Genomic DNA, 57,236 nt, shown 5'->3' with positions numbered 1-57,236 from the left:
ACGAGCTTCTACCAACTCTCCTAGTGGGAGCTGCCTTCGTGGGTGAGGGCCGGTTGCCGCCAAGATTCCATTGACTCCCACATATCACAGTCTAAACCCCACATAGCTAAGCACAATCCTCTGTACCTTTCTTCCAGGAGCATGAAGTCGGGGACTCAGCTTTTATTATTTCCTTGAAGGAGAGGACAGGAAGTGCATTCAGTCATCTATCTGTTGTTCATCAAGCACCTGCTCTGTGCTCCTGGCCTGGGTACTGAGGAGTCCCAGCCTGGTGTGGCCAGCTAACATTAGGGTTGTGAGATCTACACAGAGGTAAGCGCTGGCTTCTATTTGACTCCTCTGCCCTATTATTTCAGAATGCTGTCAAGCTCCTTGGATCCCTAAACCTTGCATCAGAATATTAGACACCAGTGGTCCGTTGGGCAGAGATGAAGTGGTAGAGCACAATCTAGAATCCAGCACAGGGCCCGGCTCAGGGATGTTGGTTGAGTGGAATCAAAGGTGATGCCTTGCTCTCATCAGTTTTGATGATGGAGCCCAGACCTCACCAATTCAGCTAGGTGAAAGGGGGAGGAGAGAGCAGTGCATGGCATGAACCCAACTCCTTGGAGGCAGACAAGTAAAGAGAGGGGCCCGTAGTACCGTCATGTTCTCCCTGCTCTGAGCCCAAATGCCAGGCCTGCCCCTCACCTTACAGGCCTAAGGAAGAGCACAAATGAAGATCCACTCTCTACAGAGCTAAATTTGTATCAAGTCTAAGTTACGTGTGAATGGTCTAGCCTTGTATCATGATAAGCCTACCTTCATAATAACCTGGAAGGCCACATTTAAGTTTAAACTTCTAGCTCTCCTTGAAGCTCTGTGTTAGAATATTCCACAGTGTCGGTCCCCAGCCGACAGTCTGCCTTCACTTCCCCCTGGCAGCCCCACCTCCCACGGCAAGGGGCTTTGTGGGTATAAAACACTCCAGTTTGCATATCCAAAGTCTATCCACTCAGCTCTCTGACAGTGGGCCTAGGAGTGTGCACACCCATAGCACAGTCTGTCAAGACCCAGAGAAGAGAGAATGGGAAGTGGGCTTTGCAGGGAATTCTAAGGTCTTGGAAGGAGAAAGGACACGTCCTCTTGACCTAGCCTTCTCTGGTGAGGATCCTGGCTGGAGGGTCATGGCAGGGCTTTTTGCAGTGAAAGGTCAGGGCACTGACCCTCGCCCTCTTGCAATGGGGTTTTCCAGGCTACAAGCTCTGATAGCAGAGACAGCTCCCTGGTACCTCCCTGGCTTCTGTTAGCCATACTCCCCTCTGCCCCTGGTAAAGGATCAACAAGCAGGCCCATACAAAAGAAAAATACTGTTTATTCCACACAACTACATCAAGTGCTTCTTCCCCATTCTCCCCTCCCCACCCCTCACTCCAGCCCTCAGCAGGCTTTGCTCCTTGTCAGGGGACAGTCAGAACCTCAGTGTCAGAGCCTGGCCTATGAGACAGAAAGATAATCTAGGCATAGGAGGGTGAGCGGGTCCAAGGACACAAAAAATGTCAGGGTCTCTCTCATTCCAAATTCAAGTGTGTTCCTCAATCCACCTGGCCAAATTCTTTCCTGGGCCCCCACTAGATACAGTGCCATGGAGAGTGCAGGGTCAAAGCCCCCAGCTGATTTACTGGGCCATATAAAAAGTTCCAGTCTTTCTTTCATTTAAAACAAAACCAAACAGGGACGCCTGGGTGGCTCAGTTGGTTAAGCAGCTGCCTTCGGCTCAGGTCATGATCCCAGCGTCCTGGGATCGAGTCCCGCATCGGGCTCCTTGCTCGGCAGGGAGCCTGCTTCTCCCTCTGCCTCTGCCTGCCATTCTGTCTGCCTGTGCTTGCTCTCGTCCTCTCTCTCTCTGATAAATAAATAAAAAATCTAAAAAAAAAAAAAAAAAAAAAAAAAAAAAAAACAAAACCAAACAAACAATACCACACGCAGATATTTAAATAATTTCTGCCCTCTCTCCTGTGTAAGCTCTGGCTTCTGTCCAGAAAGGTGCTTTCAAAACAAACGTTATATAAATTCCCTTCATTGCGTGGTGCTACCAGAACAAAGCAGAAGACCCACCTCAGGTACAGATAACTGCTCCCCAAGGACTTGACAGTGGGAGAGCAGGAGCAGAGACAGGGAGCCTGTGAGCTCTGCCTTGGGCCATTTCAGGGATACTCTGTGCACCCCCCTCGCCTGGGGAATTCATCCTGCAAAAATTCTGTCCCTTGGAAAGACTGATCCATCCTTCCTGGAGAGGAGAAAATGGTTTCATTCTAGCCCAGGCTCGGGAAGACAGATTTAGAAAAGGGAGGAGCTGAGAAAGCATGGCCAGGCCTAATTTAGACCAGAACTTCATTATCTTTTCCCTTTCCCAGACCAGGACAGATGGGATCCTCCTGAATCTCCCTGGCCACCCCCACTCCCGGATTATATGCTACTCCCTGGGCTCCAGCTGTGACCCACTTGTCTCTCCCAAAAAAGAAAGCATATCTGAATGCAAGCGTTTGAGGGTGAAAACCTGGCTCTCTCTAATTCATTGAAGGGTAAGCCACTGAATCCTTTACTGACCCTGATATTTAACTCTTCTTACTGCAAACTTGTTAGGCATGCTTCTCACAGGTGAAGTCCTCATCTCATGCAGATGGGCTAGATAACCTTAAACTTGAGCCTGCCCCTTGGGAGACATATTCTCTCCAGGGAGGCTGGGGCAGGCAAGGCGCATGCCTGCTTTCTCATTCTTACCACACTCGGAAGGTTTGGTTGGTCTGAATGCAGTTTCAAAGCTGTTTCCTTCCAACATGGATTACAAATGAGAAGGTTCCGCTTTAGTGCAATTTCCTCCCAAAAGGAATCAGGAAGAGTGGGAAAGGAGATCCCATGTTCTGGCCCCAGGGTTGTGGGAACCTTCTGATCTCGAAGGCAAGGCAGACACTGAGCCTGACCTTCTGAGCAGCTCATCACACTTTTCGGAATTGTGCCTCTTGGGGCCTTTTGGGGAGACAGTGTGCCTACAGGCAAAGAGTGGGAGGTGAGGCTGTGGTTCCTCGGTTCCACGGGACAAGCGGCTGTACCTGCCACACTTACACACAGGAGCAAAGGGGAAGACAGCGAGGAGAAAGAATGCCATCAAGAACAAGAGCTAAGGGCCAAGGATCCTTTGGGGGCAGCTGCAGCCCTGCCCCAAGGATGGAGAGTGTCTGGTTCCCAGCCAGAATTCACCCTTGGAAAACCACATTAGCAAAGTGCTTCTTTAAGTGACACCACTTAAGGGAGGGGTCCCCTGGCATGACTGGCTGGAGCCTGGAGCTCTCCAGCGGGCCCCTCTGCCCTCTCCATGCTGTGAGATACGTGGAGGAGCTGAGGGAGGCAGTGGACACACATGCACACAGTGGAGCCTCATGACCCAGGACAAGCACAGCTGCACGCGGCAGAATGACAGGTGCTGTCACGGCAATGGCTGCAGCCAGGGGCCAAGGAAAAAGTACAAAGTGCTGGAACGCAGGGCTGGGGGCTGAGCCCTAAGGGATCTGAAAGACATTCAGCTTGCTGGTGTTCTTGAGTGTCTGGCGCCGATTGCAGAACCAGACCCGCACCACCTCCCGGTCATAGTTGAGCTCCTTAGCGATCTCAGTGATCTCCTGGCCTGTGGGCAGCGGGTTCTTCTCGAAATAGGCATTCAGAGCCTCTATGGCCTGGGGGGTGAAGGAGGTGCGGCGTTTGCGTTTCTTGGAGGGCTCACCTCCCACAAACTCCATCAGGTTCTGCTGTCCTTCCTGGTTCCGGAGTTCAGCTTCATTCAGCCACTTCTCCAGCACTGGCTTCAGCTTCTGGGCACTCTTGGGTGTGATGTCCAGCTTCTCAAACCTGTGGGTGACCCGAACCCACGGAAGGGATGGTAAGAACTCTCTACACCTGGGTGTGAGTACTCTCCACACCTGGGTGTGAGTACTCTCCACGAGGGGCTGCTCCCCTCAGGGCTGGTGACACAGGACTAAATGTTCCCCTCAGCGCCCCCACCGTGACCACCCTGGCCCAGCCAAGCCCGGCCTCCTCAGATTGTCCTGGGTCCCAGGTCACACCAGGGAGACCATTCCCATGGCCTCAGTTCAGTGCTGCAACTGCCCTTTGAACGACTTTTCCAGAACGTTCATACCCAAGGGAGTGAGGTCCTCTGAGGAGCTGTCTAGAGAGGCCTTCAGAGATGGCATCTGGATGTCATGAGTGCCACCTCTCCAGTCAGCCTCCCAGCAGCTTCCCGAGGTCAGACGACTCTTTCTGACCAAGCCCAGATGTGACTACATAACTGCCAACATGGTGCCCGCTCTAACGGTCACTCTCATCTAATCAAGGAGTCGGCAGGCACCTTTTCGCCATCCCTGAGCCATGTGCTCATTCTTGTTTGAAATCCCCTGCCCTGCTTTGATGCTGAGACCAGTTCTGCACACAGAAAAGTCAGCTCCATCCCCTTACAGGCATGCCTTGGAGGAGGGGGAGATGGGAGCATAAGGGGGGTGGGGGGTGGGGGGTGGGGGAACGTGGTTGAGAGCTAAGTCAGTACCGAAGCCCCATTTTTGTGACTAACTTCATAAGCTGTACCTCTTTCCCTGTAGGGTTCCTGAATGGATTAGGGTCCTGGGTTCCCCCAAATAAAAGACCACATAAATGCTCAGGATTGGAGGATAAACTGCGGAGGGCCCTCAGGCAGACTGGATCAGTCCTTGGCTACTCTAGGTGCTCATGTTGACCCCTAGAACAGCCTTCCTGGTCTGGAAGGAGGTAGAACCAAGGGAGAATATGGAAAGGAGTCATGCACCTGGGTCCCACTGAGTGCCTAGCGACATCAGGTGCCTGAGCAGGACGTACTCACCGGCAGATAGCTGACTGGCTGTAGGCCGGGCCTTCTGTGGCAGTCAGAGCCTGACCCACCTGAGTCTGTGTGAGGCCCAGGGACAGCCGTCGGATCTTAAAATTCTTGGCAAACTCCCGGATCTCTTCCAAGTTGATTCCGTCCTCATCCAGACTTGGGGTATGTGGCTCTAGGCCAGAGGAAGGGATTGGGGTGAGTGTGTAAGACAGATGATATCACTGCTTATCTAGCTTATTGGCCTTGACTGCTAAAGTAGCGACAGATGAGAACATTTGACACAAGGGCCATGTACCCTTATTACCCTCATCACCCCTTCAGGTTCTTCTAGCCCTAATGGCCGACCCACCCCCATTCTCCCTACTGCTAGCCCCAAGCACACCTTAGCTATCCACATTCCTCAGATACTGGGTGACAGACCAAAGGAGAGACAGCCAATGGGTTGGGTTCTCAAAGAAGCAGCTTCCACTATCATCATGCCTAGAATCCAGCTCAGCAGGAATGAAACTAAGAAAGCCAATCCCTGGGGCGCCTGGGTGGCTCAGTGGTTTGGGCTGCTGCATTCGGCTCGGGTCGTGATCTCAGGGTCCTGGGATCGAGCCCCGCATCGGGCTCTCTGCCAAGCAGGGAGCCTGCTTCCCTCTTTCTCTCTCTCTCTCTCTCTGCCTGCCTCTCTGCCTACTTGTGATCTCTGTCTGTCAAATAAATAAATAAAATCTTTAAAAAAAAAAAAAGAAAGCCAATCCCTGGTGTTGGGCCTTTGCCTTCCCCCTTTGGATTCTAGAAAGTTTATTAAGGAGAGCGGCATTTAGAGGTGCTGGGGTAGGTGAGTAAATGCCTCCTCTCCTCTTCTCCACAACCCTCCCCAGGAGCCACTTACTGGATACCAACTGGCTGACAGTAGGGGTCTCAGAGCAGGTGATTGGAATGGGAGCAGAGGCAGATGGCTTGGCCGCTGGGGCTGGGCTGGTGATGACCACCGCAGGCTGGGGCACGGCCGGCGTGGGCTGGATGGGCTGTACCTATGAGAAGAGAGCCAGTGAGTTCCTACTGCTCACCTGCCTGTCTCGGGCGGGTTGCAGTCCCTGAAAGGACCAGAGGCAGGGCAAAATGGGCACGAAATCCTCACTCACCCACACACTCCTACCTATGTGCCATCACAAAGCAAGACTAGAAACTACTTATTAGAACCCACCCCACAATCATGACCAAGTTGGAGGCTCACAGGCACCTGTGACACCGGCAGGTCAGAGGCTCAGAAATATTCAGTACCCTTGGTCAAAACCCCCACAAGTTTCCCCCCTTGAGATAACTGCTCTCAAATCTTTTCCCTCAGAGCAGAAACCAAAATGTGATTCTAGGGCCTCCCCCCTATGTCCATTAATAGGGAACTGGCAAGTGATTCCTGGGACTCCCCTACAGAGAGATTTTGCGCAGCTTCTAAAAAGAGTACAGGGATGTCTGGGTGGCTCAGTTGGTTAATTGTCTGCCTTTGGTTCAGGTCCTGATCCCAGGGTCTTGGGATCGAGTCCCACATCGGGCTCCTTGCTCAGCAGGGAACCTGCTTCTCCGTCTGCCTGCTCCTCCCACTGTTCATGCTCTCTCTCTCTCTCACAAATAAATAAATAAATCTTAAAAAACAAAACAAAACAAAACATAAAAAGAGTACAGTAAATCTTTTAAATACTGGCATGCAAAGAGCTCTGGCTCACAGTGCTAAGTGGAAAAAAAAGTAAAATGGGACGCCTGGGTGGCTCAGTTGGTTAAGCAGCTGCCTTCGGCTCAGGTCATGATCCCAGGGTCCTGGGATCGAGTCCCACATTGGGCTCCTTGCTTGGCAGGGAGCCTGCTTCTCCCTCTGCCTCTGCCTGCCTCTTTGTCTGCCTGTGCTCGCTTGCTCTCTCTCCCTCTGTCTCTGACAAATGAATAAATAAAATCTTACAAAAAGTAAAGTGAAAACAGTTTTTAGAGAATAATTCCTATTAAAAATACGTATGAGTTTCCAGGGAAAAAAATCTGAGGCCTAAAAATCAAGTTGTCAACAGAAGTCATCTCTGGAGGTGGAACTTGAAAGGATTTTTACTTTTTCCATTACACTTAATATTGGAATTTTTATAAAACTCTTATATCATATTTATCATCAAGAAAAACTAATTAGTATTTTTTGCATGATTTTTTTGAGTAAACTCTACTTCCAACATGGGGCTAGAACTCATGACCTCAAGATCAAGAGTCACATACTCTACTGACTGAGCCAGCCAGGCGCCCCAGTATGATTTTTTCTTAAAAAAAAAAAAAAAAAACAACTTCCTGAAAAGTGCAAATTTCTCTAGGATAAGGCCTATTCCTGGATTCCCTCTAGCTTTTAAGTCCATTCCCTCTTTATCCCCAGAATCTTATTAGCCTTTGGTCAGGGCTCCTCATTTCTTGTTAGAACTGTTTCAGCTGCCTCCTAACAGGTAACAAGGACTCAAGTCTCACCATGGTTCAGTTCCTAGCTCCACCTGGACAAGAGCTAATTTTTTTTTTTTTTTTAAAGTAGGCTCCATGTCCAGTGTGGATCCCAACATGGGGCTTCAACTCACAACCCCGAGATCAAGACCTGAGCTGAAACCAGGAGTCAGATCCTTAATTGACTGGGCCACCCAGGCACGCCCCCCTCCCCCTGCCACCTGGATAATTTCTGTTTAATACGCATCTAGCTGCTTCCCTACTAAAAACCCTTCCTACATAATAACAGTGATGAAATAAAAGCACCATTTTCCCAGTGCTTCCTGTGTACCAGAGTGTTAACTGCCTCATGTGTACCGTGCCCGTTAACATTCATAACCTTCTGAATTGGCACTCTGAGAATCTCCATACTACAGAGGAGGCTAAGGGGTTATTCACAAAGTTTGGAAGCAGCACACCGCATTTGAGAGTCATGGCCTCGACATCGCCTGAGAACTTGCCAGAAATGCAAACTCTTGGGCTCCACTCCAGCCCTGCTGAATAAGAACTTCAGGGGTGGGGGAACATGTGTGCATGTGCTGGGAATCTGCATTCCAACAAGCCCTCCGGGTGGTTCTGACACCCACTCCCGTTTGAGAACCCCTGCTCTGTCTGGCACGTTATCATTCCTGCAATTATGTAAAGGTAGTCCCACTACTCATCCCTTTGGGTTAGGTCACCGTCCCTTCTCTAGGAAGCCTTGTTGAACTCCCTCAGTCTGTCAGGCGCTCCCTTCTCCAGCTCCCCACAGCACCTTATCAAGTCCCTATCATAATCCTAGTCCCGCTGGCTTGCAGCCATCTCCAGCGCTGGGCTATCTAAGTAAGGCTAGGAAGTCCATCTTACTCATCTCTAGATCGTCAGCACCTGGAATACAGTAAGCACTCAAACACTGCTCCTGGAACGAACAAATAAAGGAATCATCAAAGCCACAGGGCAGAGTGAAGGGGTGAAGTGGGAGGAGGTGCAGAATCACTCTCTGGGCCTCTTCTGGTGGTCTGTTCATCCTGGAGCTAATCAAGGCCTAATCAAGGCTCCATCTACTCTGACCACCTCCTTGGCCTTCTCAGCACGCCGCCACTGGCCTCTGAGGGCACAAAGATGCGTCTTGGGTGTGTGTGGGGAGAGCTAGGGGGTGCTCCTTCCCTGGACAGACTATGGGCAGACTCGCTTGTGCCTTCTACCCTGGGATTTCCCCTCACTTTGGAGAGGTGCCCTGTTTCCCAGGGACCTCAGAAGACTACCTTGTCCTGCCCCACAGTCTCAAGGGAGGCAGCCCACGCCAGACAACCTTGCCTGCCGCCCACCCCCCCAACCCCTGCCCTCACCCCAACCCAGCCCTTGTACCTCACTCTTAGCGGGAGACTCAGGCGTGCTTGCCTTCCGGACAGCCACAGGCGGAGGCAGGGGGCTGCTGGCCAGGGTTGCAATCACCTGGCCCTGGGCATTCAACAACAGCTGGGGGGTCACAGCCTGGACCTGCAGGCTCGGGGCTGGAGCTGGGGCTGCCACACTAGCCGAGTTCACTACCCACGGCAAGGCTCCAATAACCTGGGAGAAGACAACGCAGGGACCCCGGGGGGGTGAGGCCAGTGCCCAGTCCCGCCCCCAACCCAAAACCCCACACTGGCAGGCAAAGGGACTTAAACAAATCATTTCACCCTTCTGGACCTCAGTTTCCTCATCAGTAAAGAGGGTTCATCCTCTAGGAGCTGTCACCTTTATTCCACCTCCAGAGCTATGGTGGGGCAGGAAGAGGTCCACCCATGAATCACAGCCCTGGTTGCAAATCCCTGCCCCAGCACATTTTCTCGGGTGGCTTCATTTCTCTGTACCTCAGCCTTCTCCCCTGTGAAAGGGGAATGAGAATCTACACCTGGTAGGCCTGTACTCAAAGTGAGGTGACATCATGTATGAGAAGGCACCTGACACAAAGAGGGGCCACAAAGTGGGGGATCCACAAAAGAAAGCCCCCCGACTAGAGGGAGTCCCTAGAGAGCAGGGGAGTGGCTACACCCCTGCCTGAGCTCAGCATCAGTAGGTGGCTGCCACATGAGGGACAGGACACCTTGCTCAAGTTTCTCTAACCCTTAGCATGTGTCATCTTCCCCCCTACCCCAACCCCGGCTTCTCCTCAGCCCCCAACCCTCAGCCCTGCCTTTGACCACTTGCCTGTCCCTGAGCGTTGGTGAGGATCTGACTGCTGATCCCCGGCATGCTGGGGATGGCGTTGGCAATGACCGGAGTGGTAGTGAGGGAGCCTAGGATCTGGGTCTGTCCCCCGAGGGAAGCAGCACTGATCTGTGGGGGGAGAAAGAGCCTTGCTCAGAGGCCAAGGAGCAAGAAAGAGCCCAAGGCAGAGAGGAGAAGGCTGAGGGCTGGGGGGTCGAGGCGATACAGGTGCTGGGCAGATGTGAATGTGGGCTGTAGGCCCAGGTCCACCAGCTGAAGAGCATCCAGGGCCCGGGGCTGTAGGGGGCTGGTGGGGAGGGGTGGGGCTGCTACCAGGGAAGGGTAACTCTGGCTAATCTCTCAGGCCGGGCCTGGGAGGACAGAAAGTCCAGACGGGAGGGACCGATGTGATTCTGGTCACATCTAACAGCTCCCCTGCCAAGCCAGGAGCCACACTGGACAGACACTGGTGGGGCCGGAAGCCTCCAGCTCCACATTAGCCAGAGCTCACAAGCGTGCTACCCTAAACACCATCCCACCCTCCAAGGCCGATCCAGTGGTTCAGGTTCTGGAGAATTGGCCCAGCCCTCTTGGCGGAGGCTGTCTGCTCTTGTCTGGGACGGACGGACTGGCAGATGCAAGGAGAAGGCCTCCGAGGGAGCCATCTCTGCCGATGTGTTGGAAAAGAGCCGTATTCAGGGGGCTGGTCCTCCACCTCCTTCCTCCCCTGTGGGAAGGGCCAGTTCCACCCTTGGCCCGAGATTCGGTCCATCCCTGGTCAGCCCTGGGTGAGAGCAGCGGCTTACAATTCCTGGGCTTAGCGCGAAGCCTGCAGGCTGGACGGTGATCTGTGGGGGGTTGTCCACCGGCTTGGGTGTGGGAGCCGTCGTGGTGGCAGCAGGGGGCTGCGGGAGAATGGCAGGTGTGGTCTGCAGCAGCGGTGGGGTCTGGAACAGCGTCTGGGGCGGGGCTGCTGGTCGGGGCTGGGTGGGCGACGAGGCCTGTGCTGGTGCTTGCGGTGGGACAGCTTGGACAGGTGTCGGGAGCGCGGCGTTCAGCACGGCAGCTGCTACGGAGCAAGGCAGAGACAGGGGTGCTCAAACGCCCAGCCGCAGCCCCAGAGCGGCTCCAATCCCAGGGGATCTGGCGCAAGGATGATAGGGGGTTGGGACAGCGGGGCAGAGGGGACAGGCAGCTGCGATTCCCTTGATCCTTGCACAGGACAACATCTCTCATCCCCCCTCCCTTGGGCCTGGAGGAGGTGTTGGAGGTTCAAAACCAGAAGATGAATCTTCTTGCGGTCCTTCTCCCGAGGCTGGTCATGGGGTGAATTCTGGCGTGGGGGGAGAGGGGCAGTCTCAGTTGGCTGAAGTAAGAGAGGCCTGCTGGGCCAGCACGGTGTCACGGCCTCGAGTCCCGAGGTGGTGCTGCAGCTCTGTGGCTGGGTGCCTGGGACACCGGATCCAGACTCCAGGGCTGGGGCCCCGGTGGGCCGCGGGTTCTGAGTCCAACATGGCCAGCGTGCGTGCAGGGAGAGTAGTATAGGGTGGTGGGGGGGCCTGGTGCAGTCCTGGGGAGAGTGGCCGTTACCTTGCAGACCGGCTAAAGGTGGCTTGAAAATTCCCCCCGTGGGAGAAGCAGCTGTCAGTCCTGGGAGGGCGGCCACGGTTGCTGTAGGAATTGTCCACACGGCCAGCCCCTGCTGACCAGCCACTTGACCTGCAATACTGATGGGGATAAGAAGAGGTTGAGTAACTGCCCCTGCTGGAACCATAACTCCTGTCAGAACTGTGGCTAAGTTTTCCTGAGTCAAGACCTGCAAAAGCAAACAAGATTTCAAAAAGAAAAGAAAAAATAAAAAATCAACATTGACAGCGCAAACGCCGGGTCTCTAGGACCCGGTTGAGCACAAACAACGCATTCTGAGGGCATGGGGGGTGGGGGGGAAAGCCACATGAGGGTGGGGAAGAGACAAGCCCTAGCCAGAGGCCCAACCCTGAGGGGCTGCCTGGACCTGACCAGCCTGCCTTCAGAGAAGCTGCCCACCCCCCCTTGGAGACAGGGCCTGGCCCTGCTCACAGCATAACCAAAGGGGCCCAGGCATGGCCTGTCGCCTCCTAGGCCTTTCCTGGGCCCTTAGCCACAGGACCTGGGCTTTGTGGCCAGGAAGCAGGGGGTGGTGGAACCAAGTGGTCAAGGGCCTACTGAGGCCTCTGGGAAGCTCTGATGGAAGATACCCCTGCCCGGTGCCCAGCGGATCTGTGCCTGAAGCAGAAGGCCACACGGAGCTCAGCACGGCTCGGGGATCCAGGAGGTAGCTTTTCACAGTGCTGGGGCTGCCCCCTGGCTCTAAAAGAGGACTCTGAATGACCTATTAACTCTTCCAGGCATCCACTGGAGGGGCTAACAAGGGCACCCGCTCATTTAGTCATGAGATTAAACAGAGATACCTGGGGTACCAAAGAGTCAATGTTATCCCTACCTACAGTCCTTGCTGGGCTGAGGGATAAGACTTGGCAAACACACATCTGATCTTCCCAGAAGGCCTGATCTGGGGTAGGGGACAGGTCAGGGGTACCTCGAAGGGGAAGCCCTCCTCTAAGCCACAGCCCCTTCCCTGTTCTGCCCGTGAAATTCCCAGATCCCGTGGCCACCCCACGTTGGCTGTCCCATGCTTCGCTCCTGCCCAGGGCCCGCTGCTCAGCTTCCTGGGTGGCCCTTACCTGGGGGGCAGCTTGTACAGCGAGGGGCGCCAGCGTCTGGGATGCCTGAGGCTGGCTCGGGGCTTGGCTGAAGGTGGCAACGGCAGGGGCAGGGCTCGGAGGGATCCCCGGGAGAGACTTCACTTCACGTGGCATGGAGAGAAAGGACAAGGAGTGAGCCTGGTACATGCACAGGGGTCACCGGCGTAGAGTGTCTGGTTGCACCCTGAGGTGGCAACTCTCAGCCTCACACTGTACTTCTGCATAACCCCAGGTCAATCGCTGGCCTTCCCTGGCCCGGGAGGAACCACTTCCCCCAGTGCTGCCAGTCTCGAGAACAGGAGGCCGGAGCGCCCTGTACCCGACCTGCAAGGTAGGTCACCCTCTTCCCACCTCTAGTCGAAGTAAACGCAGGCCTGTGCACAGCTGGCTCTCAGTTTCTATTTCCCGGTTCCTTAGGACAAGGTGACCTATCACATCATCAGTAGAAGGGCCTGCAGTGAACGCTGGCGGGGAGGGAGGGACCTAGAACAGATGGGAGCAACTCTCCTTGGCTCATCCGGCAATGGAATCACCACCGTTCACAACACCTGTGGACTACTTTTTGGAAGCAGCTGCTGGCCTGGGGGAAGGCTACCAGGATTCCTGTAAGGGCAAGTCCTTGAAGTGACAGGCCCCGAAAACTGGACTCCGGAAGCCAGAGGCGCTCCAGGCTGGGCAATGTTTCTCTGCCGGGGCCTGAGGTCTGACGTCCAGAAGAGAAGCTTCACTGAGCTTGAACTGGAGCTTTTCGCCCACATTAAAGCCCCCTCCTGCTCCCTTGACATAGGTATTGGGGACCCCCACCAGGAAACCTCTTCAAAGCCACAGAACAATGAGGAGGGGGCTTATTATTTAATACGTGGTGAGACTACAGATGGGGTGATGGAGCTTAGACCAGATTGGTGGCTTCTTAATACCGGATGGGCATAGACTTCTAGACCCTAATCAAGGCCTCTCAGATCAGAATGCCTGGGAGTGGAGGCAGTGAACTCTCTCTTCTTTCTTTTAAGCTCGCTTGTGACATAGCATGGAATAGATAAACTTCCAACCCAGCATTCCCAGACCCTCTGTTTTTTTTTTTTTTTTTTTTTTTAAAGATTTTATTTATTTATTTGACAGAGAGAGATCACAAGTAGGTAGAAAGGCAGGCAGAGAGAGAGAGGAGGAGGAAACAGGCTCCCTGCCGAGCAGAGAGCCCGATGTGGGACTCGATCCCAGGACCCTGAGATCATGACCCGAGCCGAAGGCAGCGGCTTAACCCACTGAGCCACCCAGGCGCCCCTTTCCCAGACCCTCTGTTAATCAGGAAAGGCAGCAACCTAACTCGGGACTGTGATGTCCACAGTATACAATGACAAAAAATCCAATTGTTTAAGGAAATAAGGAGACACACAGGCAACAACGAAAGCCTTCTAAAATTCAAACAGAAAATTAAATGGCAGGTTTATCTCACCCACAGAAGGGAAATACAGTTCTACCCACTGGAAAAAAATCAGAGAGCACAGGGATATTCTGAAACTATGAAAATTTAAAAAAGATGTTGCTTGACAAAATTTTATAAAATTAAAAAAAGGAAAGTGGGAAAATGGGAATGTGATTAACATGATGGTGAAAAGCTTACTATCTAAAGAAAGGAGATATTCATTTTATTAGGATTTATTTCCCAGGTAGGACCCAGGGTCCATTTAGGGCTGACTGCCTTTAGCTTAGGTCCTTTCCTGTGAGACTGCTTTTCAGAAAGACTGAACCAATTCACAGTACTGTCAATAATGTCCCCATTTCTCCACCATGCCCCCAATTTAGGTCTTATCACTATTTACTTTTTTGGCTTAACAGGTATGTGGTACCTTCTCGCCAATTACTTGAATTCTCATTGAGAGATTTTGTGTTTTCCCACGGGATGACTTCCTCCTACACATACATTTGACTTCTCTTCAAAAGGAATCCCAGTGGACTATACCTCAAAGAAAAAAAATTTTCAGGGTGCCTGGGTGGCTCAGTGGGTTAAGCCTCTGCCTTTGGCTCAGGTCATGATCCCAGGGTCCTGGGATCAAGCCCTACATCAGGCTCTCTGCTCAGCGGGAAGCCTGCTTTCCCCCTCTCTCTGCCTGCCTCTCTGCCTACTTGTGATCTCTCTCTGTCAAATAAATAAATAAAATCTAAAAAAAAAAAAAAAATCTCAAAGGACCAGAACAAAGGCACTCAATGTAGCACTGGTTATGACAATGAAAACCCAAACAGTTTGCATATAGCAAAGCCCAGAATCAGGTGTGTGAATCTATGCCAGTAAAGGAAATGGGGGTGCCTGGGTGGCTCAGTTGGTTAAGCGACTGCCTTCAGCTCAGGTCATGATCCCGGAGTCCCAGGATGGAGTCCCGCATCGGGCTTCCTGCTCAGTTGGGGAGTCTTCTCCCTCTGACTCTCTCCCCTCTTATACTCTCTCTCTCTCAAATAAATAAAAAAAAAGTTTACTTAAAAAAAAAAAAAGGGAATAGGCCTATGAATAATATGGTGGTAAGTGTCCTATTATAGTCTACCCTTGGTGGTCACAACCGTAAAAATACATACCTGTGACAAGGACAGGATAGTAATTTAGAGTGATATAAATCACGCGATCTTTTTCATCCTGAAAAAGTTTCCCATTACTTAGTTTTGTTTGAAGAGGAAACTCTTCTTACTATTGCGTATCTAGAAAGACTAGCAAGGCCACAGTTTAAGTTGGCAGCTTCTTAGGTGGTACTGTCAAAATGCCTTCCTTTCCTTCTAGATGATAACTAAAATTTCCCTTACAAAGAACAGGACTTTCATGAAAGGCCTAAATATACAAACCTCTGGAAGAAAACACGCGCTACCATAAACACTCATGCTAGGGTATAAATAGTTGATTTAGGATCCATTTCTGAGAGCAGGTTTGAACAAGGAACAGAATCAAGGCACCAGAAGAAAGGAGATATGGAAGACAGATTAAAGGGTAAAAACGGATGGGGAGCCTGGATGGCACCATCGGTTAAGTGTCCGACCCTTGATTTCAGCTCAGGTCACCATCTCAGGGTCCTGATATTGAGCCCCACATCAGGCTCTGGGTTGAGCATAACCCTGTTTGAGATTCTCTCTCTCCCTCTGCCCCTCCCCCACACTCCTCTTAAAAAAAAAAAGAAAAAAGAAAGAAGAGTAAAAAGGGAAATCAGGACACTGTGGATAAACCTGGGATAAACCTCCCGAATTTTCTGAAAAAGGGTTCCACCCCCTTTTTCATGGGAAGGAATCAGAAGAGGGAGGCCAGGTGTAACATCCTTGTCTTGGCTGCCTGCTCTCCAGGGCACTGCCCCCATGGGACTAGGAAATGCCCACCCTGGCCTCAACATGGAGTAGAGCATTTCCAGGCTAGGGGAGAATGGTCATGTCTCTTGCCATTCCTTTATTCAAAAAGAGAAAAAATCCTAGGTTACTAGGGTCCCAAATGAATGTGGGTAGAGCAAGGGATGTGAGGCCTTGCAGGTTTCTTATTCAGGAGTTGCTCGAAATCCCTAAAGCCTATCCTCATTTGTTCTCTTCTTGGCTCCTCCTCTTGGTCCACTCCTATCAGCCCAGAGATCTAGGGAAGGGGAGATAAGCAGCAGCTCAGGGAGATGTATCTTGGAGTTCTGGGGTCGGGGATGATGAGGGAAGTCCCAGGTCCCAGGTTTCCAGCCAAAGATGTCTCTTCCATAAGTTATCAGTGAGGAAAATCCAGGAAAGGATGCCCCATGGCCAGAGAGCCACACCTGGCACCATCCCAGTCTCTAGAACAGCCCTCCCTAGTCATGTCACAGCTACCCTGCAGGGTATTAGGGGAGACTGTGCAGGGGGGATCATCTCTCTCCATTCCCGGTACCTCTCCATTCCCGGTACAAGAGAATCACACTCTTGCCCTAAAGTTGTTTTTCAGAGGGCAGCTCAGGGGCACCTGAGTGGCTCAGTCGGTTAAGTGTCTGCCTTTGGCTCCCAGGGTCCTGGAATCAAGTTTTGCACTGGGCTCCCTGCTCAGTGGGAGGCCTGCTTCTCCCTCTCCCACTCCCCCTGCTTGTGTTCCCTCTCTCGCTTTCTCTCTGTCAAATAAATAAATAAAATCTTAAAAAAAAAAAAAAAAAAAAGAAAGAAAGAAAGAAAGAAAGAAAGAAAAGAAGTAAGATCCCAGGTTTGACTCACAGCAGCCCAGCAGGAAGTAAGGAGCTAGGATTCTGTAACGTCCCACAGAACCCAACCCCTTAGTCCTGGGTAAGTAACATGCCCTCCTACCCGCAGCTGCTGGAACCTCCTGACAGGGCCTCCTGGAAGGGCTGTTAGGATCCTGAAGGTCTAGTACTTTCTGCATTGGGCTGGCTGAGACCTAGAGCCCTCCCTCTCTGAGGTGAATTCAATCCCCTCAACTGAACCTTGCCTCTCTCTGCCCACCTCACCCTGGCCCATCCCTGTTCAGGTGTGGAAGTGATTGAAACCAGATCTAGAGCTCCAGGGACAAGGAGGGCACCACAGCCCTAGCAGCTAAGCAGATGGATAGGGGTGGCCAGAGGCTGTCCAGAGGACAGGAAGACAAGACCCAAAGGCTGCCTAGGCCCAGGATTCATGCTGGCTCTCCAAGGAGCCAGAGGAAGGGACTCAGGTAGAGCAGTGCCCGATGGGAGCGATGGCCTCGTACCCGTTGCCTCTGCAGAAGAGTCTGGGTTGTCTGGCCCGGCTTCACCAGCAGGTTCACTGGCTTCACCAGGGCCTCTGTTCTGGGAGCCCTCAGCAGCCACGCCCTCCAGCCCTTTGCCCTCCTCCTCGGCCGAGATCTGGGCATCCACTCCAACTTCCAGCACGCGGATGGTCTCGTGGCCTGACATCACGATGACCTGCAAACACAGCACAGGGACTTCACTGGCGCGAAGCGGGCGGAGCGGCTGGTCTAGTTCCCGGGGAGGAGAGCTCTGGGTTCGGTTAGGGGAGAGCGGAGAAGGTAGGCTCTCCAAGACTCGACCTCCCGCCTGAGGGCTGCGTGACTCTGGGCCAATTCCACAGCCTGGAGCAGGCTGCAGCTCCCTGATTCCAGGAGAGGAGCTTCTGAAAGGACCTGGGAGCCTGGTGACAGGGGAAGGACTTGACATGGGCTGAAAAAAGCCCCATAGAACCAAAACACTTGGGGATATTTCTATGTGCCTCCCTTTAGGGACTCAGTTCAGGGAGTGGTAAGTGGCCTAACCCACAGCCTTGCAAGGGTGTCCTCTCAGCTGCTAGGATATTGGAGTGCACTGAGGAAGGCCCCTGACACAGCATCCACAGCTAAGCTGGGCCAAGAAGCAAATCCCTCTTCACTTCTGTTGAAACCATATAGAAGCTCCCTCAAAGATATAGGGGGTGGAAAATGAACGCTCCACATTGTCGAGAAACGTTTTAAGCTCATGATTCCTTTATTTCCCAAACCCCAGGGAAGAAAGGCCAAGATTTCCCTGTGCACTAACTTCCTGAAATGCGGGTCAGGAATCCTGGAGGTGGCAGCTTTGCAGGTCCAGTCGTGCCATCTGTGGGCGTGCTCCCACCTCGAAGGGAGCTTCCACACCCAGGGGTGCAGGCAGCACCCAGGGCCTCCTCAGAACCTCTGGTCATCTCCTGCTCAAACAGCCAGCACTCCTTGGCTCTTTACCTCCAGCACTGACTGGCTTTCAATCGGGCCATTCAAGAGTCAGGGACACTGTGTACTCAAAAGTTCTGTTGGGCCTGCCTTGCACTTGGCCTGTACCCGAAGGCATTCCTACCACACAGTCCTGAAGCCTGAAAACTGAATCCAGCCAGAGACTGCTGGAAAAAGTGACAATGTAACCCATCAAGGAAGGATGAGGGAAATATACTTCCAAAAGCAGTTCCCTCTCGGATGCAAACTCGACCTGTGAGGGACTTCAGTCTGATTATATTTTAAGAGATGTTAGTCTTTTTGTTTCTTTTTAAAAAATGATATAATAGGGCGCCTGGGTGGCTCAGTGGATTAAGCTGCTGCCTTCGGCTCAGGTCATGATCTCAGGGTCCTGGGATCGAGTCCTGCATCTGGCTCTCTGCTCAGCAGGGAGCCTGCTTCCCTCTCTCTCTCTCTCTGCCTGCCTCTCTGTCTACTGTGATCTCTCTCTGTCAAATAAATAAATAAAATCTTAAAAAATAATAATAAATAATAAAAAATGATATAATATGTTCACTACAAAAAATTATAAGAAAAAATAGAGTAAATGACATGATGCCCAAATCTTTCTTTATGTAAATACACACATATTTGTATATATATATTTTTAATTTTATTTTTTAAAGTAAACTCTATTTTTATTTTTTTTAAGATTTTATTTATTTATTTGACAGAGATCACAAGTAGGCTGAGAGGCAGGCAGAGAGAGAGGAGGAAGCAGGCTCCCCGCTGAGCAGAGACCCCCCCCCTCCATGCAGGGCTTGATCCCAGGACCCCAGGATCATGACCTGAGCCAAAGACAGAAGCTTTAACCCACTGAGCCACCCAGGTGCCCCATAAAGTAAACTCTAAAGAGTAAAGTGAGCTCACGACCCCAAAGTCAAGAGTCACATGCTCTACCAACCAAGCCAGCCAGGTGTATATTTTAATTTCACTTTTTTGAAACAGCTTAGGGGCACCTGGGTGGCTCACTCAGGCGTCTGTCTTCGGCTCAGGTTATGATCCCAGGGTCCTTGGATAGAGTCCCACACCTGGGCTCCCTGCTCAGTGGGGAGCCTGCTTCTCCCTCTGCCCCTACTCCCCAGCTCACGCCCCCTCTCCCTTTTTCTCTCTCTGCCTGAAAAAAATAAATAAAATCTTAAAAAAAAATATATATATATATATATATATATATATATATATATATATATAGAGTCACAGCTTAAAGGCCCCAACTCAGTCCCTGAGAAATCCTAGCTGGTAACTACATCTGGATGGGTTAAGTAACCAAGAATTTGGTAAGAAACAGGTACTGACGGGTTCTCTGGAGTCTTCCCCCTGGACACACGCTGGGGTCCATGACCCTCACTCCCCCCGCCTCTTCCTGCCCCAGCATATACCTGCTCATTGACAGTCAGAGATGACTCTGGCCCAGCTCCAGGATCCATGGTCACTTGTCAGGGTCGGGTGGGGGCCGGCCCACACCTAGCACATCTGTGGGATGACATGGGACAGGAAAAGCAAAGGCTGATGTGATGTAGTCATACAATTTCTGTATCACCTTGAAAAGTCAGGAGTAGAATGGTAAGAAGAGAGCGAACCTAAGTTCTCTCAGGTGTCTATAGAAGTAAACAGGATTCTAAGGACTTTAAAACTAAAGCGTCTCGCTTCCTACAGCATCCCAGGAGGATCTACACTCAGGAGGAGCCAGGGTGACCAGAAGAAAGAGAAGGGCAGGTATCTGTCTTTGGGAGTCCCCCAGTCTGCAGGGAGAGGGCAGACCCAGCAGAACCCAAGCTGATTTTGGCCCGGACACTGAGAACCTCAGACACAGGGAAGGAGCCCTCTGGCTAATCAGAGGGCTTCTCAGGGAAGTTTGAGCAGACTTTGAGCAAGTTTGAGCAAACTTCCTGGGAGAGATGGTGAAGACAGGGATATATTAAAACAGTAGTCCCCAACCTGAATATGCACGATCATCATCTAGAGCACTTACTAAAAATACAGACACCAGATTCCCCTGAAGCAAGCATCCCCAGAGAGTCTGATTCAGCAGGTGGATCCCACAAAATCAGCTCGCAAGTGATTCTGTGGCAGTGGCCTAAGGACACTACTGGCCTTTAACACCAGAGGCAGGACAACCTCCCAGATCTCGGAGCAGTGGCCAAAGGCAGGGAGAGGGAGTGGAAGGAACCCCTGTGAAGACCAGATTGGCTGGCTGGAGCCACAAACCAGTAGGGTCATTAAAAAATAAAGGTATAAAGGGACAAACAGGTTTAGATACTTACATAGAAAAGTAGGCAATTAACACTGACGTTGAGAGCCTCTATTGCTAAGTGTTTATGTAACACTTATTCCTGCTCATTATTCATGCCAGCTGGGGGAAGAGGGTATTATGACCCAGGTGCAGATGAGGAAAGTAAATTCAGAGACATGTTCTAGATTCTAGATCTTTTCCTCCCTCTTTCAACCGTGGGTGGGTTGATCGGTCTTCCTTTTTTATGATTTTATTGATTGAGGTAAAATTTACCACTGTAACCATTTTAAAGTGTCAAACTAAGTAGAATATAATAGATTTACAATATTGTGCACCCATCACCACAATTTAGTTCCAGGATATTTTCATCATCCCCCAAAGGAAACCCCATTAGCTGTTACTTCCTTTCTCTGCCACCTCCAGCCTCTGGCAACCACGAATCTGCTTTTTTTCTTTATGGATTTGTCTAGTCTCCATATTTCATAAGTGGAATCATACAATAAATGGCCTTTATGTCTGCCTTCTTTCACTTAGCAAAATTTCCCCAAGGTTTATCCATGTTGTAGCATGTACCAAGACTTTAATCCTTTTTATAGCTATGGAATAGCCGATAATATTGGGGGCGGGGTGTGCTCCTGGCACTGTCTGCACAGGCTCAGGGAGAGGCAAATAGAGATTTCATTTCCAAGATGGAAAGTTTATCAAGCTCAGAGGTGACTTTACCGAGTTCTCCCCTGGCCCAGGCCCTGACCCAGCACCTCCCGGCACAAGCAGTTCAAGACAAAAACCTATTAAGTGCAACACTTCATGAGTAAGGAAAACAAGATCTTCATTTAATCCCTATTACAGCATGGTAAAATGTCTTAAAGTAGAGAATGAAGTAAACCTATCAGACCTTTTCAAAGAAACCAGTATCTTCACCAGAAAAAAACTACTTGTAATTTTAAGAACATTTTTAGGGTGCCTGGGTGGCTCAGTTGGTTGGGCAACTGCCTCCGGCTCAGGTCATGATCCTGGAGTCCTGGGATTGAGTCCCATATCCGGCTCCCTGCTTGGCGGGGAGTCTGTTTCTCCCTCTGACCTGTCCCCTCTCATGCTCGCTCTCTCTCCCTCTCAACCTCAAAAAAATAAAACACATAGATCGCAAAGGTGAAGAAAGGACGTATTCCATAAAACACGTGGATCTGTGCACTCGATCCTGGGTCACACGGTGATCTCCAAAACGATTTTGAGTGAGGCTGTCCCAAACACGGATTAAATGAAGAACAAGCAAAATTGGATGAAGCAGGTTCAGGGAAAGGAAGACCTTTTTCGGGGACAGAAACTAGCATAATGTACGGACCAAAGAAGGCCTTGTGTCAGTTACGGGGTCGCTCCAAAAGGAGTGTAGAAGCTGTAATCAGCTGTTGCTTTATGATGGGCAGCCGGCTGAAACTGGCAGCAAGACTCAGCCTTGCTAAGCTGCTAGCCCACTATGGGTTCGATGACCAATTGCTATACTCCAGCAGAAATGAAGGGAAAAACGGTGTTTAATTTATAATTTTCCCCTAGGATTTTTTTGAAAATGATAATGTAATTAAAAGATATTTATACACTTTTTGAAGATACTTATACATTTTATTTTTTTTAAAGACTTTATTTATTTATTTGACACAGAGAGAAGAGAGAGACCATAAGCAGGCAGGCAGAGAAAGCAGCAGGAAGCAGGCTTCCTGAGGAGCAGAGAGCCCTATGCGGGTCTTGATCCCATCCATTCCTGAGATCATGACCTGAGCAGAAGGCAGAGACTTAACCCACTGAGCCACCCTTGACGATCCTTATGCATTTTAAAGGGAAGATATAAACCATTAGGGCTTAGAGAAAGTTATCCTGATGACCATCAGTGTAGGGCACTCTTAGAGAAACTAAATCATAAAATGAAAATTCAGTATTTTGAATAAACTTGCCAAAGAAAGCGTGACATTTAAAGAAATGTGAAAAAAAAGTTTAATCGTGATTAAATAATTTGGACAATTGTGGAAGTCAGTTTTAATACATTGTTCTGTTTATTATGGCAAAAAATTTTATTTTAAATTAAAAAAAAAAAGGTCCAACCTGGTGAATGTCTAAACCTAAACTGGCCTAAAAATGCCTGCCTCTCTCCTAATTTGTGACCCTGATTTCCATTCATTTACTACATATTTCCATCTGGATGGTCTAATAGGCAATTAAACTCATGTCTTGAAAAAAAAATCCACTGTATGGATACATTACATTTTGCTTATCCGTTTATCAGTCGATGGATGTTTCAGTTGTTTCTACCTTTTGGCTGCATGAATAGGGCTTCAGTGAATTTTTCCGTACAAGTTTTTGTTTGAACGCTTGTTTTCAATTCTTTGGCATATGTACCTAAGAGTGTAATTGCTGGCTTAGAGGTTTTAGGGTCCTCACTCTATGGCATAGGTTTTAGGGTCCTCACTCTATGGCAGAATGTTCCTTGGCCAAGAAGGCAAGGGGGACCACAAGGTTCCTTTTCTCCCTTTCCTTCCCTAACCATCTAGCTTAGGGATGAAAGGAAAGGCAAGAAATTCAAGACACTGGGGTGCCTGGGTGGCTCAGTGGGTTAAAGCCTCTGCCTTCGTCTCAGGTCATGATCCCAGGGTTCTGGGATGGAGCCCTGCATCGGGGGTGGGGGGGTCTCTGCTCAGCAGGGAGCCTGCTTCCCCCCCTTTCTGCCTGCCTCTCTGCCTACTTGTGATCTCTGTCTGTCAAATAAATAAATAAAATCTTAAAAAAAAAGAAAAGAAATTCAAGACACCTAGCAATTTGAAAAAGGAGTAAATAAGGCTCCCCTCTTCAGGCAGGACTAGGTGGGGCAGAAAGGGGAGAGGAATTTGCTGGAAGACCTAGTAGGCACCTTCCACCCTCACTGGGACTCTGGCCTCATCCCTGGGTGATGTCCTCCTCCAGATTTTGTACATGGGAATCTTCTGTGAGTTTTGCCAACTTGGCAACTTACCACCACTTTGGGATGGGAACTGGGATGAGCCAAAAAATTTGTAACATACAGAAGTCAGTTAGCAAGTCATCTGCAAATTCAAATAAAAGGCAGAGACAAAACAGAGCGGAAAGGTGTGCAAAGTAAATTTGGGTCCATTATAGCTTGATACACACATTTCACAGGGGAAGGATTTTCCAATTCCAAAGGCCTTCAGGTGGGAGGCATCCGTAGCCAGTCATTGTGGGGCAAGGGCCATCTGTTCAAGAGGGGCTTAAAGCGTGCTCCCAGTCTTGTGGCCACTGGTCCCTTGGGGCCAACCATGGCCACTCACAGGAAGTGATTAAGCAAGTGTCCACTTTGTGACTGTGTTATTAGGGGGATTTAAGCAGTACAGAGGCTCAGGTAATCCTAACATCCTTTCCACCCTCGAAATTCTATGACCTTATGTGGACCTGGTTCCTCAATATTTAGTCCTTTGTGTCAAGGGAAAAGGCAGTCCTGGCTCAGAGCCTCTGCCCACACACAGGCACACTCTGACCAACTGACCAGGCTTCTGCCCTCCAGAAAGGCATGCAGTACAGAGACAAATGCCTCCCTCATCTCAGACCCCAGAACTTACTCATCTCCCTTCGTCTTGGCTTTAGATGGCTCCTATCAGAGATACATGTGATGGAAACACCTCTCCAATCTGCAGACACTCAGCATTTTGACTCTGAACGCTGTCCTGTGTGCTTCCTAGCTCAGTATCTGTGCAGACTTTCCCCTGCACCAGGTCCCAGGCCCCTGCCAGGAACTTTCCACATTTTTCAAGCCTAAGTCTGTGCTTGGCCTCACTGACGAGACAGCAGCCATCTTTAGTTTGTATTTTGACCAGTTCCCCAATGACTGGGGTGAACGGCCTCCTTTGAGCTCACGTTGCCATGCCATGTCCACAGCCTGAGAGCCAGTGAGAAGCAATGATCCTTGGTCTGTTTGAAGAGAAGGGGCTCCTGTGATCACTCCGGCAGTAGAACTCGACACCATACACAGCACAGCGGAGCTGCTCTGGGTAAAGCTGGGACCGGAGCCAGAGCCCACCTGGAGCCTCCTCCTGGGTCTTCTTTCTCCAGTGAGACGAGTGAAACACACCTGACTCAAACCGGGCAAAGCACCTCAGTTGGTTCCCAGAGAGTTTATTTATCCCTCGCTTTCCTGGACTAACATCTAAAAACACAGGTAACCTTGAGGGGAGAGTGAACTGTTGGTGCCGAGGCATTTGCCCACAATCCGAAAATCGAGAGGTCTGGGACCATCCAGGAGTTCCAGTGGAGGGGATGGAGTCAGGGGACCTCCTTTGGCAATTGCTTTGGACCTGCTTAGAGCAACGTTCCAAGGCACTCAGGAGGAGCATTAGGAAATATCAAACAAGGGCACCTGGATGGCTCAGTCAGTTAGACTTCTGCCTTCGGCTCAGATCCTGATCCCAGCGTCCTGGGATCGAGCCCCACATTGGGCTCCCTGCTTAGCGGGGAGCCTGCCTGTCCCCCCGGTTGTGCTCTCTCCCTGTCAAATAAGTAAATAAAATCTTAAAAAAAAAAAAGTAAATCTTGGGGTGCCTGGGTGGCTTAGTTGGTTAAGCAACTGCCTTTGGCTCAGGTCATGATCCTGGAGTTCCAGAATCAAGTCCCACATCGGGCTTCCTGCTCATCGGGGAGTCTGCTTCTCCCTCTGACCTCTCCCCTGCCATGCTCTCTCTCTCTCTCTCAAATAAATAAAATCTTAAAAAAAAAAAAAAAATCTCAAACACATCCAAAACCCCCTAGAGGAGCCTGAGATCCTATTAGGAAAAATCCTGAAATGTTTCGTCCTTCATCTATTCAAATATTTCAGTGGCTATATGTGCTGGACATTGGGGATACAACGGGGGAGAAACCCTTTCCTGGCTTTGTTAAGAAGCCTTCAGTCTAACATGGAGTTAAGGAAACAGAGAGAACTGTGGTACAGTATGTTTCAGTGTCATGGTGGATAAACAAGGGCTAGAGGATCCACCGAAGGGATACCTGCTGCAGTCTGGGGTGGTCCCTTCTCCCTCATTCCAGGGTTGCATGTGGTTCCAACATGAAATGTTATGTATGCAGAATCTTACGCCATGTGGAGGAAAATGGAAATTCTTGTGCGGGATGCTGACTTTTTCTTTTGAAGATTTTTTTTTTTTTTTTTTTTTTTTGACAGACAGAGATCACAGTAGACAGAGAGGCAGGCAGAGAGAGAGGGAAGCAGGTTCCCTGCTGAGCAGAGAGCCAGATGCGGGGCTCGATCCCAAGACCATGAGATCACAACCTGAGCCAAAGGCAGAGGCTTAACCCACTGAGCCACCCAGGTGGCCCAGGATGCCTACTTTTAACACAGACTCCTTTCTGTGATTTTCATCCCTCCCTTAACACTTCATGTGGCTGAGGTTTTCAAGGTGTAAAATACCTTCTCACTCTACATTCGATTTTGCAGCAGGCGTCTCCTCTTCATGAGGTCAGTGGACTCTAAAATATGGCTGATTAAGCTGAAATTAGTTTTACCTGTACTCAGCTGAAAGAAAACCACACTTACTGTGGGAAATCACCTTTCAGAAATTTGACTTAATTCTCTCAGGGTTGTTTGTCCACATTGGCATCTCCAGCTCTAGGCTTCTTTTGTATTTAAACCATGTTTGCACTTACCTCTTGCAAAGCTGCCATTCAGAAAGGCCACAATGATGGGACAGCAGGATACTGGCAGAGATGGGGAACTAGGGCTGAGCTCACTGGTGCTTTCAAGGCTTTACCTCCTCCCTAGATGGGCTCACTGAGTCACACAAGGATCAAATTGGGACTGCATCTCGGAAGTTCAGCCTCAGATATCCAAATGCCTACTAATTGTTCATATCATCTCGTACTCAACATGTTCAAAACCGAACTCCTAATTTCTTTGTCTTTTTTTTAAGTAGGCTCCACGTGCAATGAGGCTTGAACTCACAACCTTGAGATCAAGACCTGGGTTGAGATCAAGAGTCAGACACTTAACTGACCGCACCACCCAGGCGCCCCCAAACCCATTCCACCTGCATGCAGCCTTCCCCATCTCGGCCTATGGGCAGCTTCATCTTTCCACAGATGCTCAGGCCAAAAACCTTGCCATCATCCTTGCCTTCTCGCTTATGGCTCACATTTGCTCCTTCACCAAATCCTACAGGCTCTCCCTTCCAGGATGCCCAGAATTCCCCCACTTAACACTGCCACGCCGGTCCACACAGCTTTCATACCTGGTGTGAAGGAACACCACCACATCCCTGCATACAACTATAATCAGCCCTTTTCTTAAATTGCCAGACTCCAAAGAGGCTTCCACCTCTAAGTCATTACTGCCTGATGGATTTTCTGCATGCCCTTCCATCCTTCTCTACTTCTGGTCCCAGGACACAGATTTCCCTGCTTACACGTGCTGAAGAAGAATAATTATTTACAGTTTATCGGGATCCCTGCCCTTTATACATAGTATTATAGCGAGCACCCTCTGGAGACAGAGACTGTAGGGTTCATCATCCCAGCTTTGGTATTTACCAGCTGCGGGCCTCAGGACAAATGCCTTAACTTTGGTGCCTCAGTTTCTTCATCTGAAAAAATGAGAGAAATAGCATCAACTTCATAGGGTTTGACTAAATAAATTAATGCATAAATTAATGCATGTCAAAGTTTAGATCGATGCCTGGCACACAGTAAGGGCTCAGAAAATGGGAGCTATTATCCTAATTTACATACATTATCTCATTTGAGTTTAGTGCAGCAATTAAGAAGCTAGATTCATCTCTCAGTTTTAAGATGTCTTCGGTGTGACACCTTGGACAAGGACCTAACCTCTCTATGCCTCAGTTACCATATTTGAAACGGGGCTAGTGTGACAGTAAATGGCATAAGCGTTCAACGTATCTTAACTATTATTATTCAATTCTGACACTGGCGCCCCCCACACCATAGTGCAAATCCATACTGAAACGGAACCAACTGTGTGACTTTCCACATGGGGGGGAAGGTAACTTCTGTTTTCTCAGGGATAAATAATAAGAGAGCTTACCTCAGAATTATTGTATAAAACACTAGGAACAATTGGTTATTATTACTCCCATTTTTACAGATAGAAAGTTGAGGATTAAAGAGAGGTAAGGGTATGGGCTTTGGAGGGAAACCTAGACTCAGATCCCAGTTTGGCCATGAAATAGCTGTATGATCTCGGTGTGATCTTAGCCTCTACGAAGCTTAATTTCCTCATCTTTTTTTCTTTTTTAAATTTTATTTATTAATTTGGGAGAGAACAAAACAGAGAGTGTGCACACATTAGTGGGAGCGGGTTGGAGGGCAGAAGGAGGGGGAGAAGCAGACTCTCCATGTAGCAAGGAGCCTGACCTGGGGCCCTGAGATCATAACCCGAGTCCAAGGTAGATGCTTAAACAACTGAGCCACCCAGGCACCCCTAATTTCCTCATCTTTAAAACAGTGATTAAATGGGAAAATATGCGGTTGTTATAACGGTGATACGAGATTGTGTAAGTGAAATGCATAGCATGGTGCTCTTATTATGATCCTAGTTTTATTGACAGTGAAATGGAAGGAGAGAAAGCTCAGGTGACTTGCCCAAGGGCACAGAAAAGTCAATGGCAGACTCAAAATTCAACACAGTGTTCACCTGTCCCAGACAGGTATCCTCCTAACAATAACAAATAACAATAACAATAAAGAACTTTCTCTCCGTAATGGTAAGGGGCCAATTTGGGTCCCCAAGGATCAGGACACATTGAAAATGAAAACTCTCAGTTCTCCAGACAACCCTCTCCACCTCCCCACCCCGCCCTCCATCCACAAGCAGAGATTAATAGCTTGGTAAACTGCTAACAGACCAGCTAGGCATTCAGATGGGCCAGAAAAAGGTGAAGGAGAAAAAGATAGGAAAGCAGTGAATAACTTTAATTCCCCCTTTCCAAACTCTCATGTATAATCGTAGACATATATAGGCTAACAGTAAACACTAGTTTAATAAAGACACATTTAGATTTAGTTTCTCCTCCTGTTCCCATGCCCTTGTGCCCAAACATGATTCATCCCAGACAGGGTGAAGGGAGGAGGCAAATGAAATGTGAAAAATAAAGAGTAGGTATATTTCCCCACTAGACTGTAAACTCCAAGGAGATCCACCCACTTATTAACATGCCCCAGTGCCTAGTATAATACCTGGTACATAACGGGTGTGTGTGTGTGTGTGTGTGTGTGTGTGTGTCTATGAGCCAAAAATACAAACTAAGAAATCAGGTTATATCACTTGCCCTCCTCATACTTCCTACCTTCTCCCTTGAAACACAGACCCTATTTCAATCTTTTTTTGTTCCCATTCACAGTTCTAGGACTACTTAAAAATTGTTTCAAAGAGGGGTGCCGGGGTGGCTCAGTGGGTTAAAGCCTCTGCCTTCAGCTCAGGTCATGATCCCAGGGTCCTAGGATGGAGTCCTGCATTCGGCTCTCTGCTCAGGAGGGAGCCTGCTTCCTCCTCTCTCTGCTTCCTCTCTCTGTCTGCCTTTCTGCCTACTTGTGATGTCTGTCTGTCAAATAAATAAATAAAGGGACGCCTGGGTGGCTCAGTTGGTTAAGCAGCTGCCTTCAGCTCAGGTCATGATTCCAGCGTCCTGGGATTGAGTTCCACATCGGGCTCCTTGCGCGGCAGGGAGCCTGCTTCTCCCTCTGCCTCTGCCTGCCATTCTGTCTGCCTGTGCTCGCTCTCTCTCCCTCTCTCTCTCTCTGATAAATAAATAAAATCTTTTAAAAATAAATAAATAAATAAATAAATAAAATCTTTAAAAGAAAAAAAGATACATTACTGAGGAATCAATTAAAAAAAAATTGTTTCAAAGAAGTAGCAATAAGTTCTGGAGAACCCTAACCACACTTACCCCTTCCTAATGTGCAATCCAGCTTCCCTCTTATTCCCTCTGTGGCCTCACTGACCCTCATTCTGACACAGAAAGAGCTTGGGGCTTAAAGGCAGAAGACCCAGATTGAGCACTGCTTCCCCTCAAGTAATCTCCCTAAGCCTCAATTTTCTTATTTGTAAAATGGAGCTAAAAGATAGTACCCGCCTCATGGGTTACTAAGGATTAAATTGGTAACATTTATGTAAGGCACTTAAAACTAGGCCTGGCACACAGCAAACACTATGTAACACTTACTACTATTGTTATTACTATTTTTAAAGTAGGCTCCATGCCCAGCAAAAAGCCCAGTGCAAGGCTTGAACTCACAACCCTAAGATCAAGACCTGAGCTGAGACTGAGAGCAGGATGCTTAACTGACAGAACCACCATGGCATATAAAAATAATGTTATTATTTTTAATTGAAGTATAAAGTATGTATATAAAAATGTTTTCAATTGTAAAGTGTTAAAAATTCAAAGATTACTATTATGATTTTATAGGCAGTAAATCTTGGGGAGAGGGATATGATCTTATCCCATGTTCCTTCATTATGCAGAGAACCCTTAGAGAAGCAAGTTTCTTCTGATTCACTTTTTCTTAGTTTCTAGATATACCTTCAAAAGAGAAGAAATAGCTCATCTCTCTCTCACTCACACACACACACGTTATCACTCTATGGTATGACTTTGTAGCTTTCATGGTTATGATTGGCCTTCCCTGGACCCCCTAGCCACCACCACCACCTAAACTGAAAACTCCATGACAGGGTAAGTTCTATCTGTATTGCTCAGAGCATGGCACATACTAGGTACTTTTGTTTGACCAAGGAACACAATGAAGTTCTCCGGCACATACTCAAAAACAAAATGAACAAACTTGAAAACAGGTCACAGAAATATCACCCTGCACCAGGGCTTCTATCCAAATGGAATATATGGGATTCTTCCTCAGAAAGCCCTGTTTACTCCTGTTGGCTGCCTCGGAATACCAAGATAAGGGGTGGAGGGATATATGTCCATAAACAATTCAAGACCAGCCTCTACTTTTGGAGCAAGGAATCTGGAAAAGCAGATGAGGCTACAATCTCTGCAAAGAACTTCTTTCCGTTTGTCTGGAAAGGCTTCCTGACCCTGTTTGATTTCCCCCTGCCCTGCGGTTGAGGCTTTTCTGGGGTTTCAGGCTTCCAGCCACCGCGGAATGGGGGATCCCAACGCTAAAGTGGGGATCACAAGGCACCCTGGCGCTCCCTTGGCCTTGCCAGGTGAGAATGGCCGGGAAGCACAAATCTGGCCATTATGATATTTATTAATAATAATATTGTTATTAAATATTTATGAAGTGCTCATGCTCTGATCGTTGGTTACCCTCCCACCATTCCTCCACGCTTCCAGCAACGGCTAGGTTCCTAACCCCGAGTTCCACCAGTGCTCCCTGTGTACTGTCGCTGGGGAGAATGGTGACAGGTCGCCCAGGCCGACTCAGTTGACCTTCACCGCCGGGAACCCAGGCGTCCGGGTTCTCCCCTGGGGCGGGAATCCGCTCCCGGTCGCCACCGGGTCAGTGTCTGTAACGTCCGCTCCCGTCCGTATCCCACCTGGGCTCCAGGGGAGGGGCCCGGTCCAAGATCCCCACGGGGTCCACCTGGCGGCAGCCCCCTCCCCTCTTCGGGTCCCCGCCGGCCGGCTGGCGGGCGAGGGCGCGGCCCCAGGGGTCTCCGGCCCCAAGCGGGCGGCCGCGCGCAGTCTCATTCCCAGAGCTACCCGCCGCCCCGGCCCGGCATCCCGGCACCCCGGCCCCGCGGCATTTTTTCTCTTTATCATAAATATATAAATTATGCTAATTACGGGCATTGCATATTAACCAAACCCGAAACCTCCCCTGCCCGGCCCCCTCCCCCTCCGTGCAAACCCCTCCCCGCCCCGGACCCCGCTACTTACCGGAGCCCGAGCCCGAGCCGCCTTCGCCCCCGGTGCCCGGCGGCCACCGATTAGAGATTCATCTCACAGCTCGGGCCAGGGGGCCGGGGCCGGGGCCGGGCGGCCGCCGCCCGCAGACAAAGAAGCCAGTGCGGCTTGGCTGGGCTCGGCTCGGCCCGGGAGCCGGTCGGGACCCACCGCCACCCCCGGGCCCCCAGGCCCGGCTGGGCAGAGCCGAAGGGGACTCCGCGGGCTGCGCTGGGCGGAGGGGGGGGCGGCCGGGAAGCGGGAAGGGGGAGCTGGGGGGGGGGCCGGCAGGTATATATATTTTTCTTCTTTCCCCCCTTCTACAACCCCCCCTTTTTCCTCCCCCCCCCTTTTTTCCCTCCTTCTGCTACTTGGATTTTTTTAGCTGCTGCGTCATGAGCATAATTTATGCAAAGAGCTTTGCCGCATGCTGCACCGCGCGCGCCAGCCGCCGGGGGCGGCGGGCTGGGCGGGCGGTGGAGGAAGGGAGGGGATCTGGGGAGCCGGGAACGAGGAGGGGTGGGGGTGGGGGTGGGGGTGGGGTGGGGTGGGCACCCTCCGCAGTTGGTCACGCCGGGAGGCCCCAGGGCTCTCTTCCCGGGCTGGAGTGGAGGGTCCGTGAGGCGGGTCACGCAGCCCCCCCCTCCCCTGGGTTGCTCGAGGTGGTTTCATTTTGGAAGGTGCGAGAGGGGGAGCAGGAGCACGGGAGTCCGAAGTGGGGACCTGTGCTACATTCCGTGCAGCCAAGGGTTGGGCGGTGACTCCCAGCCACCGCCGTCTTTCCTCCCTAGTTAGTCAACTGTACTCCTCATCGTGGAAAGTCAAGTTCAGGTCCATTCCCGAGCCCCAGGCCAGAACCCCAGTGCGAGACGGGAGCGGAGGTGGGGGGACTTAACCGGCGTTCAGCCAGCGTCGAACCTCCAATTGGTTGTGCCCTGGGTCCATTTCAGGGAGGGGACCCTGGTCCTGAATGCTCCCTCCGCCCTCACTCCAGTGGCGGTTGGTTGTGGGCTGTGTTGTCTAAAGAAAACTTCCTTGCCTTCTTGTCCAAGTAGACAAGAAAATGTTAAAAAAAAAAAAAAAAGAAAAGAAAAGAAAAGAAAAGAAAGAAAGAAAAAAGAAAAAGAAAGAGAGAGAGAATGAAAATGACAGTTCAGTAGAATGGAGATTCTGCTTTGCTGGTGGTGATGGCACGGAGGCTTTGGTTTACCTGGAGGCTCTTGAGGTTGGGGAAGGGGAAGGGATTCGAAGACGTCGAGTTTGGGGCCGAGGGTAAAGCAGTTTGGAGAAGTAGTGGACAAGTGGAAGAGGAAGGAGTTGGAAGACAAAAGTAGAAGAGAAGGAATGAGGGGAGAGTTGAGGAGGGAGACTGGAAATTCAGTGATTGCAGCCTCAGGCCATCAGTCTGGACTGCACCCCCTCTGCCCCCACCCCCGCCAATTTGCTGGTTAATGGAGAGCAGGGAGAGAGTTGTTTAGTGTAGTTTAGTATAGTTTGAGGGGAATGGAAGTGGAGCTCCAGCCCTCCCAGGACTGTACTGTAAGCCCCCTGGTGGAATACATTGCTGGGGAGAAGGGGGGAAGTGGGTGCCAAGTGGCCTCACACCATCACTCCTACACACTTTCCAGAATGTTGCCAGGAGCATGCTCACACCCAGAGGTCCTGGTCACAGAAGCTTCCCCCTGGAGGCCCAACATTATCATTTGCCTGGCCAGAAGGGCTCTGGTTCTGTCCCTCTGCTGTTTGTACCTGAGGGTGAGGAGATACGGCTGGTAACAGATTTATAAGAAACCAATGGATTAGGAGTCAGAATATTCAGGTTTGAGTCCCAACTCTTCCACTCACAGTCCAGGCCAGTAATTTAACTTCTTCATTACTTTATAAAATGAGGGTTCTATCTATAATCACTACTTCATAGGATTAAGAAGTTTAATAGGCTGTATGTAAAAGCACTTTGAAAACTATAAGCTCTATACTGTTGTAAGATATCTGTATGATAGTTACATCCACTTTTTAAAAAGATTTTATTTATGTATTTATTTGTCAGAAAGAGAGAGAGCAGGGGAGCAGCAGACAGAAGTAGAAGCAGGCTCCCTGCTACGGGTGACCCCCACCTTTGAGACTCTATCCCAGGACCCTGGGATCATGATCTGAGCCAAAGGCAGACACTTAGCCAACTGAGCCACCCAAGTGTCCCATAGTTGCATGCGTATTAATGGCTTTGTGAAACTCTGACACGTCATGGTATTATTTCTCTTGGGAGTTTTGTTTGGTCTGTCTATAGGCTCTTCCCCTCAGACTGTAAATTCCTCAGGAGCACAGGCTGTGTTGTATTTCCCACTACGCTGTGTGAAGGAGGAACACAGTCTTGCTATGGATCATTCTCATACAAAAGTGAAAACTCTTAGTCTGTGGGACTTGGTTTGGTGCTACACACACATCAAATGCTTTGAATGACTTGAATGTCATTAAAAAAAAATTGAATGTTTTTAAAAAATAGTATTTTATTTATTTATTTGACTGAGAGAGAGTGTGAGCAGTGGGGAGAAGCAAGGCGAGAGGGAGCAGCAGACTCCCTGATGAGCAGGGATCCCAGGATGCTGGGGTCATGACCTGAGCCTAAGGCAGCTGCTTAACCAACTGAGCCACCCAGGATAGTTTGAAGAGGGGCACTTGGGAGGCTTAGTGGGTTAAAGCCTCTGCCTCCTGCTGAGGTCTTGATCCCAGGGTCCTGGGATCAAGCCCCGAATCAGGCTCTCTGCTCAGCAGGGAGCCTGCCTCTCTGCCTACTTGTGATCTTTGTCTGTCAAATAAATAAATAAAATATTAAAAAAAAAAAAAAAAAGGATAGTGTGAAGAAAGAAAAAGATGTGATGGAAAGGGTTGAGGGAGCCATACACCAAAATGTCAATTGTGGTTTTCTCTGGAAAAAGGAAACCTTTAATTTATCCTATGTATACTTCTGTATTGCTTCAATTTTTTAAAAAAGATGTTATTTATTTGAGAGAGAAAGAGCATGAGATGGGGGTGCGGGTGGGAGAGAGAAGCAGACTCCCTGCTGAGCAGGGAGCCAGACAAAGGACTCTATCCTGGGACTCCCAGTCCCAGTCATCCAACCAACTGCGCCACCCAGGAGCCCTGCATTGCTTGAATTTTTGATGATAAGCATACATTAACTTTTTTGTATGTTTAATTTTTTTTTGATGATTTTATTTATTTATTTGACAGACAGAGATCACAAGTAGGCAGAGAGGCAGGCAGAGAGAGAGGAAGGGAACCAGGGTCCCTGTTGAGCAGAGAGCCAGATGCAGGCTCCATCCTAGGACCCTAGGATCATGACCTGAGCTGAAGGCAGAGGCTTTAACCCACTGAGCTACCTAGGCACCCCTATGTTTAATTTTTTTAAAATTTTATTTATTTATTTGACAGAGAGAGAGAGAGATCACAAGTAGGCAGAGAGGCAGGCAGAGAGAGAGGAGGAAGCAGGCTCCCCGCAGAGCAGAGAGCCTGATGTGGGGCTCAATTCCAGGACCCTGAGATCATGACCTGAGCCAAAGGCAGAGGCTTTAACCCACTGAGCCACACAGGCGCCCCATATTTTTAATTTTTTAATTCAGGTCTAACATGGGCACACAGTAAAGCACCTAAGTCTTAAATGTACAACTTAAATTTTTACATAATTATAAATCACCGAGATATAGAACATTTCTGGACACCTGGCTCAGTCAGTGAGGATGCGATTCTTGACCTCAGGGTTGCAAGTTCAAATTGGATGTGGAGCTTACTTACAAAAAAAGAAAAGAGCATTTTCAAAACCCAAGAAGACTCTCCTGTGCTCCTTGATAGTCAATAAACTCCCAGTTACCAATCTTCTGAATTCTATCCCCACAGATGAGTTTTGCTGGTTCTTGAACTTCATATAAATGGAATCAAACAGTATGGGCTCTTGTGTCTGCCTTCTGTCACTCAACATATGTTCCTGAGATTCACCCATGTTGTTGTGTCTAGCAGGACTATTTGTTCTTTTTTTATTGCTGTATATATTCCATTGCATAATTATGCCACAGTCTACTATTGATGGGCATTTGGGCTATTCCTGTTTTTGTTCCTTCTATGGATAAAGCTGTTAGGAACATTCTTGTGCAAGTCTTTTGGTGAATATATGCACTCATTTCTCCTGGGTAAATACTGAGGAGTGGAATTGCTAGGTTTGGAGTATATATTTAACTTTCATCGAGTCTGCATTTTCAATAATGTTTGAATGAATTTATGTCCTTAGTAGTAACATATGAGAATTCTAGTTGTTTCACATCCCCTCTAATACTTGTAATACAGTTGTTGTTGTTGTTTAATATTGCAGTGCAGTCTTTTTTGGAATAAGTATATATTTGATAATTTTAAAAAAGCTCCAACAATATAAATATTTTCATGGATGGGTGGAGAGAGTTGTTGCCAGTGGCTTCCTTCTGCTTCCCATGCCAAAGAAAGCTCTTCAGCAGTATCCTCAGCCCAGCACATTTTTTTCTCCTGCACTCCCACTTCCCATGCCTTCCAAGCCTGCATTTCTTTAGCAAATAGTTATTATCTACTGTATGCCAGACACTGGGCTGTGTGCTAAGTGTCCAGTGGAAAACAAAACAGACTGCTCTCTTGGAATTTATAGTCTACTAGGGAAACAGACATGAAACAAAAAATAAACACTCTATCATTACACATTACATATGTTTAAGAAAACAAGGTGGTACAAAAGAGTCATGCTGTGAGGGGGAGGGGCAGGGCAGACCTCTGAAGCAGTCAAATATAAAGCAAAGTGTAAAAGACAGTATAAACAGGAGGCAGAAGGAACAGCAAAGGCAGAAAAAGAGGCAGGGCAGAGGCCATGAGGCAGGGAAGAACTTGGCGTTCAAGAACCTGAAAGAGGACCAATATGGCTGGAACACGGCAAGTGAGAGTACACAGAATGGGGCTGGGAAGATAGGGCCCGCATTAGGAAGGCCTGGCCTGGTTTATCTCCTCCCAAAAACCTTCTTGAATGATACCACATTGTTCTAATTAGTATTATTTTAATTACATCATTGTTCCAGTGACTTCATTATATAATTTGTAGTTTATAGGCCATCATTCTTTTTCTGGAGAATATATTGGTTTCCCCAACAGATGTGGGGCAGGGCCTTATGTTTCCTCTATTGTCTGATCCCCTCCAAGCACTTAGCATATCAGGGGGACAGCAAGAGACTGTTGACAGGAAGAGTCCCCCGTGACACTGCACTCCATTCCTAGAAAGCTCTGGGAATCTGAGCAAATAATCCCTGGTGTCCCATCTTCCCCGCCTTGAGAACTAACCCAGTTCCAGGTCTTCAGAAATGGTCAGGGAACAATCAAATTTCCCCAGGATCCACGCGTACTCTCCTCAATACCTTCCTGGCGTCCATAGCTAATCTTGCCCCTCCCCCTCTCTAATCACCAGATTAAAGGCATCACTGCTGTTGCTAAGGGAATGAGGCGTGGGCAGGTAAGAGTGAGTTGGAGGACGATACAGCGGGGAGTCAGGTTGGTCAGCAGGAAAAGAGAAGAGAAAGACAGTGATGCATTTCCAAGTGCTTCTCTGCCAGTGTCTTCCCCTCTGTGCTACCTGCTCATTCTCTCCAAAAGCTATGAGGCTTTTTTTTTTTTTTTTTTACCTCTGGAGTGTTCAATTTTACCATGTTATAGCTTGTAGTGGTTGGCCGGTTTTCACAAAACAAGGAAGCTGTTGTCCATCTTGACCTGGGTCATACTGCAGCCCTTGTGAGAATGGGTGATGAAGGAGAAGGTCCCTGAGTATTGTTAACAATGCGGGATATTTTAAGGTGAGAAGCCAGAAGGGTTTTTTAATATTCTTCTTCTTAAAAAAAAAAAAAAATTTTTTTTTGAGAAGCCAGAGTTTTTGAAAACTTGTATGTGACAGAGTATGGCTATGCATACTCCATTTTTTTTAAAGACCTCCCACCCTGAAATGCGTGTATTTTATTCTATTTACTTTAATTTTAGCAATGATGTAGTAGAACTGTATTACTAGGCTGCTGTCACTCTGACAGATCACCCTACCAGCTCAAAGGGTAAATATGTGGGTTTTTTTCCCCATAATTTTTGTACAGTAACAAGGTGAGGAACATTTTAGCTCATAAATTATTTACCAAACCTCACAGGCATAATAGGCTGTGTGCATATTCATCAGGCCATCATCCATTATTCATAAGAAGTTCACTTCAACTGTTAGAAGAAAATGAGGTTGTTGATTGAAATGCTGAAGAAAGGTGGTCTTTTGTTCTCCCCCCCCTTTCTCCCATCTGAGTAAGTCTGGAAGTTTCCATCAAAAAATGATATTGTAGGAAAAAGAAATTTATTCCTGACATGCAGATGTGTAGGTAAGTGGGAAAGCAAGCCTGGAGTAGGAAATAAATTGGCAGAATCACCCACCATTCATTTAACTTGGCTAAAGGCCCCTGATTCCTGCTTGCATAGAGATTGTGCCCAGGAAGTGGCTGGAGGGGCTACCCTTCCTTGCAATAAAAGAGCAGCTTCAGCAAATCTGATAGTTAGTTGCATTCTACAGCTCAAGACCTATTTTTCATTAATCTTCTTATTTGACCTTCACACCAAATCTGTGCGGTAGGAATAATATTAAGATGAGAAAACTGAGGCTCAGAGAGGTTAAGTGACTTATCTAAGGCCAAACAGCTGGTGAGGAACAGACCAGGAGTAGAGCCTACATTTTCTTTCACACACTATGTTCTTCATAGTCTGTCTTCCTAATGCCTCTGGATGAGCTGCTAGGACTGCCAACCGCTATCGCCACAGGAGTAAGTAGAAGACATAATCCAATCAGATCCAGGATCTGTGTTCAGACATGACCATGATCGCTTACTAGTTGTGTAACCTTGGGCAAATTAGCTTTCTTAAGCCATACTCTCCCATTTGTAAAATGAAAATAACACTCACTCCTAAGGTTTTATAAGTGTTGATGGAGATAATGTATCTAAAACCCAAGTGTCAGCATTTACGTCCCTTTTTAAAATTTTTTCTTTCTTTTTTTTTTTTTATTTCCCTCCATTTTAAGGGTCATCTCTCTCTAGTGTATTTGAGGAAGTGGAACGCAAGGCAAGGTTTGTCTCATGCCTGTCTCCCAAATCTTCTGTTTCACCTTCTGTTCCGTCTGGTCCTGGGCCACTAACTTGGCTGCTGATCACAATCTAGCACACCTGGTGTGGTTCCTTTGATGAAATGCAACTATATTCACAGTGAGGCAGAGCTGTGACTTCTCCCCAACATGACTACACAAGGTGTTCTTTACTGGAGGGTTGGGGGAAGACTAAAGAGAATTTCAGGGAATAAGGGAAAGCTTAAAAATTTGCTTTTAGCTTTCCCCATAATCCAGATGAAAAACAGCTGAGAAGTTCACTCTTGATATTAAAGGGTCTGTTCCTTTCATGGATGTAGCCCAGACCCTAACCTGACTCCCTGTCCTCAGGTCTGCTTCCCTCCCTACAAACTCCTTCAAACCTCCACTTCTTTCTGGGAAGCCCCAGGCCCTTCCTCCCTCTTGTTCCTCAGCTGCCCTGAGTTCATTTCCCTAAATCTGACAATTTGATCCGGAAGAGTTGAATGGGGGTGGGGTGTGTGTGTGTGTGTGTGTGTGTGTGTGTTGGAACCAGTGAAAAGCGCCACAGAGCGTGTGTCCCAGTGAGCTTTGGCACACAATCCACCCAGCAGAACGATCTAGGGAAGGCTGGGATCCAAGTCCAGAACCCTTCCAGTCTCTTGGCCAGATTGAGATGCAGATGAGGCTCTATTCTTGTCTTTTGGAAAGTGAGTAACCTCTGGAACACAAACACACACCTTTAAGAAGAAAATGAAATCTTCACCCCCAAACCGGCAAATGTCGATGTGTGTTAGTATGACTCCCATTACTTTGCACTTTTAATGAGCACAAGATGATTCTGATGCAGGTGGCTTGCGATTTCACATTGAAAAAAACGGATGGAAACCCCAGAGGAAGAGACACTGCCCTGGGGTTTACTAGGCTGCCCCTGCCACTGTGGAATTAGCCCATTGCATTACCATGCAGAGCAGTGTTAGTGCCTCTCCTACAAATGCTGACCTGAAGAAGAAAGGAGGGTCCATTTCTGAGTCATATATCTTGTAATCCTTGTTCCCTTAGTTACAAAAAAAACAAAAACAAAAACAAAAACAAAAAAAAACAAAACAGCCAAAGCTTTGAAAAGGCTGCTTCAAAGAGCCTGATTGGATTCTTCTACAAACCTCTCCCCTCCCTCTTTGGGCTGGAAAATGGGAGGTGGTTTTGTTCTTCCAGGTACATGAGTCAAGAGCAGAAAACATAGGTGTTCAAGAAAGGTACATAAAAAAGCTCTGCCCAGCCTGATTAACTGGGAGTAGGGACCCTGCAGGAGGAGGCAAAATGATTCTCAGACCACAGCTTACCCATCTCTACTGCAGCACTTACTGAGCTCTGCCCTAACTTTGCTCCCACAGCTGTCTGACCAGGCACATCAACAGTTCATTAACCATCATCCTGGGCTTTCCCTTTTCCTCATCCTAACATTGTTGTTATTATTATTTTTAAAGATTTTATGTATTTATTTGTCAGAGTGAGAGAGCACAAGCAAGAGGAGCAGCAGGCAGAAGGAGAAGCAGGCTTCCCACTGAGCAAGGAGCCCTATGCGGGGCTGGATCCCAGGATCCTGGGATCATGACCTGAGCCGAAGGCGGACACTTACCTGACTAAGCCACCCAGGTGTCCCCAACATTATTTTTAAAAAATACCTTTATTGAGGTATAACGGACACATAATAAGCTACATTTAAATTGGACAATTTGATAAATGTTGACATATGTACTTACCCATGAAACCATTTCCACAATCAAGATAATGAACATATCCATGACCCCCTAAGTTTCTCAGAGTCCATCTCTCCCTCCTTGTCCCTCCCTCTCCCCCAGGCTTTTTGTCACCACATATTAATTTGTATTTTCCAAAATTTTATATAAATGGCATCCTACAGTATACATCCTTTATTTTGGGTCAGGTTTCTTTGACTCGGCATAACTGACATTATCCGTGTTGTGTGGATCCATAGTTCATTTATTTTCATTGTATGGCAATACCACGATTTGTTTATCCATTCACCTACTGAGAGTCATCTGTGTCATTTCCAGTTTGGAGCTGTTACAAATAAAGCTGTGGTAAATATCCTGGTAAGTCTTTGTTTGCTCATAGGCTGTCATTTCTCTTGGGTTAATGGGAATGGAATGGCTGGATCATAGGGTATGTGGATTAAAAAAAAAAAAGTTATTTTATTTCTTTAACTTCAAATTTTTATTTAAATTCCAGTTAGTGGAGCACCTGGGTGGCACCCAGCTCTTGCTTTCGGCTCAAGTCTGTTCTCAGGGCCCTGTGTGGCCTCCAACCTCAGCAGGGAGTCTGCCTGAGAGTCTCTCTCCCTCTGCCTCTGCCCCACCCCAACTTCCGCCCTGCACGCATGCATGTTCTCTCTCTTTAAATAAGTCAATCTTTAAAAAAAAAAAATAAATTCCAGTTGGTCAACAAATTGCGCAATATTAGTTCCAGGAGTAGAATCCAGTGCTTCATCACCTACACACAACACACACTGCTTATTTTAAGTATACCCCTGGGGTGCCTGGGTGGCTCAGTGGGTTAAGCCTCTGCCTTTGGCTCAGGTCATGATCTCAGGGTCCTGGGATCAAGCCCCGCATCAGGCTCTCTGCTCAGCAGGGTGCCTCTCTCTCTCCCTGCCTACTTGTGATCTCTCTCTTTCAAATAAATAAATAAAATTTTTATTTTATTTATACCCCTTAATACCTATCGCCCATCTAAAACATCCCCCTGCCCACCTCCCCTCCAACAACCCTCAGTTTGTTCTCTATAGTTAAGAATCTGTTTTACAGTTTGCCTCTCTCTTCCTTCCCACCCCTGCCTATGTTCATCTATTTTGTTTCTTAAATTCCACATGAGTGAAATCATAACGCATTTGTCTTTCTCTGACTTATTTCGCTTAGCATAATACCCTCTAGTTCCATCCACGTCATTGCAAATGGCAAGATTGCATTCTTTTTTATGGCTGAGTAATATTCCACTGTGTGTACATACCACCTCTTCTTTATCCATTCGTCAGTTGATGGACATCTGGGCTCTCTCCATACTTGGGCTGTTGTCGATAATGCTGTGGTAAACATCAGGGTGTATGTGCCCCTTCGAATCAGTAGTTTTGTATGCTCTGAGTAAATACATGGTGGTGCAATTACTGGGTTGTAGGGTGGTTCTGGGTGTATTTAACTTTTGAAGATCCTGCCATCCTGTTTTCAAAGTGGTTGTACCATTTGACGCTCTTATCAGCAGTGTGAGTTCTAATAGCTCGACATTCTAACACTTGAAATATTCAGGCTTGTTATATTAGCCATTTAAATATGTGTGCAAATACTGTTTTAATTTTTTGACTTGGTAAGCACTTACATAGTTCAAAAATTAAAAAAAAAAAGAAAAACAAAGGCATAGAGTGAAAAATCTCACTTTTCACCATGGACATATGGGTTATGTCTAATTATTTGCTATTACATTACTGCAGTGAACACCTTATACAGTGTTTCTCAGGAATGCAAATATATCTGTAGGGATCATATCTAGAAGTGGGGAGGGAGTGGGGGGATGGTTACCAGAGGAAGGGGGAATGGGGGGATAGGTGAAAAAGGTGATGGGGATTAAGGAGCACACTTGTGCTGAGTACCACCTAGTGTTGTATGGAAGTGTTGAATCACTATATGTACACCGGAAACTAGTATTACATTGTGGGGTGCCTGGGTAGCTCAGTGGGTTAGAGCCTCTGCCCTCAGCTCAGGTCACGATCTCAGGGTCCTGGGACTGAGCTCCGCTTTAGGCTCTCTGCTCAGTGGGGAGCCTGCTTCCCCCTCTCTCTCCCTGCCTCTACTTGTGATCTCTGTCAAATAAATAAATAAATAAATAAAAATCTTTAAAAAATAATATTACATTGAGTGTTAACTGGAATTAAAATAAAAACTTAAACAAAAATAAATAAATTAGAGTGTTCATTCACAGCACTGCAAATAAAGTTAGCAAATGTTTGGATTTTACGAAACTGATAATAGTGTTTGTGTGTTTTTTTTTTTTTAAAGATTTTATTTATTTATTTGACAGACAGAGATCACAAGTAGGCAGAGAGGCAGGCAGAGAGAGAGAGAGAGAGGGGGGGGGGGAAGCAGGCTTCCTGCGGAGCAGGGAGCCCGATGCGGGGCTCGATCCCAGGACCCTGAGATCATGACCCGAGCCGAAGGCAGCAGCCCAAACCACTGAGCCACCCAGGCGCCCCGTGTTTGTGGTTTTTTTTTTTTTTTTTTTTAAGATTTTATTTATTTATTTGACAGAGAGAAATCACAAGTAGATGGAGAGGCAGGCAGAGAGAGAGGAAGGGAAGCAGGCTCCCTGCTGAGCAGAGAGCCCGACGCGGGACTCGATCCCAGGACCCTGAGATCATGACCTGAGCCGAAGGCAGCGGCTTAACCCACTGAGCCACCCAGGCGCCCCTGTTTGTGTGGTTTTAATTTGCCTTTTTCTTATTAAGAGTGAAGCCGAACATCCTTTAATATGTTTAAAAGCCATTTGTATTTTCTCTTCTCCACACTGTCTATAAATGTCATTTGCTACTTTTTCTAGTGGCTACTCATGGACTTACAGATGTCTATAAGTTCTGGGACAGGAGATTAGCTCTTTGCAATATCTTTTTGCAAATATATTGCAAATATCTTTTCTCCAATTTGTCATTTGTCTTTTCACTTTATGTAGTTTTCATCCTGGCGTTAATTCTCTTAATTAATTCTGGACACATTAATCCTGAGTGTTAGTCCAGTTGTTTCTGCCTCCTAAATAGTTCTGGAATGCTGCCCTCCTTCTTTCTACCCCCTGCCACTTCCCTGGGTCAGTCTGCCATCATCATTCACTAAAATTACTACTTGGTATTCTAACTGCTCTCCCAGACATATTTCCATTCTTGCCCCCTTCTAATCTCTCCTATGTTTTGTAGCCAGAAAGCTATTTCTAAACTAAAAACAGGGTCATGTTACTTTTCTGCTTAAAACTCTTCAGTGGCTAACCAGTCCCCTTACTTAGAATCCAGTCTTAAGATCAGATCCTCTATGAGCTCCAAGGTCCCCTGTGTGGTCTGGCTCCTGTTTCCCTCTTTAGAGTCATGTCTTACTAGAATTCACCTCCTGTTCCATGCTCCTGCCATACTGAACTGTTTTTTTGTTTTTTGTTTTTAAGATTTTTTACGTATTTATTTGACAGACAGAGATCGCAAGTAGGCCGAGAGGCAGGCAGAGAGAGAGGAGGAAGCAGGCTCCCTGCTGAGCAGAGAGCCCGATGCGGGACTCAATCCCAGGACCCCCGGAACATGACCCGAGCCAAAGGCAAAGGCTTTAACCCACTGAGACACCCAGGCGCCCCATACTGAACTATTTTATCATCCTCCCTTTCCACAAGCTCTCTCACTTTCAGGCCTTTACATAAGTTGTTCCTTCTTTGAGGAATTCCCTTCACTTGCTAAACTGCCACTTAGCTTTCAGATTTCCTATCCAACATCACTGCCAGCAGGAAGCCCTCCCTGAGCCCAGTGTAAGAGATTAGGCACCTCATCTATGTGTTCTAATGCCCCATACTGTCCTTATGTCGACACTAGTCACATTACATTATGATTATCTGTTTACTTCTCTGTCTCTCCCATTAGGCAGACTAAGTTCTGGGAGGGTAGGGACTAAGCCTGTTTCTTCACTACTGTTTCCCTAGTGCCTATCACAGGGCCTGGCATGTAATAGGTGCTCAATAAATACTTGCTAAATTAATTCAAGTAAGGATGTCTGATAAATGATTAAATGAAGATTTCATCTTGCTGGGGGCCCCAGGAAATGAAGAAAACAGAAAGGTTCTCAACTCCTGTCCAAGAAAGTAGCCTGTTGCTCCTTAATCCCACTTGCCAGAGAAAACAACGGTTTGTGACCTTTCCATTTCTCTTGGTAACCTCATTTGCCTCTGTCTTAGCTTGCTCTACGCCCAGGTCCCAGAGTGGGAAGCAAAATAACCAATATCCTGCAGAGGAGGCACTGACCAAACTGAGGGCAACTTGCCTTAGCTAGAGCTAGGTCCTGGGCCAGGGGTGGGTTCCAGTGGAGGGAGAGCCCGAGCAGAGTGGTGTACTTGGGGACACAGTTTGGGGTAATGGCTATTTACCATCCAGTAGAAGTATCTAAATTTTTATTTTTATTTTATTTATCTGACAGAGAGAGACACAGCAAGAGAGGGAACACAAGTAGGGGGGATGCGAGAGGGAGAAGGCATCCTGCCTAGAAGGGAGCCTGATGTAGGGCTGGATCCTAGGATCCTGGGATCATGACTTGATCCAAAGGCAGAAACTTAACGACTGAGCCACCCAAGCGCCCCAGAAGTATCTAAATTTTTAATACCTGGTAGGGCCTGACCAAAATTTACAACCTGATTATCAGCTCTGCCCACTTCCCCTCTGTCTTCTCAGGCTTCCCTTTGCTCCTTTCCTTCTGGAAACAGAGTCTACAGTTGGAGGTGACACAAGGATTGTGTGACCTTTTTGGCAGATGAAGAAACTGAGACCCTTGGGAGACAACAGATTTAAAAACAATGTAAACAGAATAAGCAATGTAAACAAATTAAAAACAATGCTTACAAAGTCACAAACCTGAGTTTGAATACTGGCTTTGCAGCTGCAAAACTGAGTTCAAACTACTTCTCTGAAATCGTTTCCTGATCTGTACCTTTCCTCAATCTGCAATGGACAGTGGATTACATCTGCAAGGTTACCCGTGCAGTATCTGATTAATAAAGAGTATGGGGTAAGTGGGAGCCGAATAGATGAGGACCAAAGTCAGTTGGTGACAGAATGAGAACAAGAACTAGTACCTTGGTGGGCGCCTGGGTGGCTCAGTGGGTTAAACCGCTGCCTTCGGCTCAGGTCATGGTCCCAGGGTCCTGGGATTGAGTCCCGCATCGGGCTCTCTGCTCGGCGGGGAGCCTGCTTTCTCCTCTCTCTCTCTCTCTGCCTGCCTCTCTGCCTACTTGTGATCTCTCTCTGTCAAATAAATAAATAAAATATTAAAGAAGAAAGAGAAATTTAAAAAAAAAATACCTTTAAAAAAAAAAAAAAGAACTAGTACCTTGGGGTGTCTGGGTGGCTCAGTGGGTTAAGCCTCTGCCTTTGGCTCAATTCATGATCTCCGGGTGCTGGGATCAAACCCTGCATCAGGCTCTCTGCTCAGTGGGGAGCCTGCTTCCCCCTTTCCCTCTCTGCCTGCCTCTTTGCCTATTTGTGATTTCTCTGTGAAATAAATAAATAAAATCTTTAAAAAAAAAACCCCAAAACTAGTACCTTGATTCAGTGGCCCCCTCAACACTCTCATTGACACAGACTGCTTTAGTCAACACAATTTTGAGTCCCCAAGGGCCACAGAGAGAAATAAGGAACTAAAACCTTTCCTAGGTTTAGTGCCTTTTTTTCTGAAGCCTTGAGCATAGGATGCAGGTTAGGACAGATTAGTGACTTCTCCAGTTTCAGGTTTTGGGTGGAATGAATTTATGACCTAATTTGGAAAAAAGTTAGGATACAGGGAAGACTTGTCTGATCTGACCTTCAAGGATTTATTCGCTCCTTTACTGACCAATTACCGATTGCAAACTTCATGCTAAGAAAAGTACAGGGCTCTGGAGATACAAGTCTACTAAAAAACAGTGTTTTTCAAGCTGTGGGTGTTGACTTGTTAGTGGGATGAGAAACCATAACCAGATTTGAAAACAAAACAAAACAAACAAACAAAAAACCACCAAACATGAGAATCGGAAATACTACAGTGCACTGTACACAGAAGGATAAGGTAAAAAAATTTTGTTACAAATGTGTGTGTGTGATGGGTCATGATTTAAAGCGCAGCATTGTGGACTGTGGTAAAAAAAGTTTGCAAGCCCCTACACTAGAAGGTGAACTTCAAGAGAGCAAGGGCTTTGTTTTGTTTTAGAACAGTGCTTGGCATCTGTATTTCACAAATAAGATGAATGAGTGAATGTCTAACACTATACTGCCTTCGAGAAGATTAGAGTCAGACACACAGGAAAAGGCAAACGTTATAGGATTTTCAATACTAGTATTAGTCTGAACCATATTAAAAATGTCTTGTTCAGTTCCATCTCTGTACTTGTACACAGGAGGCATATATTAAAATGAAGGATGTAAGGAAAACCTTAATTGCTGCCCTCAAGGATGGCATCTCTGCCCTTAAGGACAATTAGGGGATTAGGGGCGAAGCGAAAACAGAGAAAATATACACAAGGCACCACACAGGTCACCTGCAACAAGGGCCAAAGGAAAGGCAGGGCCACAAGCACTCCCTGGGTACCGCGAGTGTGCCGGTTTTAGCGCTAGCCGCTTGGAGGACACAGCACGGCAGGTCCTGCCTTTTGCGAAGAAAGACAGCGACACAAGTAGTCAGGACAGCCTGTCGGTGCAACGGACAAGGCAGCGAAGACTCCACTGATGGTCGACCTCAGGAAAGGACACTGGATAGCCGGACTGGCAAAATAAATCTGGACGGACCTGAGGCTTAAGTCGGACCTCGCAGGAGGGAAACTGCGCGAAAGGTCAAGGTTTGGGGCGCGTATTTCAGGCAGTTAGAGAAGTAATCAGAAATCTCCGCTCCTTGGGGAAAGGCTGTCAAGGTGAGGTGACCTTGAGTTGCGGCGCGTAGGTGGAAAAAGGTTCCGGGGAATAGTTGAATGGTTCTGCCTCCAAGCGCCCAAGAGAGAAAAAAAATCCTGTTTTGAGACAATACCTGTATTTGGTTTTCTTCGCGTCGTGGGGGTTGGTAGACGAGGCCCAAGGGGCGGGGCCAACGCGCGCGAGTAGGCGGGACCACGCGAGCCCTCCCTCTAGCTACTGGAGGCCGGGCAAGGGGGCGGGGTTTCCGGCGGTAGCGGCGCTCGGGCGTCGGGTGACGCTAGGAGGACGAATCGTCACGTGACACGGAAGTGACTACGAACAGGAAGAGGACGAAAAAAATAACCGTCCGCGACGCCGAGCTGAACCGGACCAGCAGCCACCATGAACAGCAAAGGCAAGGACGCGGTGCGGCTGGGGCCGTCGGGGGGAATAGTGCTAGCCTGGAGCGAGTGGACGGGAGCCCAGGGTCGCCAAGAGCCAGGCTCGGGGCGAGCTGCGCCTCGCTCCTGGGCCAGCTGCAGTCTCGGGGACTGCGCCAGGCGCCTTCGTCATCCCCGAACTACGTCTACTCGCTTCTTCCCGGCCCTTTTCTCCTTAAACTCTGTGGCGCAGTTTGGAGCTGCGGGCTCGGGTGGAGGGTGGGGGGGGTGGAAAAGGCTTGTCATGATGGGCATCTGCAGAAGCAAATGGGGAGCTAGAGCAGGGATTCGGGTAGGCCAATGGAGAGCCGGCAGAGGCGGGGCGCCGCGCTCCGGAACCTGAGGCTGGCGCTCGGGCTTAACTAGTGAAGTGCCGGCGCTGGTGGGCGGGCCGGGGGCCAGAAGGGTCTCTCTCCCGTTTCCTCCGATGGCGGCGCCAAGTTCTCCTGGTTCTTGTGATTGTACTAGTGTTTGGCAGAGCACGAGTCTCAGCTGGTTCTCAGGACATTTCCCTTTATCTCCTCTCGAGTCTGCAGGTTCACTTCCACCACTCATTTTATTTGGAAGTCGACCTTGAGCAGGAATCTATGGGGCAAATAATCGTAACTACTGTGACCCAGCGAAGTCTTGGGCAGTTACATCCAGGCTTGTGAAAACCACCCAGAGCAGAGGCAGGATGTACCTACCGTTGGTACATTGTCAGGAACGGGTGCCCAGACCTACCATGCATGGATGGAGAAACTTGGGTCCAGGCTATTACTTACACCAGTATGCTAATGGAAAGAGCTCCCTTTCTGTCCAGTTAGAATCTAACATCTTCGGGCATAAGTGGGGATAAAGGAGCAAAGAGAATGCTTATTTTCTTGGCCCTAGAAATCGGGCCCTCCAGAGCAGTCAGTTTCCAAATGGGCTTGCTGTCATTAGGTTAGCTACCCAGTACGTTCCATTCTGGTGGCTCTGTATGGTAGGCGATGTGCATTTTTGTCTTGTCTTCCAGGTCAATATCCAACGCAGCCAACCTACCCTGTGCAGCCTCCTGGGAATCCTGTGTACCCTCAGACCTTGCATCTTCCTCAGGCTCCACCCTATACTGATGCTCCACCTGCCTACTCCGAGGTGCTTCCAGTTTACTAGACTTGAACTTGGATCATATTTTCAGCCCTTAGTTGAACCCGTCCCCACATTTTTATTTACTCTCCACAAAGAGGAGAGCATGCTCATATGACTAATCTGAAACACTGTGTACTTCAGCAATTTCTGTCGGGGTTGATAATGCATTCTCTGATCATTTTAGGTTTTCTGGCATAGGCTGAGGTGAAGAAGATGAGTTTGCGTTCCTTGAGCCTAACATTAGCTATAGCAGGAAGTGACCCAGGAGAACATCGAGTGGTAGTGGAAAGGCAGTTTGTGGAACTCACGGTGTAATCTGCACAAGGAGAGTTAAGAATGGACTCAGGAAAGGGATCTAAAATTGGAATGTCTTAAAGTAACCTGTTCCCTTCTCTTCTACCTCTTCTAGCTCTATCGTCCAAGCTTCGTGCACCCCGGGGCCGCCACAGTCCCCACCATGTCTGCTGCATTTCCTGGCGCCTCACTGTATCTTCCCATGGCCCAGTCTGTGGCTGTTGGACCTTTAGGTTCCACAATCCCTATGGCTTATTATCCTGTTGGTCCAATCTATCCGCCTGGTTCAGCCGTGCTGGTGGAAGGAGGGTATGATGCAGGTGCCAGATTTGGAGCTGGGGCTACTGCTGGTAACATTCCTGTGAGTATGACCTTACCGGAAACACTCAGCTCTTATGTATTTTCACTTCCCGGAAGAGATTATGTAGTCATCCTTTCACCGTCCCTGGGTAACAGCTGCTGTGATATTGGTGTAACCACTGATCCCAGTAGTCAGGCAGAAAGCAAGTTGGGTGGGGCAGGAGATCTGTGGCAGGTCAGCAGCATCTGGCACATTCCCTGGGGTCTGAGTTAACCAGATTTCTTTGTTTTCCTATCTTAGGAGTCCTGCCTGCTGCCTTTTCATTGCCAGTTTGGTGCTGGTCTAGGAATACTCCTTATTCATTCCACGAGCATTTAAAGCATTGATTTCACATGTGCCATCAGCATGGCATTCCGTCAGGAAACATGATCATTAAATGGAGAAAGGCACAATACTTATTAAGTAGCGTTTGGAGAGATATTAGAGATTTTAGTTCTGTTTTCCTACGTAGTTCCCCCACGTATAAGATTTGGAGCCCAAAGGGTCCTTGCTAGGGCCATCCGCTCAAAACCGTATACCCGAAATGAGATGAGAATGCCTTTGAATGAGTGGTAGGCCCTCTCCTTCCTGTTTGTATCTTTGGGTTCAAAGAGAATACAGACCTGCTTTACAACCCAAATTGGTGGCAGAACTAGCTTAACAATGCGATTGGTGAGCACACTGCCATCTTCCTGATGGATCGTGTTGTCCCTGTGTCCACTTCCCTTGTCTCAGCTGCACTGTGCCCAGTCAACCTTGTCTTTTCCTTTCAGCCTCCACCCCCTGGATGCCCTCCCAACGCCGCTCAGCTTGCAGTCATGCAGGGAGCCAATGTCCTCGTAACTCAGCGGAAGGGAAACTTCTTCATGGGTGGCTCAGATGGTGGCTACACCATCTGGTGAAGAACCAAGGCCACCTCCGTGCCGGGAAAGACATCACATACCTTCAGCACTTCTCACAATGTAACTGCTTTAGTCATATTAACCTGAAGTTGCAGTTTAGACACATGTTGTTGGGGTGTCTTTCTGGTGCCCAAACTTTCAGGCACTTTTCAAACTTAATAAGGAACCATGTTATGGTAGCAGTACCTCCTTAAAGCATTTTGAGGTAGGGGAGGCGTCCATTCATAAAATGAATGTGGGTAAAGCAGCCCTGAGGATCTTCCTTTAATTCCTCCGGAGTACTACTGTACCATACTGGTCTTCGCTCTTAGTAATAAAACATCAAATTAGGTTTGGAGGGAACTTTGATCTTCCTAAGAATTAAAGTTGCCAAATTATTCTGATTGGTCTTTAATCTCCTTTAAGTCTTTGATTTCTATTACTTGTTATAAATGAAATGCATTAGTTGTCTGCCTTTCCCTCCTTTGCCCCATGGCCCACCCTCACCCCTAGTCTTCCAGTTCCTTCCCGCCAATCTCCATTGAATCAATGGTGCAGGACAGAAAGCCAGTCAGACTAACTTCCTTCTCTCCTTGCACTTGTCCCCACTTGCCATCTTTTAACTAGTCTTTCACAAGGATCCTCTGAAACTCTCTCTGTGCCCCAGGCACAGGCCCCATTACTTCTGCTTTTGCATCTCCTCAGGCAAAAGTGGAGGGTGCCCCTCGGACCCTCCTTACAGGTTGTTTTTTCATCTGTGAACCAAACTCCCAATTTGCTTCGGTGCCAGAAAAACCGAGCTCTATTTGAACCAAGGGTATCAATGCAAACTATAAACAGGTTTGTTTAAAAATGTGGGGGCGAGGAGGAGGATGCATTTCAAAAGCCTGATGACATTAGAGCCAAATTAGGGGAAGTTTTCGCACCCAAAAACTGGTTATCGTTCATCGTCAGAGTATCTCATGTAGGCCTTCATGGCTCCCGAGAATTCCTCAGCCAGTTTAATGGGGTCATATTATGAGTCCCTCACTATAAAATGACTTGAGTCCAGTAAAATCTCATTAGGGTTAAGAATATTTCAGGGATCCTTAATATTTTGATTTTTGTTTTCTGAATTGGATTTTATTTTATCTTATAATTTCAGTTCATCTAAATTTTGTGTTCTGTCCATGTGATGTTTGACTGTACCATTGACTGTTATGGAAGTTCAGCGTTGTATGTCTCTCTCTACACTGTGGTGCACTTAACTTGTGGATTTTTTATACTAAAAATGTAGAATAAAGACTATTTTGAAGATTTGAATAAAGTGATGAAGTTGCATTACACCTCACTTTAAGGATTCTTTACTCAACTCGTTCTTAGATTTTTTTCTCCACATATATCTTATGTCCCACCCAGAATTCAGATGAGTCCTGCTGTCATTCTGGGGTTTTGTTTTGTTTTTTTAAATGAAGCCTTTGGAATAAATTGAGGAGTACAAGGCCAAGACTTGACTATTTTCATGAGTCCCATTTTAGAGGTTTTACTTTTCTTCATTTTATTTCCTAAGCCCTTTCAGATCCTTAAAGCCTATTATGCCAGAGGTAGTCAGAACATAAACTTAGAAATAAGGGGATTGATTCTCCTACTTGCTCTAGAATTTGACTTGAGAAAAATGTTTTAGTATGACAGTCTGTAAGTTCAAGGCGACCTTCAGTTTCTCCAAAGTTCTGTGTGGGGAAATAATGAAAACTAGAATTGCCAAAATTGATTCTTCAACTCTTGAGTCTTGGGAGGAATTGAGGTTGGACAATGGAGCAATGCAGTTAAGACCTCAAAGGAGATTTAACTTAATTTCCAAGTAAAACAGTATTTGGGGAGCTATGATTTCTATCAAAACATTGTGTCTTTTGAACACATATCATTTGGGGAGTAAGTTAGATCCAAGAAGCTTCTCTGGGCTTGATTCAAAGGACACTGGTGGGAAGAATGGTAGGGAGATTGTTCCTGGTTCCCTCTGTATACAAAAGGGGTCTGGGAAGGGGCATCTGGGTGACTCAGGTCGGTTGAGCATCTGCCTTCAGCTCAGGTCATGATCCCAGAGTCTTGGGATGGAGTCTCGAGTTGGGATTCCTGCTCAGTGGGGAGCTTGCTGCTGTCTTCCTCCACCCTTCCCTACCTCACTCATGCTTTCTCTTGAGCAGAGTCTCAAATAAATAAATCTTAAAAAAAAGAATGGGTCTGGGAAATTATGGCTTTTGCCAGGATGGAAGGTAAAACCATTTCATCTCCCAGGGTATGTTTCTTTTCTTTCTTTCTTTTTTTTTTTTTTAAGATTCTATTTATTTATTTGACAGACAGAGATCACAAGCAGGCAGAGATGAGGAAGCAGGCTCCCTGCTGAGCAGAGAGTCTGATGTGGGGCTGGATCCCAGGACCCTGAGACCATGACCAGAGCCAAAGGCAGAGGCTTTAACCCACTGAGCCATCCAGGCGCCCCTCAGGGTATGTTTCTAATGACACTCCCCCGGAACAAGCTTCCCACCACCATCTTTGTTTCAAACTACTGAGATTGTTGTGGGAACTTGTGAAACTCCCCTAGGGTTCTTTCTGTTGGGGAAAGAACATATCCAAATGAGTTAAATAAGCAGAAGAAACTGTCGAAAAAGTTTGAGAATGGGTAATTCAAAATATAAAGGTAGTTATTTCTTGCACATGGGAATCAGATTTCTGTATCAATGAACATTTTTAATTGTGATAAAAATAGCATCAGTACAAGGTTATTCGGGAAGACAGAAAGGCCAGGCTCAGATTAGGAGATGGAGCACGTTCATCATGGGGTGAGGTCTCCCCAGTCTCCTGTCCCTTCCTGCTCAGCCTGTTACCATGGTATCTAGCACCTGGGAAGAACTTCTACCGACACTATCTTTGTTCAAGCTGTCACTAGTAGACCAGGTAGGGGACAGAGGAGCAGCCAGAGACCCTAATGCTCCTGCCCTTTGACCTTGAAAAAAGTGAAGATGACCAGGCACATACTCATGTGGCCTGGCGTCGCTCGACCTTGCTGGGCAGCCACTGATACTAGCTATAATACAAAGGCCTGGCTAAAGACATCAACAACGGCTTTCTCTGTGTCCCTGGCATCAGTGATGTTGGCATTTGGGCTTGTGTCCTAGAAGGAGCTCAGGTTTGCCCATAACAATCAATGCTTCTCACTGGTTTCAGATAAAACTTTCACCTAATAAATTAAAGAGTGTGTTAGCTCTGGAGCCTAGATAAGCTCCTTGGGGGCCCGGGAATCATTAGATGAAATATTCCTCCTTGTCCCTGCCCTTGGCTGAATCACTCTCCATTTGGAGGATGGTGCTGGGCTCGCCTTCTGCAGGTTCGTAGGTGACGTAGCTGCCTTTGTTCTTGTACAGGTAAAAGAAGATCAAGACCACAACCGAGAGCAGGGTGAGGAAGACCACGGTGATGACAACTTGGAAAGGAGAGGGAAAATGCAGAGATGTTTCAGGATTGAGGATGTCTCAGTCATTCATGGGGTCCCCTGAATTCAATGATTCCCTCACTTTTTGTATAAGGATCCTTTTGTTCGAGTTAACCACTGTCCACGTCCACATCCATATTCCCCCACAAGCCCAACTTCCATGGTGCAGGATATCTGATGCCTCCTGGGGCTTAAGCTAAGCACACATGACTTTGGATTTCTAACAAAACAACCCCCTCTCAACCAGTTCCTGATGATTCTGAAGAAACAGGAAGGAGGGAAAGAGGAAATAGCTTATCCCAACAGGAAGACATTTTGAAACCCACGGCCTTCTGCAGGGATTTCTCTGATCCCTCCCATCCCTGTCCTCACCCACTTGATGAGCCACACATATTCCCACTGTTACCCGCACACTGGAGCGTAGGGCCCGTACACACTTATATCTATTTGTGGCCACTTCCCACATTTACTGGCAGTGTCTCAGGCGTGAAGCCTCTAAGTCTTTTGTAGCTTTGTGTGTGTGTGTAGAAGAAAACCTACATGCCAAAATAAGCCCATTAACGGATCTGGTCTCTAATTTGTGGTGCTTTCCTGCATAGGGAAAGTCCTCGATCACCATACTGGGTTCCTAGTCTATGGAGAGAGATAGCCCTTGAGTTCAAGAAGTCTTCTGGATTTGGCTCAGGGCCTTTGTTACCTGCAATGAGGGCTGTGCTTGCCTCGGCTTCTGGGGACAGGGCTTCAGTGGCCTGTAGAAACGGGGTGGTCATCAGCTCTTCTAGAAAATTTAGAAAAGTGGAAGAGGAAATGGGGTGAATTCTTTTGTTCTAAGATGTACATTTGTCCTTCAAATTTCACCACTCCACCTCTTCTCTAATAAAGAATTTGTCCTTCAACTCCTATAGTAAATCCATACAAAAAAACCTGCAGGACAAAACAGAAAATAAACTACCATCCAAAGACAATGAACACTTTGATAGATTTTTCTCTGCTTCACAGAGTGGTTAAAAGTATGGGCTTTGGAGCCTAACTGTAAGATTTGAATCTGAGCTCTGTCCTTTACTGGCTGTGTTACCTTCAAAAAATTACCTAACCCCTCTGTGCATTAGCAACCCCTCTGCAAAATGGAGATAACAGTACCTACTTTACAGGGTTGTTGTGACAGGTAATAAGTAATTCAGTAAGGGTAAGCTATTATTAGGAATGCATACTTTCACACAGATGAGATCAAATGAGTGTGTACGTGTATATATATTTACATTATATTGGCACAGGCATTTCTTTAATGCTCTTACAAACTCTTTGTAAACATTATTTTTATTCGGTTTTTTAAACTGTATTTTTTAGAAGTAGGCTCCATGCCCAACATGGGGTTTGAACTCACAACCTTGAGATCAAGATTCACACATTCTGCTGACTGCACCAGCCAGATACCCCAACATTATTTTCAAATAATAAAATAATACCCCTCCCTTATTAAGACCCTTTCCTATGCCACCAGAGTAGGCCCTGCAGTTGAAAGATTCTAAAACAAGACCTCTCCTACCCTAAAATATTATCTCATACCTCCTCCTGCTAGTGGTCTATCCATCCTTTATAGCCTGAAAGTCCCACCCTAAAGTCACTACCCAGGTTCACAACACTCAAAATTGTGGTCTCCAGAAGTCCCTTTTAAAAGTAAACACACAGGGGTACTGGGTGGCTCAGTTGGTTCAGCGTCTGCCTTCGGCTCAGGTCATGATCCTGGGGTCCTGGGATTGAGCCCTGCATCTGGCTCCCCTGCTCGGCGGGAATCTACTTCTTCCTCTGCCCTTCACCCTGCTTGTGTTCTCTCTCTCTGTCGCTCTCAAATAAATAAATAAATAAAATCTTAAAAAAGAAATAAAAGTATTTATATGGGCAGTCAGGGAGTCCTTAGTTCTGTCCCTAGTTAGCCTTTTAGAGTAGGGATTTGAAAGGCACCGAGTTAAGGTTACTGTAGGACAGAGGTATCCTGGGGAAAACAGGCCAGCTGACCCTGACATTGCCCACAGGAGGCCTTACTCAATATTCATTCAGTAAATAGCGGCAGCACTCATTAACTGTCTCCCCTTCGCCAGGTACTGGGCCTATCACAGAAAGCACATGGCCCGCCTTCACAGAGCTGGTCCCCCACCATGCCAAGGCTCGCAGTTCATGACTGCAATACACGAGACAAGGAAACCTGGGCATGCAGGAGAGCACGGGACAGAGGGTTTGATCTAGTCTTCCAGCAGGCACAGCCTCCACAGGAAGTGAGATTTGAGCTGGCAGCTGAAGCAGGGGTAGGAGTTTACAGGGTAAAAGGGATAAGAGCCAGCACAGCTGGAGCATAGGGCATGAGCGTGACTCCTGTCTAATGCCAACTGACTTCAGGTTTCCATCTAGGGCAAGTGAGATAAGTCACCAGCCGTGGTCCTGGAAGCAGTGCTGAAGGGGGCAATGGTGTTGAGGAGTCTTTTCACACAGGCCAATAAGAGGGCTGATGAAGCTGGTCCCACAACATAGAAAGCAGAGGTGGGCTGCCTAGAGCCCCTTCCCGCCCTTCCCCAGGCCAGCCCAAATGTGCTCTCCTGGGACCGCTGGGGTGACTTTAGGCAACTCTGCAGGGCACTGGTGAGGCCTGAAGGAGAGCAGGAAGCAATCACATAGTGACACTGTTTACCTGCTTAGTGATTAAAAAAGAAAGCTACTCTGGGTTTGAACCTTGCTCCCACATTACCAGGTGACCTTAAGGAAGTTACTAAACCTCTCTGAGTTTTCGTTTCTTGAACTGAAAAATGGAAGCGTGGTGGGCAGCTGATGAGGGGGCTCGGGATGGCCCCCACTGCCTGGTGTTTATTTACACCCTATGTGAGACCCTCTCCCTGTGTGTGGGCTGGACCCAGAGACTTGCTTCTCTCAAAGAGAGTACAGCAAAAGTGATGGGCTGTCACTTCTGAGATTACGCAGTGACTTCCATCAAAGGAAGCCTGATCTAGTCTTCCAGCAGGCAGAGCTCCCCATCACGCACACTTTCCTCCCCCAAATCTCCTGGACTGCACTCCATGTTCCCACCACTGACCTAGAATTCTGTACAGATGCTCTTAGTTTTGCCTTTCTTAAACATTAGAAAACGTAAGACATACAAAGCACTGAGAAGACTAGTTCATGTATGAAGTTTAAGTATAAAGGATAAGAAGATTCAAGTCAATCAACAGCAGTTTACTTTGCCCCTACCATGTTGAGAAAGGGGTAGTGCTGAGGTCAACCAGGGGCAGGACCACGGAGCTCCATCAGAATGAGGGTTCAGAGGACAGATACGTATGACTCCCCGAGGACAGATGATGATTGCTAGTTGGGAAATTCTGCAAGTGATCCCGATTATAACAGCTGCCATTTACTAAGCCCCTGCTCCATTCTGGGGGCTTTATAACATACTCATTAACCTTACATCAATCACTTCAAAGTAGGTATTTTTATTTGCTAATGTGGACCCGGAGGCCCTGGGAGAGAGTTAAGTGAAACGGCTCACGTGGCACATGAAGGAACAGTGCATGGAGCTGAGATCTGAATCCAGGACTTCCCGCTTCAAATCCCAAGCTAGGTATTTATACTAATCCTTTCTACTGTGTCCTTTTCTTTTTTTCCAATAGGGAACAAGAGGAAGAGATCATGAAAGATTACCACGGGGCAGCACAACAAGCCTTCCGGAAAGCTCGAGGGTTTAAAAAATTGGGGTAAAGGGAAGAGAAACACCCACCAACCACAATCACTGCTGTGCCACAAAGAGTTGT

At 47.9% G+C, this 57,236-nt stretch overlaps 3 protein-coding genes across 6 annotated transcripts in view; 1 reads left to right on the top strand and 2 right to left on the bottom strand.

Annotated features, from left to right (window-relative positions):
* Positions 1 to 1,941: 1,941 nt before the first annotated feature.
* On the bottom strand, positions 1,942 to 31,566 carry POU6F1 (POU class 6 homeobox 1). 3 transcript variants are annotated; one of them, XM_059185327.1, is made up of 12 exons: positions 31,100 to 31,564; positions 26,766 to 26,818; positions 19,360 to 19,453; positions 16,970 to 17,165; positions 12,271 to 12,392; positions 11,138 to 11,363; positions 10,354 to 10,616; positions 9,548 to 9,676; positions 8,723 to 8,926; positions 5,766 to 5,907; positions 4,889 to 5,057; positions 1,942 to 3,885 (listed from the first exon to the last, which is right to left on the bottom strand). In XM_059185327.1, exons 3-12 carry the CDS (start codon positions 19,405 to 19,407, stop codon positions 3,540 to 3,542), a joined length of 1,845 nt encoding a protein of 614 aa, XP_059041310.1. In that variant the 5' UTR covers positions 19,408 to 19,453; positions 26,766 to 26,818; positions 31,100 to 31,564; the 3' UTR covers positions 1,942 to 3,539. The 3 variants fall into 3 exon arrangements, with proteins under 3 accessions (XP_059041310.1, XP_059041312.1, XP_059041309.1); XM_059185329.1 differs by lacking the exon at positions 26,766 to 26,818 and having other exon boundaries at positions 10,354 to 10,613; positions 31,100 to 31,566; XM_059185326.1 differs by lacking the exon at positions 26,766 to 26,818.
* Positions 31,567 to 47,141: 15,575 nt separating this feature from the next.
* Positions 47,142 to 51,303, top strand: DAZAP2 (DAZ associated protein 2). Of its 2 annotated transcripts, none has more exons than XM_059185325.1 (4): positions 47,142 to 47,323; positions 48,346 to 48,464; positions 48,868 to 49,036; positions 49,866 to 51,303. In XM_059185325.1, the coding sequence occupies exons 1-4, from the start codon at positions 47,311 to 47,313 to the stop codon at positions 50,186 to 50,188; spliced, it is 624 nt and encodes a 207-aa protein (XP_059041308.1). In that variant the 5' UTR covers positions 47,142 to 47,310; the 3' UTR covers positions 50,189 to 51,303. The 2 variants fall into 2 exon arrangements, with proteins under 2 accessions (XP_059041308.1, XP_059041307.1); XM_059185324.1 differs by having other exon boundaries at positions 47,165 to 47,323; positions 48,868 to 49,113; positions 49,866 to 50,149.
* A 1,376-nt stretch (positions 51,304 to 52,679) lies between these two features.
* The window catches only part of SMAGP (small cell adhesion glycoprotein), a 15,640-nt gene continuing 11,083 nt past the window's right edge, over positions 52,680 to 57,236 (bottom strand). Inside the window, exons 4-5 of the mRNA XM_059187492.1 lie at positions 54,140 to 54,220; positions 52,680 to 53,433 (exon numbers count right to left, since the gene is read on the bottom strand). Coding sequence (XP_059043475.1) covers positions 53,255 to 53,433; positions 54,140 to 54,220 — 260 coding nt within the window. The 3' untranslated portion in view covers positions 52,680 to 53,254. The remainder of the gene's footprint in view (positions 53,434 to 54,139; positions 54,221 to 57,236) is intronic.

Source organism: Mustela lutreola, chromosome 8, assembly GCF_030435805.1.
Source record: "Mustela lutreola isolate mMusLut2 chromosome 8, mMusLut2.pri, whole genome shotgun sequence".
NCBI classification, from domain to species: domain Eukaryota; kingdom Metazoa; phylum Chordata; class Mammalia; order Carnivora; family Mustelidae; genus Mustela; species Mustela lutreola.
Note: the sequence above shows the minus strand (reverse complement) of the source record. Positions and strands in the feature narration are given on the sequence as shown.

Bases quoted from the DNA above. Each gene is read 5' to 3' on its own strand.
- POU6F1 (XM_059185327.1), bottom strand. From the start codon at position 19,407: ATGGATCCTGGAGCTGGGCCAGAGTCATCTCTGACTGTCAATGAGCAG. The intron at 10,617-11,137 runs GTAACGGCCACT...CTTGCTCCGTAG, and splicing joins ACCTTTAGCCGGTCTGCAAG to CAGCTGCCGTGCTGAACGCC. The intron at 3,886-4,888 runs GTGAGTACGTCC...GGTCACCCACAG, and splicing joins AGCCAGTCAGCTATCTGCCG to GTTTGAGAAGCTGGACATCA.
- DAZAP2 (XM_059185325.1), top strand. The intron at 48,465-48,867 runs GTGCTTCCAGTT...TACCTCTTCTAG, and splicing joins CTCCACCTGCCTACTCCGAG to CTCTATCGTCCAAGCTTCGT. The intron at 49,037-49,865 runs GTTCAGCCGTGC...TTTTCCTTTCAG, and splicing joins TGGTCCAATCTATCCGCCTG to CCTCCACCCCCTGGATGCCC.